Source organism: Urocitellus parryii, chromosome 3 (genome assembly GCF_045843805.1).
Source record: "Urocitellus parryii isolate mUroPar1 chromosome 3, mUroPar1.hap1, whole genome shotgun sequence".
NCBI classification, from domain to species: domain Eukaryota; kingdom Metazoa; phylum Chordata; class Mammalia; order Rodentia; family Sciuridae; genus Urocitellus; species Urocitellus parryii.
The window spans coordinates 209,645,220-209,715,979 of NC_135533.1; positions in this window are offsets into that span (position 1 = coordinate 209,645,220).

Below are 70,760 nucleotides of genomic sequence, written 5' to 3' on the forward strand. Positions count from 1 at the left end.
AGGGACTACATAGAAGAAGGTCATCGACACATTGAAGGAGGGTAGAGTCAGGACAGGTGGGGTGGAAGGATGTGAGGTCCTGGGCAAGAACCTGGCCAAAGAGATGGGGGCTGTCCCTGAATCCCTGCGGGAGGACGGTCCAGGTAAGCTGACGAGAATGGCAGGTGTGAGGGTCAGTCCACGTAAAAGCAAAGATATCCTGAGGTTCTGAGGACAAGGGAATAGAAAAGAAGGCATCCTTTAAATCTAGGACCGAGAAGTGGGTGGTAGTGGCAGGGATCTGAGGGAGGAGGGTGTAGGGGTTGGGCACTAGCCGGTGGACGGGGACCACAGAGGAGGTGACGAGGAGAAGGTCTTGAACCAGCCTGTAGGACCCGTTAGGTTTCCTAACTGCCAGAATGGGGGTGTCGAAAGGAGGGTGTGCAGGCCTAAGATACCCCTTCCGTAGTAAGTCCTGGATGAGGGTTCTAACCGAGGAGGGCTGTGGTGGAGAGTGGATATTGTGGTTGGCTGATATATCTTGAAGGGTCCCGTAAGACACTATGAGTAGGACTGCCCTTAGCCGTAGAGGGCGTAGTTGTGTCCCAAACCTCAGGGTTAACTGGTTGAGACAGTTGTGGGAGAGTGTGTAAAGGAGGTGTATCCGCCCTAGGATCATCATGAGGAAATGAGAGGTGGGAGAAGTGTGGGGTGATAGGTGAATGGTGACCTTCAGTAGTGACAGCGTGTCCCTTCCCAGAGGGGGAGTGGGACAGTGGGTCATAACGAGAAGGGAGTGTGTGAAGGACAAAAGGGATCCCTGCATGTAACAGGATAAGGGGGGAGTTTTACGAGGGAAAACCTGTTTACCTCCTACCCCCACAATAGGAGTTTTCGAGGGTGTGGTAGTACCCCAATACTCCCTCAAAACCGAAAAAGCGGCACCAGTATCCAAGAGGAAGGTAATGGAGCGTCCGTCCACCAGGAAGGTGGCCCTGGGCTCTTGCTTCTGGATGGCCATAGTCGGGAGGAAGGCCCAGGGCTCCTCAATCCTCCTCTGCCAAGCCCAGGAGAGGCTGGGGCTGCCGGGCGGCTGACCAACCTCCCCTCCGGGTTGTTGGGCAGTCGGCCCCCCAGTGCCCCCTTTGGTGGCATTTTGGGCAGGGGGTGGAGGGTGTTCTTGGCGAAGGACCATCCCTGGCCCAGTGTCCCTCCTTACCACATTTGAAGCAAGCTCCAGGGGGTGTCTGGTTGGGACGGCGTGGCGATGATCTTCTCTGAATGACCCGGGCCAGCATTTGGAATCTGGCGTTTTCCGCCCTCTGCCTGCGGCGTTCGCTTTCGTCCTCTCTACCACGGAAAACCTTGAAAGCAACTGCGAGGATTTTGATCTGAGGATTCGCAGGGCCCTGTTCAAGCTCCTTAAGCTTGGCTTTAATGTCAGGGCAGCTTTGGGCCAGGAAATAGGTCATGAAGACAGGACGGCCCCCAGGGCTTTCTGGGTCGAGGTGTGCGTGCTGCTGGAGGGCCTTGGTCAGTCTCTCCAGGAACTCTGAAGGTGTTTCCTCCTTCTTCTGAATGACCTCCTGCACCTTTGGAAAATCAACGGCCATGCGGGCGGCCTTCTTCAGGCCCACCAAGAGGCGGGATGCAGAAACTCACGAGAGGGTAGGCCTCCAGGGGTGTTGAATCCCATAGAGGATCCTGCTCCGGGACAGGGACAGCGTGTGGACCCGTGGGGTGGTTGGGATGGGTTCTATGATTCTCATCAGCGTGGGCCTGGGCTAGCTCCCAGACCCGTCACCTTTCCTCAGGGAGAAGTGTATTGACGAGGAGCAGGTGGATGTCGTGATGAGTGGAGCAGTAGGCCTGCAGGACCCACTGTGGTGGGGTCAGTGGCGACTCAGCCTTCCTCTCTAGCTGAGTCAGGTCCGACATGGAGAAGGGCACAGGGACTCGGATGACACCCTCGGGACCAGCAACCTCACAAAGGGGTGCGATTGTCATGGGGGTGGGAAGGGGTCCTTAGTCCCCGTGACGGGCAGGAAGGAGAGGGAGGGGAAGGGGGCGTCTCCTTGGAGGAGGAGGTGGAACAGGCAGAAGAGGGCGGAGGGGAGGGGGATGAGACAGAAGGCCGAGGATCCGTGGGATCAGGCGGAGGGAGAGGAGGGGACAGCGGGAGAGAAGGAGCAGGTGGGGCTGATGGATAAGGTCGGGGTTCGTCTGCCGGGTGAAATGAGGAAGAGTCCGCGAGGTCAGGAGTGGAGGTAGGGGAAGGGAGGGTTTGCGAGCGAGGAGGACTCGGAGGGAGAGCAGGAAAGGCAGGGAGCAGGGTGCTTGTGCGAGAAGACCCACATTTTCAGACCCTGGCAGTAGGTATAAAGGTCCCGGAGAAGATCTGGATCTAAGGAGCCTTCTAGAGGCCAACGATGGCCATTATCCAGAGGATAGGGAGGCCAGTCGTGGGTACAGAATTGGATGAGGAGATTGGGCTTGATGGCTGGTGTGGGGGACAGTGTGGTCAGATTTGTCATTAGACATTTTGAGGGGTGAGGTTTCAAGTATAGATGAGGAGGCACCCAGGGTAACAGGAAGAGATGGAGAGAGAGAGAGACAGAGAGAGAGAGAGAGAGAGAGAGAGAGAGAGAGAGAGAGAGAGAGAGAGAGAGACAGAGAGAGAGACAGAGAGGAGAACCTTTGGGCCAGAATCGATCCGCAAAGGCTAAAAGGACGTCCCCCTTTTAGGACCTTGGGGATCGCGGAGACTCTAGGAAGAGCCGGGCAACAAGAGGCATGAGGGTCGTCACCCGGAACTGCAACTCTCGGGAGGCAAAAAGCCGGAGGCCACGAAGAACCTCGTACTAGGATTCACTGGTTATGGAGGGAGGAGAAGGAAGAAACAGAGGGGTCTCTCGCCTGAACCCAGAAGCCTCACTCCCCAAAAGGAGAACGGGCCACCAGAGAGTCCACTGCGGCCGTAAAGGCCTTAGTGGGGCGGGGTCTCTCCCCTCCATCAGGCGTCAGGGTCGCAGCTCCTGCTGCAGCCCGAAGAGGGTGGCGAGCCGGGGAGGGGGACTTACCTAAGCCCGATCGGTGGTGAGTGTGGGGAGCCAGCGTCTGAAGAGTTGGACGGGGTGAGATGTCCCGGTGGAGCTGGAGACGGGGCTCTGTGAGAAGGAGCTCACCCGTCTCCCGGGTTTCGGCACCAGGAAAGAAGATGCCACGCGGGACAGATCACGGGAGAAGTTCCACTCTATTACAAAAGGCTGTGGGCTTATATAGATCTAAGGGGAGGTGGCAGGGCTCAGGTAAGTGACGGGTCACCCGTTTATTGGTAAGTTCTTCCAGATGTCAGTTCCAGAGCCCACGAAATTAGTTCTTTTGGGGGCTAAGGTTCCCATCAGCGGGATTTGAATGTTGGCGCCGGTGGGAGAATTGGTGCTGGCAGGAGTTTCTGTGCAGGAGGGAAAGGGAGAGGCAGGAAGAGAAACTCCTCAGATGCCATGTTGGGGTTTTGGGGTGCGGCTGCCGTTATACCTTTTCCCAACAGGTGCTGGCCTGTCAACCCAGCGGTTGGGAGGCTGAGGCAGGAGGATCGCGAGTTCCAAGCCAGCCTCGGCCACTTAGTGAGGCCCTGAGCAACTTAGCAAGATCCTGTCTCTATTAAATAGAATACAAAATGGGGCTGGGGAGGTGGCTCTGGATTCCGTCCCCAGTACCGAGACACAAACAAAAGACAGCGACAAAAGAAGGGCCACCTCAAAAGGCGACGAGGCTGTGACTTCATTTATAGGACAGTCCTGAAGTGACAAAGTCACAGGGCTGGGGAACAGACTAGTGGTTGCCAGGGAGGGGGACATCGGGGGGTCCCTGAGGGTCACTGTTCTGTGGAGATGGGAGCAGTTCTGGGTCTTGATGGGGGTTTGTGGTAACTTTCCTTCACAAATCTGTACCCGTGATATAGACGTGATAAAGTGGCAAAAACTACACACCCGTGAGCACCCACACGCGCACACACAGGCCTCCCAGGATCGTCCTGCAGGCCCTTGTGCCCCCCTCCCCCCACTGGGAATCTCTAATGTCCTAGTCCCCAGTGAAGGCCGATCGGTGGAGATGCGGGTATTGATTTTGATTGAAAAAACTCAACCAGTGGTCAGACTACTTGCAGCATCGAGGAGGTCTGCACCTTTGTAATTTGGTCCTGAGGACAAATCCAGGGCCTCTCATGCACCCCACATACTCTATCACTAAGCTACATCCTTTTTAATAATAAAGTCCGTTCTTTCTTTCTTTCTTTTTTTTTTCCTTTTTGCTACCAGAGATTGAACTCAGGGACACCTGACCACTGAGCCACAACCCAGCCCTATTTTGTATTTTATTTAGCAACAGGGTCTCACTGAGTTGCTTAGCACCTGGCTGTTGCTGAGGCTGGCTCTGAACTAGCCATTCTCTGGCCTCAGCCTCCTGAGCTGCTGGCATCATAGGTGTGCACCGTGGCGCCAGGCATCCATTTTATCTTTCACTTTGAGACAGAGTCTAAGCTGCCCAGGCTGGACCTGGACTTGGGATCCTCCTGCTTTAATCTCCCCTGTAGCTGGGGTATAGACATGAGCCACCCTGCCCAGGGGCCTGACTGTTTCACAAGGAGAAAAAAAAGTCCCAAGTAATGAACCGGCATCAACTAATATTTATGAAGTGGTAGATTGTTGAGAGCCACAGCCAAAGGGGCCCAGCAAACTTCCAGCTGCCAGCAAACTTCCAGCTGCCAGCTGATGCACAGCGGCCCCAGCAACATCTAGCTGATTGGCTCCTCTGCGGTGATGCTCATTGGGCTGTTTCCCTGCCCTTCAGACTGCCAGCTGATGATTGGCTCACAGTGGCCCAGCAACATCTAGCTGATTGGCTCCTCTGCGGTGATGCTCATTGGGCTGTTTCCCTGCCCTTTCAGACCACGGAGCTGCTCATTGGGGGACTTCTTTGGCTCCGCCCATGCAACCCAGCCAATCGGCCTCAAGAGCAGGAGGATTGTGGGAAGTGGAGAGGCGGGTGTTGGGGTGAGAGGCTTGTGGGAAGCTGGTGGTGGCAGTTGGGCTCTGAGGGTTTTTCCTGAGGAGCTGTTTTGTTTGGCCTGTGTGTGTTCTAAAAATAAAGTAAGCTTCTTTTGACAAGTGGCTCCTGAATTGTGCCCAGCCAGACTGCGGCACTGTGGGTCCTGTGTTCAGGTCTCCTAGGCCCCTACCCTTGCTGTGCCTATCAGTGGTTTCTTGGCCTGAGTAGCTCTAGCTCTGTCTGGGGACTTCCTCTGGCTGTAGGAAACTTCCCTCCTTCCATGTGGCATCGCCTACCTGTGTGGGGGAGGAAAGGACCCTAGAGACAGTGAGAGGAAGAACACCCCAGCTCACTCACACCTTTGGTGCAATCATTCTGAAGGTCATTGTATTAGTCAGCTTTCCGTTACTGTAACAGATAGCTGAGATGATCAACTTATAAAGACAAAAAGTTATTTTCTGGCTCACAGTTTTGGAGGCTACTGTCTGTGATCCGTTGACTCTGCAGCTTTTGGGCCTGTGGCCAGAGGCATCCCATCATGGTGGTTGTGTTTGGCAAGACCATTCACCTCCCTATCACCTACTTATCATCTATGTATCTAGGTACCCGTCTATCAGTTTCATAGATTTTAATCTTAAATTCTAAAAGCAACTCAACCTGGTGGATTCTCTTTTATTTTTCAAAACTGAAGCTGGAAAGTGGTGAGTGACCAGACCAAGGACACTCCATCAACAGGAGCCGGGGTTTGTACAAGTCTGTGCAGCTGCCCGGCGTCTCCCCTCTGGTCATCCCTGCATGAGCCCCGAGATAAGAACACAGCCCATGGCCTTGACCCGCAGTCCTTGTCAGTGGGGGCAGGGCCAAAGAAAACGCGGTGTCCACTATTAACAGGACTTCCTTCCTCCAGGAAAAACAAACAAACAAACAAAGGAAATCCTGTCCCTTGCTGAGAATGGATGGAGCTGGAGGGCAGGATGTTTAGTGAGATCAGCCAGGGGCAGAAGCACAGTAGGGACTTCCAGAGGCTGGGCAGGCAGGGGACAGGGACCCAGGGAGGTGCATGACAGCAGGCAGCAGTTCTGGCTTCCACAGCACCGTGGGTGGCCGGAGGTGATGACTTATTGTGTATTGATTTTTTTTTTTGTAGTTGTGGGTGGACAGACACCTTGATTTTATTTGTTCCATTTTTGTGTGGTGCTGAGGATCGAACCCCGGGCCTCACACATGCCAGGCGAGTGCTCTGCCACTGAGCCCCAGCCCCAGCCCCTGTGTATTTTTTTTAAATATGTATTTTATAAGGAACTAGGAGAGAAAGGAGTTTGCAGGCTGCACATACAAAAATAATCAGTGCGTAAGGAGATGGAAATGGTAATTACGCTGATGTGATCATCAGGCAGTGGGTACTTGTATCCGATCATCACCCGCTACCCTACAAGTTGATGTGCCATCATTATGTGTCAATCAAAAATAAATCTAAAAACACGACCTTGCATTTGTTAAGTCCTTGAAGAGAAGAAGGAAAGTTTTATTATTTTTTGTTTAAAACATTTTTGAGACAAGATCTTACTAAGTTGCCCAGACTGGCCTAGAGCAAGTGATTCTAAGTCCACTGGCTCCCGAGTAGCTGGGGTTACAGGCTGCTCCTGCACCCAGGCTCAGGCCGAGCTTTCAAACTGAAAAACTGCATGATCATTTAGACTCATGGTTCTTGGACGATTTAGCCTCAGAACTCCTTTGCACTCTTAAAACAACTGTGGACCTTTAAAGAACTCTGTTGATGAGGGTTTTTTCTATCAATAGTTACTCTTTTAAAAATTAAAATGAAGCCAGGCACCGTGGCACACGCTGAGGCTGAGGCAGGAGGATTAGCAGTTCTTCTAAAGCTCAGATTTTGTCACTGTCAATAAACACTGCCGGTCATTGTCACCGAGGTAGCAGGCGCGCTTCCTTCATTTTTGAGAAAATTTCTGCCGAACCCTCAGGTCTGCGTTGCCACAGCTGGTCCGTCGGCTGTTCTTTCAAATGAATTTGGTGTCTGTGGACAAGTCAAGGTGGCTCTCAGCTCAGACATCCGTCACTCACTGTCCTGCTTTGCACACACAATGTTGGAATGGCGTGTACTTTAGGGTCAACCTGTAATGACACTAATCATTTTGCTGCTTAATTGAGGACTTTTTATTTATTTTTTGGTACTGGGGATTGAACCCAGGGGTGCTTTACCATGGAGGCACACCCTCAGCCCTTTTTATTTTAAGACAGCGTCTTGCTAAGTTGCTGAAGTTCTCACTGAGTTGCTGAGGCTGGCCTCCAACTTGTGATCCTCCTGCCTCAGCCTCCCAAGTTGCTGGGATCACTGTGCTGAGCTTGGGACGCTCTTTTTTTTTTTTTTTAAATAATTACTGTTGAGTACATTAGTTTTCTTTTTTTTTTTTAAGAGAGAGAGAGAGATAATTTTTTAATATTTATTTTTTAGTTTTCGGCAGACACAACATCTTTGTTTTGTATGTGGTGCTGAGGATCGAACCCGGGCCACATGCATGCCAGGCGAGCGCGCTACCACTTGAGCCACATCCCCAGCCCTTGGGATGCTCTTATGTGAAGCTGCTTCTTCTTTCTTTCTCCTTCCTTCTCCTTATCTCCCTCCCCTTCGCTCACTGCCTCTTTCTTTCCTTTGCTGTAAGGGCCGGTGATAAAGAATTCATCTACTAGTGATTTCCCCCACCGTCCCTTTGTACCAGCAGATAACACAGAGGGAAAAGGAGAACCGCGTTTTCACGTTGCTCTGGGCGGCGCTGGGCTGGTAGACGTTTAGCAACCACAAAGGGAAAGGAGAATCTCTGTATGCAACTTCCACCATCAGTTTCAAGGCAACAACTGCCTCCTCAAGGCCTGGCCATCTTAGCAGCCACTTTCTCCTGCTGCTAGGAGCCGGCCGCAGCAGGGACGTTATTTCACCCAATACCCGGCAACAGGAGGGGGCCGACTCCCAGTGGGGATCTGGAGCCTGGTTCTGTGCAGCGACCACCTGCAAATTCAGGGCCCTGGGTGGCCTGCTGGTGAAGTTGGAGCTGCGTGTCCATTCAGCCCATTTCTCTGGGAAGGTGAAGGGTTTCTGGAGGGAGTTAGGGGGCAGCCATCAGATCTGCTGCAACATGTGCGGGCCGCTGTGCCTGCAGGGAGGTGAGAAACCGCGGGTGCTGCTTTCCGTCCACCTGCCACAGCATGCACTGAGGACTCTGTGGCCACCTGTCACTCAGAATCACACAGGGAAGGGGGTCTGTGGAAATGGAGTTCCAGCTTAGCTAAGCTGACCTTGTCCAGAGCCAGCGTCCCATCTGGAAACCAGGGAGTGGTCATCACCCCCAGATGCCTGCCTTAGTCAGCTTGGCATTACTGTCACAAAATGCCTGAGGCGACTAACTGAAAAACAGAAAAGGTTTACTTGGCTAGCAGTTTGGAGGTTCAAATCCAATGTTGGGTGGCTCCATGGTTTGGTTCAGCTGGGGGTGGCAGAGAGTCATGGAGGGTCCCATAGCCCCTTTTGACCTAAGCACCTCCCTCTAGGCTCACAGCACCTGCCGTCACCACCTCTCTAAGGACCAACCCTTACATGTGGACATTTGAGGGACGCTACCCCTATTCAAAGAGAGGATGTAAATGTCCAGGCACTGCCCAGTCTCCTCTCATCCAGGAGATCCCAGCACCCAAAGGCAGTTGCGGATGGTGCCAGGGGCTGGGCATCCACAGCAAAGCACCCGGATGTGTTAAGGTATCAGAGGGGTCTGGGTGGCGCTCACAGCCACTGTGTCCCCTGCAGCTGGTGGCCAAGCCCTGCATAGCCTGCTGCAGCCCTGCGAGGGTCACAATTGTCGCCTGGCCCAGCAGGCTGCTTTGGCAAACGTGAAGCTGACAGAGAACATTGATAAAAACTAACACAAGCAAGAGGGCGGGGGTCAGGGTGGGGCGCAGCGGGGCAGGGGACGGGGAGGGAGAAGGACACCGTTTTCCCACAGTGACAGACAGACAGCAGCCTGAGCCTGCTGACCGACAGCCTACATGCCCGATTCCCAAGTCCAAAAATAACTCTTACGTCTCTACCCGGAGAGACCGTGAATATGGCGACATCAGCCGTGAGTGACAGGCCCGATCAGTGGACAGGGGTGACCTAGAAGGTCTCTGTGTGGAGCATCTTGAGCAGCTGTAAAAATACTTGGTGTTTAGAGATCAAGAAAGACCAACGCCCAGAGGAGTAGCTCACCCTCCCATTCTGCCCTGCACCGTCCAGGCTCCCCCTGGCCCGTCCCTCCACCAGCTCCCCGCCCACCTGCCAGCGGCCAGCACCTGCCTTCCTCTGCCTGAGGGTGTTCCCCGGCCTTTGGGGGTGCCCCCTGTGACCTACCCAGCTGGACCAGAAATTCTGGTGAATTCATGTCCCCGTGGGGGGCAGTGGACCACGGCTCAGAGGAGGTGGGGGACAGATACCAGCTCCCTCCTGGGTCCCCGAGGACCGGACTCCAGGGGCACACGGTGGTCAGCTGCTCCGCTCACTCCCCGCGCCCCCACTGGCTTCCTGGAACCCACTGTTCACGACTTTCCCTCAAACCACGTCTCAAGATTTGCTCCTGGGGGCGGCCACACGAAGACCCCCCTCCCCCTGGATGCGCGTCTTATCCCAGGGACGGTGTCTTCACAAACTTATTGTTAAGGGACTTTCACATACAGTGGAATCTTAGTATTCAGCCACAAAAAGAATGAAGCACTCCTGGAGACAACCAGAGGTGGATGCCCAGGGCCTGATTCTCAGTGAAAGGAGCGCGGCTCCCGCAGCCGTGATCCGGAGAGAGCTCCCCCCTCAGAAACCACGGGGGACGCCACGTTCAAGGACTCCGAGCCCCTTATAAAATGGTGCAGCATTTGCGTGGATCTGGGTCCATCCTTTTAAATCACCTGGATGACTTACGACACCTGATGCCACGTGACAGCTGGGTAAATGGTCACCGTACGACAGGACACCGTCTAGGGACTAACGACAGGAACCTGTTCAGAACAGACTCGGGGTTCAAGATATTTCTGACGTGTCATTGGTGAGACCCGCGGGTGCCTGCATCTGTGGACTTCGCGTCACCGTCACAAAACACCTGGGGTGGCTGACTTAGGGGAGGAAAGGTTTCTTCGGGCTCTTGGTTTTACAAGCTCCATCCGCGTGGAGTCTGGGTGGCCCGTTGCCTGAGTCCTGTGTCAGCACATCATGGGGGAGGGTGACTCAGAGGACAGAGAGAAAGAGAAAGGGACCAGGGTCCCACAGCTCCTCAAGGGCCCTGCCAGTGACCTAGGGACCTCCTACTAGTGTCATCAAGTGTGCAGCAGTACTGGGGACAAGGCTCAATACAGGGGCCTTTGGGGACATTCCAGATCCCAGTGATAGCAATGCCGAACCCGCAGACGAGGAGGGTCCTGGCTGTACATGTGTCTGTGCGGCTTTCTTGGGGAGGCAGAACTATGGGGAGGTATGATGCATCCATCAACAACAGGGGCTGAGGACGCGGGAAAGGACCCATTACCAAAGAGTGGCAAGAGAACAGTCCCGGGTGTTGGAACTGTCCCACGTCTGCATTCTGGTGATGGTTAGATGACCGCATGCATTTATAGACACTTACGGAACTGCGCACTAATAAAGAGAGAATTCTACTATAGGTAACTTACACCTCAATAAAAAATTCGTTAAAAAAAAAAGCCTTCGCCATGATTACCTTATTTGGTTGTCCTGGCAACCCACTGGGCACCATCCTTCATTTTTCCCCCCAGCCAGCTGTTTGGAAAGGAATCTTCATCCATGTTCTGTGGCTATCACCGGGTGCCTGACACTGGGACGTTTATAAAACAGAGAAGTTCATGTAGCTCGTGGCTCTGGAGGCGACTGCATCCGGCAAGGACATGGCGCAACGTCAGCACCGGGCAGAAAAGCAGAAGGACGAGCAGACACGGAGGAAGAGACGAGGCTGGGGGCTGGGGCCACCTTCCGGTGACCTGTCTCTGTGGAACTGACCACCCCCACAGGAAGGGACCTGTCCATGGGCGGGCAGAGCTCGGGAGACCCGCTGACCTCCTAGAGGTGCCTCCGCCTCGCCCACGGCTCCCGGGGCCAACCTGCAGCAACCGCAGTGGACCACGGCAGGGGGCGTCTGCAAGGTGACCCCGCCCCTCCCTCCACCCACTGCGCCCCTCGCCCCGGGGCCTTGGAGACGCGGTATGGTTGCCCCTGGGCCCGGGGTCTCCTGGGCGCTCCCTCATCCCACCCCCCCCCTTGTCGCCCCTCGTGCCTCTCCACACTTCCTGGGGGCTCCATCCACGGGGAGCATCGACCCTACCTCTGCACTGCTACTGGGTAAGTGTGCACGTGACCGACCCCAAAGGGTCACACGCAGGAGTTTGATCCCCAACATTACAAAGCAATTAGGTTACCGGGGGCACTTCCCTTGGAAGGGGCTGATGGCTCTCACAGGATCTTGGGTGGTTCCCTTGAGAGCAAGTTGTTATTTAAGAGCAAGCCTGACCCCCAAATCCCTCGGGCTCCCTGTCTGACTATGTGATTTCACATGCAGCTGCTGTAATCCCGTCCACCATGATGTGAGAGAGCCAGAAGATCCTCACCAGATCTGAGCAAGTGCTGGCTCCATGCTCTGGAACCGACAGAATTGCAAGCTAAATAAACCTCCCTTCTTCATAAGTTATCCAGCCTCAGGTACTTTGTTATAGCAACAAAAAACATACTAAGACACATATTCATGACTTCCAAGTCCATTTTCCATTTAATCCCATCACTACCTAGCCATCTGGATTTCTGGTTTAATACTCAACAGTTCTTCCCCCCCCCCAACTTCTCCAAATGCCATTAAATCAGCTATGTTCTTTCTAAAAATTCCAGAACAAAACCTACAGCTCAGAGATACTGCTACTAGATCGAGTAGAAGGATGAGGATAAATTTCACCTCATAAAAGCATGTTGAGAGCACCTCCCTGAATTCTTATGGAGCCATGATGTAGCACAAGGCCTTTGCCAGAACCAAGTAGATGCTGACACCATGCTCCTGGACTGCCCAGTGTCCAGAACCAGGAGCTCAAATTCACCTGTCTTTAAAAAATAAATTTCCATTTGGTGTATTGTTATAGCAATAGAAAATGGACTAGGACAGTTGTTGAGCATCCCTCGTTGGTCTACAGGTGGACGCTCACCAGGTTTCCATTACACGCGTGAAACGGCCGAGGTCTGGATTTATAAGGAGTCAAGGCCTATTTCGGATCCAGCTTTGTAGGTTCCCGTACCTGACTGAAAGAGCACCTTGGGCCTGTGGTGAGGCAGCGTATCATGGAGGGAGCATGCGGTGACGAAAAACCTACCAGGAAGCAGAGAGAAAAGAGGGGCCAGAGCTTATGATCCCCTCTGGAGGCACACCCCCAATGACCTAAGGCCTCCCATGAGGCCCACCTCTGAGTCTCCACCATCTCCCCACAGAGGCCCCTGGGATCAAGACTTTGCCGTGTGGGACTTTGGGGGGTCATCCAAGACCCCAGCTCCGGCTGACCTGGGACTCCACTGGGAAGCCGGCAGGACCTTTTGCTGACCCAGCTTTTTTCTGGAGGGTCCACCCTGTGCCAGACACTGTTTAGTCATTTCATCAAGATGCTTTGATTGCAGTCAAGGTTCTTGGCCTATTTGACAGGGAGGAAACTGAGACTCAGAGTAAGTAACTGTTAGGGCTGAAGGGTGTTCCCTGAGGTTCACAGGTTGAGGTCCTGACTCCCAGCAGAATGCAATTTGATGTGAAAATGGGGTTATCATAGATGTCAGTTTATGTTAGGTTATTAGGGTAGGCCCATGGGTCCTCATTAGGCTGCTATAACAAAATACCAGCAACTGGGTGATTTATAAACAATGGAAATCATTTCTCACTGTCAAGGTGCCAGCAGATTCAGTGTCTGGTGAGGCTCCTGCTCTGCTTCCAAGATGGTGCCTCGTTGCTAGACCTTTCCAAGATGGCGCCTCATTGCTAGACCCTTCCAAGATGGTGCCTTGTTGCTTGGTCTCTATACTGTCAGGGTACTAATGCCATTCATAAAGTCAGAGCCCTCATGACTTTGTCACCTCCTCAAGGCCTCAACTTTACTACTATCACTTTGGATCTTATTTTCCAGTGAGTTCCGGGAGGACACATACATTCCAGCCATAGCAGGTTCTAATGCAATATGATCGGTGTGTCACAAAAAGGGGAAACTTGGGCATAGCACACACAGAGAAGAACATGGAGGGAGCAGGAGGTCACCATCTATAAGCCCAGGAGGGAGGCCTGGGTCAGATCCTTCTCTGAGAGCCTGCACCTTGATCTTGGACCTCCCTCCTCTGGCACTGTGAGAATCAGTTCCATCCGGAAGCCACCCAGGTCGTGGTACCCCATTATGGAAGTCACGGCCGACTAAAGGAGCAACTCAGAAACCACGGACTGGGCAACGGGAAAAGCTGGCATCTGCGTACAGATGGACTTGACTCCGGAGCCTGGGACCACCTATTCTCTTCCAGTTTAAATGATGAGGTCCCGCAGGTGAGGGGGGCAGACATCTCACCTTTTTTCTTTATTTTCGGTGCTGGGGATGGAACCCGGGCCTTGCACCTGGTCGGCAGGTGCTCCGCCCTGAGCTGCAGCCCAGCCTTATCTCACGGTCTGGTTTCCTGCTCTCCTCTGTCCCTGTTCCCTCCCCACTGTTACCAGGCATTTGGACTTTGCCCAGAATGTACAAGCAGCGATTTTCTCGCCTGGGCAAATGGCAGAGGCCTTCACTGTGCCAATGGCTGCCGGGTGTCATATTTCCCAGTGTGTTCTGTGCGTGCAGCTTCAGCTTTCACACTCGGAGAGGGAGCTCTGCCGCGGTGGAGGGCACTGTCAATCTGGCCAGCTCCTGCTCTTTTGGCCGAGAGGAATCTGGTCTAGAGAACACAAACACAGCCTAGTGACACCCCTCCTCTCGGGGTGGCTGGCTCTAAAACAGATGTCTCCAGACGTACCTGTGTAGGTGGAACCGTCCTTGAGATCTATGGGGGGGGGTTCCCTGGAGAACCTATTTCCCCCTTTGCATCTGTCTCTTTGGTAGCAAGAGGAGAAGAAAACACAGGATGAGCCACGAGCAGGCTACGGAGACAGATGACCTGATTTCAGAAATACGGACAGGGCTCCACTGGAGAACTGGCTCCCCTCCAGCTCCACTCTCTGGGGGTCTCAGCCCTGCTCTGTGCCCTGCAGGCTGACCCTAAAGGACAACATCACCTGCTCCCTGGCTCTCAGTCTGCTCAGCCAGCGGGAGGTGCTCACAGATGAATCGTGGGAAAAGAAGGTGGGCGCCCTGAAACTGATTCCCTCAGCTTCCTCTCCTGCGGGAGGCTGTGAGTTGGAGGCAATCCTTCTCCTGAAGGCTGTACCTCCTGCAGCCTGCCCTCTCTGTGGGGTTCTCCCTCTGTTTGCAGATTCTGGAAACTTCTCCTCATGACCCTTTCAGACTGGGTGGTAACTAGCTCCACTCTGTTGCTGTTGTCACATCCAAATGATCCTGCCTTTGCTGTCGATAGATGTTATTAAGTCAGTGATGGAAAGGCTTAGTAACAAGGCGCAGTCTTGGAGATGTCAGGCAACAAGGAGCCATCTTGGAAAGGTCTAGTCACAGAGCACCATCTTGGAAAGGTCCAGCCACAAGGCGCCATCTTGGAAAGGTCTAGCCACAAAAGCGCCATCTTGGAAAGGTCTAGCCACAAGGCGCCATCTTGGAAGCAGAGTGGGAGCCCTCACTAGACACTGAATCTGCTGGCACCTTGACTTCCTGAGAAAAACAACTTAAAAGAGAAAAGATTTTCTTGTCACATGGTCCATGGTCAGGGGACCATGCTCTGGGCCCATGGTGAGGCAGAACATCATGCTGGGCCGTGGGGAGTGTGTGACAGAGGAGGCTGCTCAGCTCACAGCAGCCAGGAAGCAGAGAGAGGGGAAGGGATGGGTGACAAGGTATACCCTTCAGGGACTTTTGCCTGGTGACTTCCCACTGGCCCCACCTCCTAGTTTCCACTGATTTCCAATACTCCATTCAGTCATGAGCTGACCCACTGACTTCCCAGAGCCCCACCCCTGAACCTTGGCTGTCCTGGGGACCAAGCCTCCAACACATGAGACTCTGGGGGACATTCAAGATCCAACCTGCAACAGACCGTGATGGATGTCATTATCACTGGAACCAGCAACGACTAAGAATTTTATAGCACGATCATGTGTCAGGCACTGTGTTCAGGTCACCTTCTTGGAAACCTGGGTCATGTGCATCCTGTAGATGAGACAGTTGGAGCACAGGGAGGGCAAGTGGGTTCCTCCGTGTCCCAGAACTGGCTTAAGTGGGAGGCAGATTCCAACGCAGGCCCTCTGGCTCCCGTGGCTCTGGATCTCCCTGACAGAGGGCGACGATGTTGATGATGACAACAGAAGCCAGCACGCGTGGCCCCTGCATCCTGGCGCCATGTCCGGACATGAATCTTGAATGTTCTCTGGCTCCATGGAGCTCAGGAATTTGCAGATCAAGTCCTTGCTCCTGGTGCCTTTGAATCACCCAAGCATGTTCTGAACCACGTGTGACGTTCTGAGTGCGCCACCCCAATCCAGCCTTTGGAAACACCCCCAGACACCCCCAGAAATCACGTCTATCCAGCTGCCTCGGCACCTCTTAGCCCAGTCAAGGTGACACCTGATGTAAACCATCACAGGTGCATTATTGACTGCCCTAAGGCCTAGTGGCTTAAGGAAGTCATCATCCCTAAGTGCCTGCTCCAGTTGGGGCTGGCGGATCAGCTGGGGCTCTGCTCCTGACCCTGCTCCAGGTGCCCCTCGTTCTCCTCCTGGGACAGCCTTTCTCGTGGCCAGAGCAGAGGTGTGACAAGGCAGGCAGAAATCTACGCGGCTTCTGCTGAGGTCCCTGCTCAGAAAGGGTTGGCTGCCATTTCTGCCCACGCGCCATTGACAGAGGCAAGTCCTGTGGCCGCTTCCTAAGCCAAGGGGTGGGAAATCCGTGCCACCCACGGGGAGAAGAGGGCAGAGAAGCACAAACAGGAAGTGCTGAATAATCAGGGCTGATTGTTCATCTATTCCTGGTCACCAACATTTGCAAAAGCCACCAGAGTTTCAAAGACGGTTGACTCAGGACGGTCTCCTTCTCATAAAGGAAAAAGCAGAACTTTATGACATTTTCAAAGGACTTTTAAGGAAACCGGGATGGCTATTTATGTTCATCAAGAAGTGACTCACACAAGTCATGTGATGTAAAAATAGGAAAATTCAATGCTAATTGCCCAGACTTATGGCTCCCTGCACAACAATAATAACATCTTCTACCGCACAGCAGTTCAGACTGCACGGTGCCCTTTAGTAACCACATCTGCCTTTACACTCAGAATGGTCTTTCTCAAGCCTTATGGTCTTACTTTTGAACAGGAAGTGATGGAGCCGTAGGAGGCTTGTCCCAGGTCACACGACTTGCAAGAGCCGGAGCCTGGGATTAATAGGGCACTTTGTCTGTAGCAGGTGATAAATGTCTAGATGCACCAGGGGTTAGCCCACTGTGGCCCTGGGGTCAAATCCAGTCTGCAACTGGTTTTTATTTTTATTTATGTTGTTGGGTGCTTACTACTGAGCCACATCCCCAGCCCTTTTTATAGTTTATTTAGAGATGAGGTCTCTCTGTCTTGCTTAGCGCCTCACTAAGTTACCGAGGCTGGTTTTAAACTCATGATCCTCCTGCCTCAGCCTCCCAAGCCCTTGGGATGTCAGGCGTGAGCTCTCTCACTCAGCTAACATTGTTTTCTTGTAACTGGATTTTATAAATAAAGTTTTATTGGCACGAAGCTCTGCCCATTCATTCACAAATTGTCATGGTGGCTTCTACCAGGATTAAGAGGGAGGGGAAAGATGTGCAAGACTTTGCCTTTGTCACTTCCTAGCTTGGAAACTCTCACCCAGCCGTGGAGTTAGGGGTTGGCTTTGACCCCGTCCCCTCTCTGGTTCATCTTGGCTGAGTCCTTCTAGTGCATGCCCCTCCCCCACCTCTGTAAAATACAAACTTTCAAGCACACAGGACACAGAGGGAGGAATTCAATGCACCCCGTGTCTGTGTCACCCAGCTTCTTCAGTGAGCAGGCTTCGATTATTCGTGTTTATCTTTTCCCTCTCTTTTCTGTGGAGGTTTTTAAGAAATGGAGGTGAAATTCACACTGCACAGAGCAAACCCTTGTGAAGGGTGGAACTCCACAGTACTGCTGTGTTCTCAGTGTTGTGCACTTAGCACTCTCACGAGTTCCAAAATGTTTTCATCACCCCTACAGGAAATCGCATAACTGTTAGCAATCACCGGGCTCCAACTTCACCTCTCCCTAGCTCCTTGAAGCCACTAATCTGCTTTTTCTCTGGCTCTGCCTATTCTGCATGTTCCATGTAAGTGGAATCTCTTGCTATGTGGTCTGTGTGTCTGCCTTCTTCCACTCAGCATGACATTTTTGAGGTTCATCCACATTGTAGCCTGTCCGAATGCTCCATTCCTTTCTCTGGCTGTATAATATTCCACTTCATAGATATACCATATGTTATTGATCTACATAGCAGTCGCTGGATATTTGAGTTTTATAAAACCAGATCCAGACATCACATCATTTCATCTATACAGATTTAGTATCTATCCTGAACAGATAAGAACTTTAAAAAAGCCAGAGAGCAGATCTTACAAAATGAACTCTAATTCCTTAAAATCCCCTGATACCCAGCTAGGTTCAATTCTCTCCAACCGCCCCCAAGTTATGCTGTTTTTTCCAACCTTTGACTCGACCCTGGGGGGGGGGAAAATAAGGGATTATCTGTGTCCTAGATGCTTCTTATAGGAAAAACACAAACTCCCATCTTTAAAAAGAGAGAGGGTGGCATCGGGCTGGGCCAATTGTTTAGCATTGGTGAGGCCCTGGGTTCATCCCCAGCCCCTGGGGGAGGAGGGAAGGGGGGGGAGAGAGAGGGAGGGGGAGAGAGGAGAGACTTTTCTAATTTGCAAGTAAACACACACACACTTGCAATCAATTGCTTTTTCTGTGGAACGACTCAATTTTCCTGGTCCCTGCGTCTTTCCTGCTAGTGACACCCACCCCCCACCCGGAAGGGAGGTCGGGGTCAGGGGAAGCGGTTTCCAGAACGGACTCTACGCTCCCGGGAGCGGGTGAGCAGCTGTCCCGTAATCACCATTTTTCTGAGGGCATGAATAATTTAGGCTGCGATCTGGCAGAGGGGAGATGGCGAAATCACCAGCGCCGCTCCCTGCCCCTGGGCCTGGCTCCCGTCCCACACCCGGCTCCCCAGATCCCCGGCAGGCACAGGGGGGCCCGGGCGTCCGCGCCCCGCCTCCCCGGCTCCTGGGGACCCAGGTCCAGCTTCCGCCCGGGAGCAGGGCTCCGCCGGCTGCGGGAGGCCACCGGGCGTCTGCGGAGCGGGCGGTGAGAAGCCCTGGGTCCCTCCCCAAGGAGCCCTGGGGGCGGCACTCGCGGCTCGCGGCTGGGTCGGAGCGAAACCCTGGGTGGAAACCACCGGGGCACAGGCTCGGCCGCCGGCCCCGCGCCCGCCCGGCAGGGGACCCCTGCGTCCCCCACGTCCCCGCCCGCTCCGCTCTCTCGGGCCCCTCTCTTCCCGCGGCGGACCATGGACCTGTGCGCTTGGGAAGGCGCGGCCCCCTGGGCGCCCGGCAGGCGCGGCCCCCGGGGACACCTGAGGACCCGCCGCGCTGCGCACTAACGCGGTCGGCGCCGCCCGATCCCGCAGGTGAGTGGGGCGCGCGGCGGACACTGGCGCTTTCCCCGCGGCAGCGTCACCTCCGCCGGCAAAGGTGGGGACGGCCAGGGCTTCCCTCCTCCTCGCTGTGGCTTATTTTATTTTCCGGGTGTGTCCGGTTCCCCGGTTCCTGCCCTAAACCCCCTTCCCCTCGCCGAAGGGTTTTTGGAGGGGCCGGGAGGGGGGCGCAGACACCGCGATCCGGCTCGAACTTGATTCTTTCTTAAAAACCCATTTTCTTTCAACGGCGCTCATCGACCTGTCTCTGCGCCCCAGCAGCCAAAGGCTTTGCCACCTGCCCTGGACATGTGACATTTCCCCCAACCGTGACAGTGGCCGACTTAAGCCAAATTCTACTTTGTATACCCCCCCACCCCACCCCCAACCCCGCCCAGGACAAGTCCGCAGGAAGCCGCTTTCTGCTCTGGGACCCGGGCTGGCGGATAAGGGACAGGGTTTGGAAGGGACAGGTTTTGGAAGGCGACCTCCAGCCCTCATGGCTGGTGGCGTTGAGGGATCCCGAACAAAAGTTGGCGACGCGTGCGTGCGTAGTGCGACCTTGTTCTCTGCGCTCAGCGCAGCGTGAATGTGTCGCTGGAAGGGGTGGCAGATGGGGCTCAGGCAGTGGAGACTGATCACGCCCCGGGCAGCCTCGTCCTCCGCTTGGTATTTACCACCTCACCTTCTTTGCCCCTCCGGAATGAACAGCCCCAGAGCGAGGACCCTCCACTGCCCGCCCCCTTTCCCTTTGGATGGGGCTGTCTCTCGTGGCTTTCCTGTGAGAAGGGAGGAAGGCTGACGGCGGGGTCCCTCTCCTCTCCTCCTGGCTCTGTGGACGTCCACAGCTTCCGGAACAGAAGCCCCCCCACCCCCGCAAAGGGGACTGTGGGAGGGGCAGGGGGCTGGGGGGTGGGCACATCTGGGATGCTTTGTCAGGGACTCTTTGCTTTGGGGGTTCCTCAGCGACTCACGGCCACCAAGAAAGAGCCAGAGTAGATTGTATACAGGAGAACAGCCCCTGGGGGGCTCTATCTGCACCCCCTGGAATCCCACCCTGTTGGGAAGACAGCTTCAGGACAGGCTGTTTCAGGAACACTCTTAGGTGCTTATAGCTATGGCCAGATCCTCCCTTCTTATGTGAATTTCTACCCCACCCCGTACTTCTACCAACACCCCAAACCCAGGCGGCAGGAAACCCCGACTCCAAGCAGCCCAAGATCCTGGTGTTTGGCCTGTTGATATTCTGCACCATTCCAAGACCAGCGGCTCTGTAGAGGCGTCTAAAGACGTCACTCAGGGCAAGAGGCATCTAAAGACGTCACTCAGGGCAAATGCCACCTTCCCTCCACCCAGGAGCAACTGAGCTCCATGCCACCTCCCCACACTGGATCCAGAATGAGCAGCCCTCAGGTCAGGAGGGAGAGGGTGCATTTGACATTGAATGAAATGACTGAGCAAATGACCTACAAAATGAGCCAAGTGATGTCAAAGGCTCAGGCACGGCCAGTTTATTTCCTCATTTATATTATTATTTCAGTGGGATGCAGGCGCACAGGACCAGGGGCAGGCTCTATCCAGGATCTTTCAGCAGGCGGCTGCCCTGCAGGCTCCCCCAGTCCTGCTGGGTGAGAATCCGCATCAAACCTGGGGAGTCACGAGACCAGGTCAGTGTCTGAGAAGCCCCGAGGCCGGACACATATTGACGTGTGACGTGTTCCCTGCTGACACAGAGGCCTGGATTGCAGAGAGGGCGGCAGCCAGAGCTGAGGTCTCTGAACACTGGCTACTTTTCAATTCCTCTAAATTGGAGAAAAATCTATGGAACATGAAGTTTACCACGGTTACCACCTTCATGCAAACCGTTCCGGGGCACTGAGCATGTTTGCAGAGTGGTATGACTGTCACTGGCTATGTCCCTCCAGAATTTTTTCCATCACTCCAAAAAGAACCCTGTACCCACTAGCAGTCACCCCATTCCCTCCTCCCTGGGGCCTGGCAACCACTAATCTTTGTGTCTTGGTGGAGGCGCACATGGTCCACGCTCCCTAGAAGCAGAGTGCACCGCCCGCTTGGTGCCGGGTTTCTCCTACTTCTGATTTCTTTTTTTTCTAAATGCATTTTAGCCTGAAGTGAGCTGCACACACGGTACACGTTCCTGGGGTACCGCCTGGTTTCCACCGCGCCCACCTTCACCTTTATTATCCCTCCTCTTCCACGGGACTCACCCCGTCCCCTGCTCAGAGAGGGGTAAGGGGCCACCAAGGACCCAGGGTCACTGCAGATGAAGTGAGCATCCATGCTGTCCCCTTCCAACATTTTTAGAGGGCTGATTTCAAGGGCGACTTGCTTTTTCCTCAGGTGACACTAATCATCGAGATCCAGTTATTTTCCTACAGCCGACACCGGCAGGATATTTTCTTACAGCCCCCAGGGGAGGGAATTCCTAGCAGATTTCTTTGGAGTCTGAAGTTTCCGAGGTGAACTTCGATGGAGTCCCAGGGCCTTCAGGGTGCTCCATAAATAGCTGAGCAAACAATGGACGTCAGGGCTCCCGAAGGCCACTCTGGTGATTAAGGCTTTAACTATACCAGTGACGCACAGAGGGTGACTGGGGGGCAACACCAGGGGGGCAACACCCAAACAGGGGCTGGGGACGTGGCTCGGTGGTTGAGGGCCTCTGAGTTCAACCCCAGGTGACACACACACAAACAAAACCCCGTATTTGGAGAGGAAAATTCAAGGATTAATATGAGCGACGTTCTCCACCCACTGCCCAGCCGCCTGCCCAGCCCGGAGTTAGCGGTGGCCGCTGGGCTTGGGGGGGGGGGGTCAGTCGCTCTGTCTCCTGGAAGAAGGTTTGATTTGATTTGATTCTTTTCCTGGTTGCTCTTTCTCCTTTGAACCTTTGAGCACGTGGAGTTAGGCAAGTTAGAGGGGGGCGGTGGGGGGAGAGAGAGAGAGAGAGAGAGAGAGAGAGAGAGAGAAGGAGGAGGAGACAGGGAAAGGCCCACGGTTTCCATCACCCCGAATGTCGGTCAGGTGGCAGCCCTGGCCTGACGGCACGGGCCCCGCCCAGCCTGGACAGATAAATCCAGTTTTTTTTTTATACCAGGGATTGGACCCGGGGGCACTGTACCACTGAGCCACGTGCCCAGCCCTGTTTTAAATATTTTGTTTAGAATTAGGGTCTCACTGAGTTGCTTAGGGCCTTGCTAAGTTGCTGAGGCTGGCTTTGAACTCGGGATCCTCCTGCCTCAGCCTCTGGAGCCGCTGGGATGACAGGTGTGTGACATGGTGCCCGGCTCGATCCACTTTTCAACAAAGGTCTGTCGAGCGTTTCCCGTGGGGCAGGGCTGGGCTGGGCTGTGAGGATTCGGTTAAACGCAAAGCCGACTCTGTGAGTCCAGTGATGCTGACAGGGGACACTTGCCCAGGGCCTGTGTCTCTGCGTGGGACGCCGTCTGAGTGCGTTGCGTAGGATTAAGGTCCAGCTCCCCTTGGCCTCTTGGGGGATCGGGTCCGGGACTCCTGGCTCCAGGTCTGGGGTGCACAGGTCTTTCTGTAGATGGCACGTGTTTGCCTGGAAACTCCACAGGCTTCCTGTCCACTTGAGGTCACCTCTAGATGACTCACACACCTCACACTATGTCGGCACTGTTTCCACAGTTGCCGTTACTGTGGTTTAGAGAATGGTGATAGGATGTCGCGTGTTCAGAAGAGATGCCGTCTTTTCTGAATACTTTTCATTCAAGGTTGACTGACACTCTGGATGTGCAGCCTGAAGACACAGAGAGACAACTCTATTTCATCTGCACCACAAAATGCTTCAGATGCTCCTTATCACCCCCATTTTACAGATGGGGAAACTGAGTCCAGAGAGGTGAAGTGATTCACCGGGGGCCACACAGCAGGAGGTGTCTGATCTCGGAGCTGGGCCCCAGCAGGCTGGTTGCGGAGACGGGATGTTCCTCCCCCAACTCCTGTCAGTCCGTGGCCGAGGGGGGTTTTAGGTGCTAACTCTGTGTCACCTCGGCCATGCCCTGCACGTGGCCCTCAGTCCTCTTGCCACACAAGACCCAGGCAGGGAGAGGCGGGCGGGGGAGGGAGCCATGGCATGTGGGCAGGCCTAGGGCGTGGGAACTGAAGGATTTTCCTAGAGACCCTTGGAGCAGACGCATCTGGGAACAGGACCTTGGGTGCTGGAGGGGGTGAGGGGGGGGTGTCTCAGGCATCAACTGAGGTGACGGGAATGAGCACGGGAGGAAGGCTGGGCCTCACCAGGCAGCACCTGGAGCAGGCGACAGGAGCACTCAGTGGGCAGCTGGGCGTCCTTTTAGGATTGGCCGCTGGATGACCCGACGGTGGGGGAGAAGGGGAGACTCAGGGAGGGCGGCCTGGAGTGAGCCCTTAGGTCCAGTGGGTGGGGCCCATGGGGACATGCCCCTGGGCAAGAGGGAGACTAAGGACCAGGCAGTCCCCAGCCCTGAGGCTTAGCATGTGGGGGTGATAGTGGGGGGAGGGAAGGGGTCTCCCAGCAACCGTGGTGGATGGGTTCCTTTGTCTTTTGGGATCTTTGCAAATCTGACTTCCAAAGGGTACCTGTGGGCACACCTCGGTCACAGCAGATCCAAGGCTGTCCCTCTGTTGGCTTCCTGTCTGTTCCTTGGATGCGCCAGGCATGCCCGTGCCACAGGGCCTTTGCACAGGCTGCCCCTTCTGCCTCGGGACGTTCTCTCCCACACACCCTCACGGCACCTTCTCTCCTGGCCTCCTCCCTCCCTTCTTCCCTCTCGCTTCCCTCTTTCCCCCTCGCCTCCTGACCTTCTGACTGGGAAGCTCCCCTCCCCCCAGAGGGGACTCTTCTCTCTGGTTCACTGCTGGATCCTGGTTGAGGATAGGTTCGGCATACAGCAGGTGCTCAAAGCACAGCCCTGGGTGAGTGAGTGACGGGGGGGAGGGGGGCTGGGAGGATAATTCAGCTTGAGATGCAGCATCTCGTGGCCGGCACCCTGGCTCTGCCCTGTCTCCTGCCTGCGGTCCTAGTCATGTCCCGGGGCCACCCGGCGTCTGTGCCCCCCAGTGGGGGGAGTGTGTCCCTCTGTCCCTGTGGTCACCCTGGTGAGGGCAAAGGTGGGAAATAAGACCAGCTGTGACCCATTTGTCCTCCCCCCGGGGGTGGCCCTTTCCGGCCACACTCAGGTGACACAGGCCATGTCCCCCTGCTGGGCCCTGCCTGGAGGTCCTGGAGGTCGGCCTCTGCCGTGTGGCCTGCGCTCCCTTAGCCTGTCCCCGCGTCTGGGCTGGTCCCGGGTTTCCTTCAGGTTCTTGGTGACCTGCTTCTGGTTGCCTTCCTTCACCTTGGCCTCTGCCCTTGGAGGTGGGGTCTGAGGAGGCCCCCTCCCTGCCCCGGGCTGGGCTCAAGGCAGCACCAAACCCTGGCCTGCAGGGATGGCCGGCCATGCATGTTTGGATCCCGGGTGGAGAATTATTTTCTTTTTATACATTGAACATTTCTGGATGTGCCGCTGAGCATCTTAACATTCCTAAGTGTGTGTTCAGTGGCGTTAGCTACATTCACGTTGTCACGCCGTCCACTCCTCAAGGTCCACCTGTGTGGTAGCAGATATCAGAGTCCCCTTCCTTTTCAAGGCTGTGTAATATTCCAGGGTGTGCGTAGGCCACTGTTTGCTTATCTTTCCACCCACTGATGGACATGTGGGCTGTTTCCGGTTATGAGTTTTTGTTTCTAGGGAGATGCCGCACTCTCCCTGTGCCTGTCCAGCTGCGATGCCAAGTGTTTGTTCAGGGTGCGGAAATGACTTTAACGATCAGTCAAATGACACCTCACCAGGAAGGTGGTGAGTGCATTTGGAGGTTTTGAGATGACGTTCGGATCATCTTCCTTCTGCTGCTCTGGGAGCTGCCCTCAATGGTCTGCTGACGTCCCGCTCTTCAGCCCAGAGCACAGAAGGGCCCATTCCTGGGGGTCTCCGCCACCCCTCTTTTGTCTGGAGCTGGATTAAGGTGCTTGACTGAGCGCTTAGCACCTGAGAAAGACGGAATTGAGCAAGTCGGAGGAGCATCGCGGCTGGAGAGGGAACGGGGAGGGGAGGCGAGGGGCTGTGATGTCCCGGGTGGACGCTGTCCTGAGGTGCGCATGGTCCTGGGTCCACTCCAGGGCCTGGCACACACCAGGCAATCAGGGCCCTGGCTGCACCGGGCTCAGGTGGAGGCTGTTGGGATGGAGGGCCCAGGTGTGCTCCTGGGGACTCCAGGCACCTGCCGTCTGAGGGCAAGACTTCAGGGCACAAGAAAGACACCGAGAACCAGAACCAGGGCCTGGGGCGGGGGCCCAGAGGAGAGCGCTCGCCCAGCCCGTGTGAGGCTCGGGGTTGGTCCTCAGCACCACGTGAAATAAAACACAGGCCTCGTGTCTACCTGCAGCTGAAACAGAAATCAGCACTGCCACCAGAGCAAGGCTGCCCCTTGGTGTCTGAGGGGGTGGCTCCAGGACCCCGTGCAGGTACCCAACTCCATGGAAGCCCGAGCCCCTTCTATCAAGTGACATAGTGTTTGCCCAGAACCCACACAGCCCTCCCGTGGCCTTAAATCATCTCTCAGTGACCGAGAGCACCTGATGCGATGTCCCTGCCGGGGACATCGCTCTACTCTCTTGACCTGTCCAGCACGGGACACCTTCCCCACCTATTTTTGATGGTGGTTGGGTGTGGAGCCCGTGGACACAGAGGCCAGCGTGGGGTGGGGCTGGGGGCCTGCGGTGGCTGACCTGTCCCTGCTCAGCTCCTTGTTGGAGTGCTCACCCCAGTGAGTGGTGTCTGGAGACGGAGTGGGGGGGGGGAGGTGACTGGGTCCATGTGAGGTCACGGCAGGGGCCCCTCATGGTGGGATTAGTGCCCTTCCACCCAGAGACACCAGAGGGAACCTTTGTTCTCTCTGCCACAGAAGGACATGGGGAAAGAGTCTTCCCCGGGGACCCTGGTGAGCAACCTGATTCACCCTTGATGTCTGCTGTGGAGGCCACACAGTCTGTGGCCTTCTTTCATGGCAGCCAAGCAGACGGAGACGGGCTGCTATGGCAACCAACAGGTCCCCAACCGTTAAGAGGCGCAGCCCAGGTTGGTTAGGACCTCGCCTACCGGCCCCGACCAGCAGGTGGCGCTCCTTCTCCTCCTCCACGCGGTGACTCAGGGATCCAGGCTCCTGCGCACACGGGCCCGCCCGCCCCTTTAAACGGGTGCATCTCTAGCGTCTCCCCTGTCCAGGGGAAAGGGAGCAGGCCTGGGCACCTCTTCCCTGCAAACCTCTGTCCTGGGAGTGACGCTCTTTGCGTCCCCTCCTGTTCCACGGGCAGTTAGTGACCACGCTGACTCCAGACGAGCCAGGCGTGACCTCTGGTCGGTGCAGCAGGTTTCACGATTCTGGAGACACTGTCCGACAAGCTCGGGGTGCGCACTCGCTGAAACGGCGACTCCACGTCTAGGAAAGTAGCCCCCGGGGACGCTCGTGGCTCACAGAGACGTTCACAGGGGCCGTTGGCTGCAACCTTTTGGGGCACAGCAAAAAAAATCAGAGAAACCCAGAGGTCCCACCGGATTCCACGAGACCCCGTGCCCACGAGCGCATGGAGCTTTCCAGGTGCCGTCCAGCCCCTGCCTGGCCCTGGGAGGAAGGGTGGAGGCCCTGCCTGAGCTCCCACCGGGTGCCGTGGGCTTTTCTAATGTAAGTGAGGAGCCCTGAGTTTTCGGCTGAAGCTCTGTCACTGCTCCTCACCAGTTAGGACCTCTTGCTTCACCCCGGGGTGGTGGGGGCCACCAGGGTCCCCTGAGCTTCCGTGGCCCTTCCTTCCGGCCTCTCCCCGGCACCTGGACCAGGCTCCCTCTGGTTGTCATGGCGACACCGGTCATCAGCGCTGATCTCAGGTGAGGCTCGCTGCTGCTGAGGACCAGTGACGGGCGGGCGGGCGCGAAGGGTGAGGTCTGCTGCTGTCATTGTGTCAACAGGTCTCCTGGCCCTGGCTTCTCGCCTTGTATCCTCTTCTGTTTGCTTTTCCACGTTGTCGCCTTCTCCCAGCGCCGGCTCTTTGTGGCACCTGCTGCTTCTGGGGGGGTGAGCCAGGCGCTGGCCGGATTCCCTCCGCCTGCGGTGCGGGTGGCAAACAGAGAGCGCCATCGTCACACCTGGCGAGGAGGCCGCACAGGTGCTGGGGACGCGCCGGGCTGGGGAGCAACGCCGTGTGTACACACAGGACAGCGGGGGACCTGTCGGGATGCTCACGTGGGCTCTGAGGAGCCCCGTGGCGGTGTGGTAGAGCAGCTGTCCCCGTGTCCTGTGGACGGCCCCCTCGGCCTGCTGCCAGGAATCAACGCAAAAACAGGCGCCCACAGAGCCCACTCCGTGGGGGTACGGGGAGCGGCCACCCTTCCCCAGAGCTCTCTGAAGGGCGCCGGCTCTGCACCCACATCCACCTCTGTGAACGCAGCCGAGGGCAGGTCAAAAATATTTCTACAAGTGCATCTGTATCTGGACTCGTGCACATCTGTTATCACTCCCTAGAGGATGCTGGGCCGCAGGTGTCCACACAGCATCGGCACCGTGTCAGGTCGCCCAGGTCACCTAGAGATGATCCCGAGACCATGGGGAGGTGTGGGTGCTGTTATGCAGAACCCAGGTCATTTTATACAAGGGACCTGCGCATCCTCAGAGCCTGGTGGGTGTGAGGGTCCGGGAGCCCCCGTTCTAAGGATCCCCGGGGACGACTGTGCCCATCATTGCCCCGTGGTGCGGCAGAGGAAGCAGAGCCTCTGAGGCTCAAGCGATCTGCAGGGGACCCTGCAGCTAGTAGCTTCGTGCTGGGGTCACACTGGCCGCAGATCACTGGGACCAAGTGTCTTTCCGAGCTCACCAGCTGCCTTCCCTACCTAGGAAAAGCCCCGGATCCCAGGCAGTGGCTTGGGTTGTGCTTGGTGGCTCTCCCTAGACACAGTCCTGAGAGTGTCCACCCACCTACCCACCCACCCATCTACGGATCCACTCCTCCATCCAGGCCAGGAATATTGGGACCCCAGGGCACACGAGACAGTCCAAGATCCTTGTCCCTAGGAGCTGTGGGGAGGACACCCCCACCACAAGCCCCCACACAAGCCCCCACACAAGCACTGGTCCCAGAGAGCAGGACGCACCTCGGGGAGGGCCTCCCGGGAGGGTGACCGGGCACCTGCTGTAGCATCGGTTTGGACAGGAGGGTCCGGGAGGACCTTGAGTGATGGAGGGAGCTGGCCCCCAGAGACCGGGGACAAGCGTTCTGGGAAAAGGGACCAGCAGGTGCACGGGGAGTAAGCCTGGGAAGGACCTGGGGGTCAGAGGCAAAGGGGAGGAGGGGCAGCAGGAGCTGCGGGTGAGGCAGCCGCGGAGATGAGGCTTTTCTCCCAAGAGCCCTGAGGTTTTAGAAAGGCCCTGGGACACAAGCAGGTGGGCGTCCCCTGAGCCACACCCCAGCCCGGGGCCATTGTGGTGCCAAGGAGCAGATCCCCCACAGCAGGCCCAACCTGGCCAGACTTCCCTCCTGTCCAGGGGTAGGGGATCCTGGGAGGAGGGACTGGCTCAGACCCACACCCCCAGCAAGGCCTGGAATGTCTTGGAAGGCCCCGTCTCCTGACCTCAGGGTCATCTCTGCACCGCGAGGAGGCATGGGAGGGGTCACGAAGGGACCAGTGGGTTTTGTCTTTCAGGTGGTGGGAAAGTATGTGGCAAAACAGAAAAGGTTGTAGGACTATCGTGGGTGATCCCGAGGGAGGCTTCTTTTTATCCCCTTTTCGTCTTTCTTTGGGGAGGGAACCCAGGGACACTTTCCCCGGAGCCACATCGGCAACCTTTTTAATTTTGGGCGGGGATCTTGCCAGATTGCCCAGGCTGCTCTGGAACCCGAGACCCTCCTGCCTCAGCCTCCCGAGTCACGGAGATCAGGTGTGTTTTCGGAGAGTAAGTCTAGGCCCAAGGCCCCGGGAAGACAGCTCGGCGAAGCTCTGTCAGTGACGGGGCTTGAGAGATCCAGGGAGGCTGCGTTCATTAAGCTGCTCCCCAGCTGATGGGCGCCAGAGAGCACGGAAAGTTCTCATTTCCGTGGATGATTTAAAGCAGGCTCAGAGGAACCGGGGAGGGGACGAGGCGCCAGCCTGCAGCACATCCTTTGCCATCGGGATCAGCCTGGTTCTCTGCGTTTATCTACCTACAGCTAAAAAGGCCACTCGGGAAACAATTGTGCACGAGATTTAATCTTCTAATTATTAAGATTATTTTGCCGTGCTGAGGGTTGAACCCAGGGCCTGATGCCCTCTAGGCAAGTGCTCTACCGCCGAGCCCTATCCGCAGCCGCTAGCCTCCTGATTCTGAATTCTATTCCATTTGTGCCAGTGTTCCAGTAGATTAACTTTTCTTGAACAGATACTGAGAGGCTCGGGTGGGAAATTCATTTTAGGATTGAAACTATGTTGTGGATTCTAACAGCCATGCACCACGTGGCTCTGGAAGGAGCCAAGAGCAGCCTTTGCTGGGTGCTCCCGAGAGCTCTGCCCCACCATCTCCCCTCCCTTGTCCTCTCTGCTCCTCCTCGCTCACCTACAGCCACGTGGGTCTCCCTCTTGTGGCTGGGGCAAGCCACACGCTCCTGTCTCAGGACCTTTGCACATGCTACTCCAGCTGCCTGGAAAGTCATGCTCTTCGACACCCACGTGGTTCTGTCTCATCTCCTTCAGGCCTCTGCTCAGACGTCACCTACACAGTGAGGCCGTCTCTGGCTCCCTATTTAACAGGCATCTAGCTCACCTGGCACTTCCTACCACTCTCATGCACAAAACTGTGTCCTCTCTCAGCTTCATATAGGGAAGTCTTACCTACCACCGTACCACAGTGTGTGTATTAGAATTGTCATTTAAAGAGGCTCCATGGGTGGGCCCTCATCCAGTGTCACTGGTGTCCTTATAAGAAGGGATCCGGCCCTGAGGGAATGACACGCTGTGTGGGTGCTGAGTGCCTTTGTTAATGTCCTCGACGGAGCTGTTCCTCTGTGTCCGTGAGTTTCAGAACATCACGCTTTCACGACAAAAATGTACGATTTTGGTCAATTCCAGTTAGAATACATATTAAAAACAAAAAAGAACAAGACCAAAGGGCCGTCTCTGCCTCAAGAATGCCCTGAGGGGGGCGGGGCTGGCTCAGGGGCAGGGGCTGGGCTGGCTGGTGGGAGGCCCTGGTTCCGTCCTCAGCACCACACAAACATCAACACGAACAAACAAAACCAAGGTTGAGAAAATGCACTGGAGGCTTAGCCCACGGATGGGCGTGAGCGGGACGCAGGGGGACGGGGACACAGGGGAGCCCCCTTCCCTTCAGTTGACCGCCGTCCCCCCCAATCGCCCCCAGCCAGGGGCCGTGGACTGCTTATCTTAATAGTGTGTGACTTCAGTAAAGGCAAGTGTGTGGCGGCCCCTCACCCCGGGGTTCAGCTTCCCAAGGCCAAGTGCATCCCCAAATATTATCTGTCTTGACTCTTGAGAGAGCTAGAGAAGGGGGTGGAGGAGGGGGGGTCACATCCCCAAAACCTCCATGACAGTATTCTTCCCGTCTTTCCATGTCACTGTTGGTCATTGCTGTTGATCTCTGACTGTGCCTAGCTTATGAATTACAGTTTGTCATCATTCAGGGAAAATAGGACGGATAAGGTTGGGTACCATCCGCCATCCTAGACATTCATTGGGGCCCTAGAATATGTCCCCCTCAGATAAGAGGACCGCTGTGTGGAGGAGGAGGAGGAGGGAAAGAAGAAGATGGAGAGGAAGAAGGAGAAAGAGAAGAAAGAGAAGGAGAAGAAGGAGGAAGAAGAAGAAAAAAAGAAGAAAGGAGAGGGAGGGGAGGGGAGGGGGAGGGGGAGGGGGGAAGTGTTGAGGACACACTTACGAAGGGGAGGACATGGGGGAGACAGCCATGCACAAGCCAAGGGCAGAGGCTCCAGAAGGAAGCTGATGGTGACCTGGGACCCCAGCCTGTCCCTGAGGACCGGGCTCCCTGCTTGAGCCCCCACCTGGGCAGGAACCTCCTCTGCACCCTGGTTTCTGCACCTCAAATTCAACCAGCTGCAGATTTAAATTGCGCCTGAACGGAGGGTGCAAACCTTCCTGTCCCCATCTCCTGGATGGCGCACTCCAGCACCGTTCCCCTGTCCCTCACTTAGGCGCGGTGAGCCACCGGGAGATGATTGGAATCTCTGGGAGGGCCCTGCAGGTTCTTGAGACACCGTGTCATTTTAGATAAGGAACCTGAGCACCATGGATTTTGGTGTCTGGGGTGTCCTGGGCCAACCCCCTGCAGACACCAGGGACAACCCAAGTCCCCTATCCTGGTCGCCCGAGCAGGCTCCGGCTCCCTCCTGTCAGCTCCTCATCTCTACACCACATCCTCAGACTCTGTTCCTCCTTGTCTGTCTCCCTCACCACTGTCCCCTCCGCCTGGGTGGGGACGTGGGTCAGACTCATTCACAGCTGCGTGAACAGCGCCCAGCCCAGCAGCCCGCACACCCCCACTGCTGAGTGGGCGGGTGCAGGAGACAGAGCTCAGGGCTCCACACCCCGTGGAGGTGTCAGGGGTCCTGAGTGCCCGAGGTCCTGTCCCTTTTTTAAAAACCAGCCAAATTATCATGAGTACTAATTAACACATTGTATACCTGAAAATAGCTCCGTGAGGCTTTGACTATCTCACCACAAAGAAAAGATAAATGTGGAAGGGACAGATGCACCAATGACACCATTTTGATCGTGACACAATGTGTACATGGACCCAAAAGTCACATTGTAACCTAATTGACACGCAATTATGTGTCAATTAAAAATAAAAAACAACCCTCCTGAAATCAGTCAAGCCTGCACAGAGGCCGTGGCCACACAAGAGGCATTTGAAAGTGGCCCTTGAACTTGCCCTGCTGTGGTTCTAAGTGCCACCTCTGGTGCTCAAGGGACCCAGGGGCTGGGGGAGAATCAAAGAGCAGCGGTGACCCATTTTGCAGACGGGAGCATTGAGATGCCCAGAAACCCAGCACCCACCCCGCGCGGCCAGCAGGTGGCAGGCGACCCGCCCTCGAGGGCTTCACTCCTGGAGCTGCCCCGGTTGCCCAGCAGCTCCTGAGAAGTGGCTTTCTGGGTCCCAAGTTGCCAAGGAAGTGCTCGGTCCTGCCGGGGCCAAGCGGGCTGCGGGGGCTTCCGGGCCGAGGGCGGGGCCGCTCCTGCCCTGCAAGGCCCTGCTCTTGGCTTCGCTGCTGCGGGCTCTGTCCCCGCTCACTCTGCCTGTCCCTCTCTCTGCCTGTCCCTCTCTCTCTGTCCCTCACTCTGCCTGTCCCTCCTCTCTTCTCTAGTTCCCTCTCCACTGTGCTGGAAGCCGAAGACCCCGGGATTTCTGAGCAAGGCCCATGGACGTGGAAGACCTCCCGGGTCCCCGACCCCATGCGCTCCGCGGTCAGTTGCCATGACGCCCCGCACGGCCGCCGCTCAGGACCCCCAGGTCCGGACAGCACCCTGGCGGGCGCACCCAGCACCCCGCGGCACCCGTGGGCCCACCAGATGAACAGCGGCTTCGAGGGGCACCCTCTGAAGCGGCGGGGTGGCGTGGTGGACCATCGGGATGTCATCCTGGCCCACCAGGCGCACAAAATCCACAGCACCCCGCAGGCGCGGAGGAAGGAATGGGAGTGAGTACGCGGGGCGGGGCGGGCGGGGCGGGCGGCGGGCTCGGGTCTGGCAGGTGTCACGGGGGCGCATTCGGGGGGCAGATCGCGCAGACGACTCCGGCCGCCAGGCTCCTCCCCCTCGGCCGCTGCCCTCCCAGGCCCCGCCCCCTGCGGACCCCGCGCTGCCCCGCACTGGGGCAGCAACGAAGGGGTGACCACCAGGGCGGGGCGGGGGCTGGCGGCCACCCGATGGGTTCGGAAACTGTCCCACGGGATGGCTGAGGAGCTCCGCTTTCTGGGGGAGCACAGGGAACCCCACTTCTACCTCCACCCCTGAGTGGGAACCCACCGGAGGCGGGTCGGGCCGGAGGATTTGGTGGCTTTGGTCGAGTTGCTCCCGAGTCCTCCTTTCCCTTTGCCAGGGACCCCCAAAGTGGGTCTTCCCGGGGACGGTGGGGTGGAGCCAGCGCTGCCGCTCAGTCGGGTCCTGGGTGGTCCTGGGTGGGCGGCTCGCGCTCCTTGATCTGGGGCTGTATCAGCCCCAAGGAGCCCTCGGTGCTCCTGTCCTCCTAGGGGGGCGCTGCCTCCGCCTCCTCCTCCTCGTCTCCCCCCCCACTTCTCCTTCTCCCTCTTCTTCCTTTTCTGAGAGCTTTTTGGCAAAGGCGCGGAGCAGGGCTGGGACCCTGGGCAGGCTCAGGCGGTGTGATGTGCACGTGGCTATCAGGACGCGTGCGGCCGAGCTGCCGGGGACACGGTCCACCAGGGAGACTCACATCCACTCTCCTCCCTCCGCACTCCCGGCCTCACCAGCTTTCTCCCAGGCTTCTCCTTCTTTCTTCTTCTTTTTTAATTTGCCGGAGCCGGAGTGGGGTTAAACGCCAGCTGGTTGTGGGTAAATTCAGGAGGCCCCGACCCGGCATGATGGCTTTGCTCATTTTCAAGCAAAGGAGCTCAGTAAGAGGCAAAGCCGAGGGTTTCCGGGGTTAGGCTGACATCTGGTGGCCTGTCGGGGCAGCACCTGGGAAGGTAATAGGTCACCTGTGCTGCTTTCCACCTTGCGCTCCTCTTAACTTTCTGTCCTCCCCCCACCCACCCAGCCCCTCATCCATCTTCCTACCCATCCAGTCTTCCCAGTGTCCATCCTTCCTTCCTTCTCTCCTTCCATCTCCATCCACCCTTCCACTTGCTTATATTTCCCTCCCTCCATCCATCATCTGTCTATCCTCCATCTACCCATCCAGCCAGCCAGCCATCATTCCATGCATCCATCTGTCATTCCGTCTATCCCTCCAACTATCCATCCACCGATCCATCCATCCGTCCATCATTCTGTCTATCCCTCATCTATCCATCCATCCATCCGTCTATCTACCCATGCATGCATCCATTCATCATCCATCCATCCACTATTCCATACATCCATCTGTCATTCCGTCTATCCCTCCATCTATCCATCCACCCACCCATCCATCCATCATTCCACCCATCCATCCATCATTCTGTCCATCCATCCATTCATCCATCCACCCATCCATCCATCCATCCGTCCATCATTCCATAAAGCCGGGATGCACCCATCACACTTACCCAGTGCCCACACTGCCCCTCCACCTCCCCTGCTCCGGAGCTGGCCTCAGTCTCCTCTGGACTCCCTCCTCCCTTCCTTCATCTCTCTTCACCTCCATTTTCCTCTTGCTTCCTTTTATTATCTTTTTGAAAAGAAATCTGATTAGCTCTCTCAGAAAGAGCCAGGTTTCTTTGAGGGGCTACAATGAGTCATTTCCGCAGACTCGCTGGAGAGAGTTTTCTTTTTCTTTTTCTTTTTTTTTTTTTTAGGGGAAGGGAAAAGTGAATTAGAAAATTAAACAAACACTGTGGCCCAAGGAAAATGATCAGTGTAATTTATATTAATCATGGCAGTGAATACTTATTGGATGCCTACTGCGTGCCAGATGCAGCGCCAAGCACATTAGCACCTCGTGGCAGGAGCTCAGTTCTGCCAGGTCCGCAGCATCTTGGCTGTGCGCGTGGAGAGAGGTCAGAGCCACAGGGACGCGCCCGCCGCCCAGCTGCAGAGCCTCCCAGCCAGAGCTGCTACTCGCAGGCTCCACGACCCCAACTCTTTTTTTTTTTTTTAAATTTTTTAGTTGTAGATGGAAGCAACACCTTTATTTAATTTATTTATTTTTCTGAGCCACAACCCCAGCCCATGACCCCAACTTTTTTGGGGAGGGTACCAGGGATTGAACCCAGGGGCACTCCATCACTGAGCCACCTCCCCAGCCCTATTTTGTATTTTATTGAGAGACAGGGTCTCACTGAGTTGCTTAGTGCCTCACCACTGCTGAGGCTGGCTTTGAACTCGAGACCCTCCTGCCTCAGCCTCCTGAGCTGCTGGGGTGACAGGCATCCTGTGTACCTGGCTTTGAAATTAGATAAATATTCTGCTAGACTTATGAAATGCACGACAAAAATATAATATACTACATATAAACAAGTAAAATGTTGACGGCCATTGGTGAGGTACTGGATACTTTAAATGGTTTTCACTTTTAAACTCAGGCCCCCCCACGCCCTCCTGCCCTCCTGTTGGGGAAGCCGCCTCCACTTTCCCCGGCTGCGCTCTGGGAAGCCCTCCCTTACCCCCAACGGGCCAAATGCGCTAAAAGTAAAGAGACCGTGAACCCTCAGGGCGTCACCCCGTTCATGAGTTACCAGGGTCTGGCCGGGCCGGCCTGGTAGACCCCTGAGATGTTTTAAAATGTTTATTTTCTGAGATGTTTTAAAGCGAATCCCAGACCTCGCGCGATTTCCTGACCCCGACGACACCCCTAAAGCCCGCGGTTTCCAACGTCACCTGGACGACAGAGAGAGTGACTGTCACGTCATCCCACTCCCAGGCTGTGGCCCACCCCTCACTTCACCTGTTACAGTTGGTTTCCTTGAAAGGGGGGGTGGCCTGCGCTACCTTGGCCATTTATCTACCTGGCGTGTGCGTGTGCACGTGTGTGCGTGTAGAAAATGTATATGACATAAAATTTACCCTTTTGGCCATTTTTAAGCCCACACTCTGGTGGCCTTACGCAGTCACGTGGCTGGGCTGCCACCGCCACTGTCCCTCCCAGAGCTTTCTCATCCTCCTGTACTGAACTCGGCCCCCACTAAACACTCACTCCCCCTCCCCAGACCCTGACACTCACCGTTCTGACTCCTGCCACTCCTGGGACCTCCTATCAGTGAGTCACACAGCCTTTGTGTCTTAGTGACCCTAAGGCCCTTGAAGTCCGTCCATGCTGTAGCATGTGTTAGGAGTCCCTTCCTTTTAAAGGCTGCATACTATTCCGTTGTGTGTGTGTTAGCCACATTAAAAAATAAATTTACACACCCAAACACGTCACTTGGGTGGCTTCCCTCTTTGGCTGTTGTGAATGGTGCTGCTGTGACCGGGGGTGTATAAATATCTCTTAGAAATTGCTTTGCCTCTTTTTCATCTATGCCCTGAGGTAGAATCGCTGGGTCACGGGTTGGCCTACGTGTATCCTTGCTTGACGTCTTCTCCGGCCTGTGTGGCTCCCTCCTCCACCCCATCTCCTCTCTCACCGACACGTGGAAGAAGCCAGGTCGATGGTCCTGTCGATGTCCTGTGTCTGAGTCGCCTTTATGGGAACTGTTTTTGAGCATCTTCCAAACCGAGAGGCTTTCTCATGGGTGGGAACCCCCCACGGGCACCGTGTTCTCGGAGGGTGATGCAGGACGGCTGCCTTGGCCACCTCTGATGGCAACTCAATCTCACTGCCCCATTTTTTTTGCAGTTGGGGGGACACCCAGGATTGAACTCGGGGGCCCTTGACCACTAGCCCCACCCCCAGCCCTATTTTGTATTTTATTTGGAGACAGGGTCTCACTGAGTGGCTTAGGGCCTCGCTGTTGCTGAGGCTGGCTTTGCACTCTGATCCTCCTGCCTCAGCCTCCCGAGCCCCGGGAATGACAGGCCTGCACCCCGGCGCTGGCTTAGACTCCCCGTGTTTCCTGTTTCTGTGATGGCGGAGGCGGGTCCTCTCTTCCTTCCTTCTTGCTGTTTTCTTCAGCCCCACTTTCCCAAAATCCCTTTAAAGCCACATGTCCATTTTGCCGGTCAGCGTTGCAACCCACCCACCGGCTCACACCGGTCAGCAGGAGCAGGATGTCGCTGTGTGCAGGCACGGGGGTCCTCTCCTGGTCCTGCCCCCTAGAATGTCCCCAGCAGGGATGGCTGTCTGTCTCGATGGTGGCCGTGTGCCCCAGAGCCCAAGGCCAGGCCAGCACCCAGTGATGCTCAGAAAACATCTCCAGAGCCGATGGACGCAGGCTGCTGCCGGTCCATCGGGTGGGTTGGGGCCCATCATCGAGGAGGGTTAATAAACCTCGACACTTTTGTTCCTGTTGCATGAAACAAAATATAAATGGAGATTTAAGTACAGTTGACCCTGCAGATCTGAGAGTTCTGCATTCATGAATTTGAGCCCTGTTGGTAAGAAATATCTTCAAGAAAGTGAGCTTTGGGGGCACAAGAGACTAAGTAACAACATCGGAAGTTTCACTGTTATGTATAAACAGAAGTCACACAGAATGGGGCCGGGCTGTGGCTCAGGGGCAGAGCACTTGCCTCGCACGCTGAGGCCCCGGGTGCCACCCGAGCCCCTTCCCCGTAAGCACCCACTGGTGCTCTCTGTGCTGGGCGCAGGCCGCGGGGCTTACCATGTCCCACACCTGTGTGCGGAGCAGAGGGGTCAAGTCAGTGAATTAGTATACCTGACACTTCAGATCATTTTTGGGGGGGACAAATTCTCTCAGTTATTTTGAAACATGTGATGCTATAATAGCCATTGTCATTTTAAAAAAATTTTATTCTAGTTAGCCCATGACGGTAGAATGCACTTTGCCACGTTGTATACAAATGGAGCACAACGTCTCCTTCCTCTGGCTGAGCAGAGTGCGCAGTCGCTCCAGGAGGGTAGTGACACGTGTATACAGGGTGATAATGTCGTCTCATTCCACCTCCTTCCCATCCCCACCCCCCTCCCCCACCCCTCTGCCCAATCCAAAGTCCCCTCCTTCCTCCCTACCTGCTCCTGCCCCACTATGGATCAGCTTCAGCTTATCAGAGAAAACACCTGGCCTGGGGTTTGCTGGGCCTGGCTTGTTTCACTTAGCGTGAGTCTCTGGCTCCATCTGTTTACCTACAAATGCCATGATTTCATTCTTCTTTAAGGCTGAGCAATAGTCCATGGTTGACCACATTTTCTTTATCCATTCATCTGTGGAGGGACTCCCGGGTAGTTCCACAGTCTAGCTGTTGTGAATTGTGCTGCTATGAACACTGACGTGGCTGTGTCCCTGTGGAAGGCTGGTTTTACGTCCTCTGGGTATAGACTGCGGAGTGGGATGACTGGGTCCAATGGTGGCTCCATCCCAAGCTTTCTGAGGAGTCTCCAGACTGCATTCCAGAGTGGCTGCCCCAATTTGCAGTCCCCCCGGCGATGTGTGAGTGTGCCTTTCCCCCACGTCCTCGCCAGCACTTACTGTTGCTGTTTTCTTGATAATTGCCATTGTGACTGGCGTGGGATGAAATCTTGGAGTGGTTTTGATGGCAACTACAGATCTCATGAACTACAGTCCCCTGCCTGCCACAGAGCCCCCTGACTCTGACTAATCACGGCCCGGTCTCTGCTCCCCCCAGTGCCCCATTCTAAGATTCCGCCCAGTAATCTCTCCCCCCTCCCCTCCCCCTCCCCTCCCCTCCCCCTCCCCCTCATCCCTTTCTTCTGTGCTGGGTGGAACTCGGGGCCCTTGGGCTCCATTTCTTGATGGACGTGAAAATTCTGACATTCAAAATGCAGAGTCCATGAAGATCCTTCCGGACGAAGCCGTCTTTTCTCGTGGGCATGCAGTCTAGGGGGTCCGCAGACCCCCAAGTGCTACCCGGGCGCCAGGTCCCCGCCCCTCCCCGCCCCGCCCCGCCCCGCGGCTCCCCGGCGGTCGCCCGTGCCTCTCACGACTGGCCACCAGGTGGCGCAGGAGCTCGCGAGTCGCGCGGTGGAAGCGGGAACCAGGGGCGGCCCCGCGAGGTGGCCACCTGGTGGCCTCACCCCAGGCCTCGGAGGTGCACGTCAAGGACCCAGGCTCCTCAGGCGGCGCCCGTCGTTGCAGACGTGGCCACTGCCTGTCCCACGCACCGAGGGCTTGGTGGAGGCCCACTGGGCGGAACCGGGCTTCGCAGGACACTCCGGGCTGCCCGGCCTCGCCGTGGTCCAGCCTGGGGCCGTCTGTGGCCTGGGATGTGCCCGAGTGGCCTGACGGGGTGGGTGACAGACAGGCAGGGCTCAGGTCTCAGCCCCCCACTTGCCGATGCCGGGGAGAGGAACCCCAGGTCCCTGCGGTGCCTCAGTTTCCTCATCTGTGAAGTGGGGGTGACAGAGCCCCTGGGTCCGGGGCTCCATAAAAGAGGGAATTTCCTGCCGCGTTCTGTGGAAGCATTTCCCTGCACAGGTGCCTGCTCAGGGCTTTCTACGGCTTGATCAGTCAGAGGGGACATGGGGTGTCCCTTGGGCCTCGGTTTACACTCTTCAAAAACAAAAAGGATATTGGGTCATTGAGACAGGACACTCCACTGCGCCTGGCCTTGCCAGCAGACCTCCCGGGGACGAGCCCTTGTGTCTTTGTCTTGGTTTCTGCCCCTTCTTCTCTCTTTTCCCAGGGAGGCATCTGGCTGCTTCTAGCCCAGTTCATATTAAAAAAATATATAGGTCTGGTCCCCGGGGCTCTTCCTCCGCACGGCTGGCTGCTTTTCAGCCCAGAAAGACCCTCCTTTTGTCCTCTGGATCAGCAGCTTCCTGCCAGCCACTGTGGAGGCCCAGGGAGCGCCCCAGAGACATGGTCCATCCCCGAGGGTCTCCCGGGTTCTCTGCGCCCGTCTGGGGCAGCTGAGCCGCGTGTCAGACGGCTGGGCCCCAGGTCGCCCCTGAGCCCCCGGGACTGTGTGATCTGATGCTGAGGTTCCACGGGCTTCCAGCCTTGGGGACGACCATGACGCTTCTCCTCTTTGCGGGGGCTCCATGCCCCTGCGAGCTGGGGATCTTTTCTTCTGCTGCGGTCACCCCCGGATCCTATCCTCTCCCCACCTCCAGGTGGTGGCCTTGTGGTGCTGGGGGCTGAACGTGCCAGGCAGGTCCCGCCACCCAGCAGGGACAGCCCCTCTAGGCGCCGTGTGGCCCCAGGACCCCCACACCAGGGGACGTGACAGCCTGGGCTTCAAGCCCCCGCACGTGCTTTGGTCACCCCCCCCACCTTGCTGGCTTTTATTAATTAGTTTATTTATTTTTGCATCTCCCTGGGCTGCCCAGGCTGGGCCCAAACGCTCGGGCTGACGTGATCCTCCGGCGGCAGCCACCCTGTCGCTGGTGGTCCAGCGGCGCCCGGCTCCTGCATTCTAAGGGACTCGTGCCCCTGGAGGCCGTGGCCTTTCTGTTCCCGGGGCCGGCTCCTTCCTGCAGCCCAGTCTCAGCCCAGGTGTCCTGTCTCAAGGAGAACCCAGCCTCCCCTGGGGCCACTGTGGGCCACAGCACCCTGTTGGTCATGTGAAACGATGTCGTTCCTCCTAAATTGGGCTGTCAGTAGGGTTCCCCCCCATCTTGGTGGTATCTCCAGTGCTTAGAAAAGTGCCCACTGCAGAGTACATGTCAATGTTTGTTGAACGACTAATGGATGGGCTCCCGCGACCTTGGACACCTAGGCTGGTGTTCAAGACTCAAAGCCCTTTCAGAGCCAGTGGACACAATCTGCTCTTGGGTTCTCTCCCCAGGGTGTGTTCTGGTCCAAGCTAGCCCGGTACTCAGGGAGCCTGCCTGAGGGGAGGCAGGTATTCAGACAGTGCCCATACACTGCACAGGAAGTGCACCACTCCACACCCACCACGGCCCAGCTCCGGGCCAAGGGGCTTTGGGTGTGGACTTGAGGGACGCCCACCCCGTGCCCACGGCACAGACGACTGAGGTGCAGGTTGAACAGTGGTTGGAGCCGACCTCGGAGCCCAGACTCGTCCACACCCGGAGCCCGAGCTCTGAACCCGTTCTCTTGGAAGATCTTGGCAATGCCTGGCACAGAGCAGGAGTGAAGGGAGCATGGGGGGCACAGACTCAGGCCGCCGTGACCTCGGCCTCCACAGGCGAGGCCCGTGCTGGTTGATCCTGGGATCTCTGGACCTGCTCAGGGCAGGTCTTTGCTGCTGGAGGGTCGGAGCCCCGTGGGGGCTGGACGTGGTGGTGTCAAGCTGATAGAATCCAAGGGCGAGCAGCCCCCCAACCCCCGTCTCTATCCTGCCCTGAGAGCCGCTTGCAAGAGGCCTGACGGAGGTGTGGCAAGATGAGGTGCCACCTCACCTCGGGGTCTCCCACTCCCCACAGCCACCCAGCTCTGTTTCTGGCCACCGGGAAGCCGGGTTTGTGAGGAGGTATTATATTCTAACCCTCAGATTAGAAATGAGGAAACAGCACCAAGTTCACTCAGAGATGAGCCCCGGGCCACAGATCAAATGGGCGATAGTGCAGCTTAAAAGCGACACAATTATCTCCCTAAAATGCCCCCCCTCCGTCTCCCTAACTGCCACTTTGCAGATCATAGGGGTTCCTTCGCCGTCCAGGGGTCGTTCCTGCCTGTGTTGAGTTCTTTGGCCCAAAGAGCTGCTTTCAAAATCCTAACCCATTCCATTATGGCTGGGTGACTCTGAGCCAATGTCACAGCCTCTCTGAGCCTTGGGGAAAATAACAAAACTTGGTTTTGCAGCAAGTCTGGGAGTCTGCACTGATAAACTGGGATCAGATACAGGGCCTCCTGGGGCAAGCCACCCTTTCTTCCCCTCCTGGGGTCCGGGTGCCGCCTGCCCGGAGTGTTCAGGTAGCTCGTCAGATCTGCGGCTTTGGTCAAGGGCTTCTGAATAGGAAGCCTGCGTGACATAGTGGCCCCCAATCTGCAGCTCCGGGTCCAGGCTGGGTGCTGGACCGTGAGACCTCAGCAGGTGAGTGGCACTGAGTATTGGAGCTCCTTGGGGGTGACAAGCTTTTGGGTGACGGTGCCTCCAGGTGGCTTGGCTGTCCCTCGGGGCCGTGGGCCACAGATCTGTGGTCCCGCCAGCCCTCTCATCCTCGAGGACACCAGCTCTTGGGCTGTCCCCCACTCTCCCTGACCTGGAGGCCGGTCCCACTATCCACGTCCTTAACGTCCCCGGGCGGTCCTCAGCCACAAGGGGCCTCTCTGCGGCCTGCTCGGCCGAGGCCCAGTTTCCCGCACAACCTGGAAATTTCAAATCCGCCGAGGGATGAAAAAAAACCCAAACAAAACAAAACTCGGCGTCTAACCCGTTTCTGAGCCAACGCAGAGTCCCTCTCCTGTGATTCACGGCTTGGATCCTCTTCTCTTGGCTCCGGTGATCTCCCTGTGTATCGAGAGCAGATATTCCGTGGGGACACACTGGTTCAGCAGATGTGAAACATGACAATATCTCCACACCAGGTGGTGACGGGCTGTGGCTGAGCCCTCCCGGGCAGGCTCCCGCCACCGGAGGATCCATTCCTGCTCTGGGGCTCGGGCCTCCCACTGAGAAGTTGTCCTCCGGGGCCCCCACGGATCCCCAGACCCACAGACGCCGAGTCCCTTCTGTGGAACGGCGAGGATTTGCACGGAGCCTCCCTCCCGGGGACTCAGGAGACCCACAGGCGTTTCTTACGCTGCGCAGGGAACCAGGAGAAGAGCAGCCGCTGCACCTGCAGATTCGGTGCAGACGCAGCACCCCCCCATATTGCCGACGCGCCGTGGGTCCAACCTGAGCTTGCAGGAGTCAGAGGGCCGAGCGGGTCCCAGCTCTGCCCCCCTCGCTGGACAGCTCGTCCACAGCTGTGGCTTTAGTGTTCACGTCTGAGCCGTTGAGAGCCTTGGGCACACGGGGAGGCTGGTTTGCAGGGACCACCCCAGGACAGGCCCCGTGCCCAGTTTGCATCATGGAAGGCTCGGGTTAGTGGGGTCCTCTGCCCATGTCCAGCAGGTGGCCGCACGGCCTGCCCACGGCCACAGGCTGCTTTGGCTTCAACCAAGACACATCTGCTCTCTCCCAGTTTCCGTGGGTCGGGAATCTCCACGTGGGTCCGCTGCTTCCAGGTCCTGCCAAGGCTGTGGTCAAGGCGTGGCCAGGCCTGGGGGGGTCTGAGTCCCCCCGAGCCTACCTGGTGCTGCCCGGTTGGTCCCCTTGGAAGTCACTGAGCGGAAGGTCGGGTTCCTGGCTGGCCTCGGCTCCTCCTAGTTGTTGTGTCTAGGGGACACTGTAGCTGGAAGCTTTTGTCATCTAAGCCTGGAAGTGACGTCCCCTCAGTGCGGAGGCGGGGTCCTCAGGAGGGGGTTCCCTAGCCCACGAGTGCCACGCGGTGCACACCGCCAGGCCTCCTAGAAGCGGCAGGTGGTTGTTTGTCACTTCCCCGATGTGCTGCTGACTGGGCCTCGGCCAGGGTTTCCTCCTTGGGGAATGGGTCTATGCGGCATGGAAACTTCTGGAAGTCCCCGAGTCATCTGTTCACACGGGTGGGGTCTGAGCCCCTCTCTTCCCCGCCTGCAGGGTCCCTGCAGTTCAAAACCCAATGGCTTCAGAGCTGATGGGGGCTCGGGTACCTTGGAGGAGTCCCCCAACCCTGCCCTGAGGCCTGGTTACCCCTAAATCTTCCTGGCCTGAGCCCTCCTGCTCGGGGGACCCCAACTTTGCACAACCCTCTACAGAGGCCAAGCCAGTGATAGAGGGACGGAACAGCTTCTGGGTCAATAGGGACAGTAGGGAAAGGTGGGGCCTGTGGCCCACGGGAGGCCGCACCCCACTCGAGCGGCCTGACCACGCGGTAGGACCGGATAGGCGCCCTGTGCAGCGTGGGTTTGTTTTTGTGAGTCTTTTGATTTTTGGAGAAAAGGCAAAAAAATCCAAATACGTTTTCAGCCCACGTCTGTCTTCAGATGTGATTGGTCAAGGCAGCCCTCTGTGAGCCTCGTGTGAGCTCAGTTGGGAACACCTGCTGCTAACCTCGTGGTCACGGGGAGAAGTGCGAGGGACCTTGCAGAGGAGGGCCCCGGGACCCCGGGTTGATTGGCGGGAGGGGACTCTTTCCGAGCTGCGACACTGTCTGCAGGCCTGGTGCGGTCCGCGGACCCCTCTGCCGAATCGTTTTTTGGATGTACTGACAGCGAGTTGTCACACACCTAGGGTCACAGGGTGCTGGACTGGGACCCACTTCCAGAACAGCACACACAGCCAGGGACAGGCTGACCTTTGCATTGAACCCAGAGACGCCCATCCCCAGACTTTTTGTTGTCTCCAGACGACGTTAAGCCCCGTAAATCCCAACCGAGTCGGGAAGAGTCTTCTCCCACATTTAGGAAGCGAGGGCAGAGGGCCATCACCAGCCCGCTCTTCCCCTCTGCGTGGTTCTGATCCTTGGTTGCTGAGCCCACAGACGCAGCCCGTAGGTGCCGAGGGCCAACCTGTCGGTCACGACTCGCGCTGTTTAGAGACAGCCGCTGTCGCAGAGGGAACGAAGAGCGGGGTTCTGGCTGAATCACTCCCTCGCAAACACTGGTCGATCGATTTGCAAAATTTACTTTCTTCTGGCAAATAATAACTGGATGGGTTTGTGGGGTACAACCGATTTCTGATCTGGACGCATATTAGATCAAGAATCAAGCTAAAAGCCGGCCACAGTGGCATATGCCTGTAATCCCAGGGACATGGGAGGCTGAAGCAGGAGGATCCCATGTTCGAAGCCAGCCTCGGCAAAAGTGAGGCCCTAAGGAACTCAGTGAGACCCTGTCTCTCAATAAAACACAAAATAGGGCTGGGATGTGGGCAAGCAGATGGATCCATCCCAGTCAGTAACCTCCAGGGAGTCAGGGTCATAGCCAGACAGTGTCAATGACATGATTGCTTTCAGAGAGTATAACGGAAGGGTTTTCAATAACTTTCTAAAGGACTCACGAACTAAAACCAAAGGATAAATAGAAAACCACTCAGGAATGGAGCCATCATAAAGGAGCGGTGTCAGTCAGATTTCTATGACTGTAACGGAACACCCGAGACAAGCCACGTATATATAGAGAGAAGGTTGACTTTGATTGACTTTCAGAGGTTTCAGTCCGGGGTTGCTGGGTCCTGTGGCTTTTGGGGTTGTGGTGAGGCAGGGAGGCCGTGGAGGGAAAGTGAAAGAGGGAGGGGGACAGGCTGAGGTCCAATGTTCCCTTCCAGGGCCCGCAGCCCGTGACCAGGGCCTCCCACTAGCACCGGCCTCCTCACAGCTTCTCCACCCCGGCAGCCCCACAGCCGGGGACCCAGCCTCGTGGTACTTTTAATTTTCCGAGGAGCTCCATCTGGTCTCCATGACGTCTGTCCTAATTGGCGTTCCCACCAACAGCGTGCGGGGTCCCCTTTCCCCACCGCCGCGCTGGCTGTCCCTGGTTGTTTTAAAGATGGCCATGTCTGCCGGGGTCGGGTGCCCGGCCACGAGGCTGTGACTTGCATTTCCTGGTGATGGAGGAGGCTGAGCCTTTTCACGAGCCTGTGCGTCTGTGCGGCTTCTGTTTGGCAATTTCTCTGCCCAGTTTTAAACTGGACCATTGTCGTTATTACTTTGGTCCCTGGGACTGACCCCGGGGTGCGGGACCACTGAGCCACATCCCAGCCCCTTTTTGGATTTTACTTAGAGACAGGGTCTCGCTAAGTTGCTGAGGCTGCTTTGAACCCGTGGTCCTCCTGCCTCAGCCTCTGTGGCCGCTGGGATGACAGGCGAGTGCCACCGCGCCCTGCAAACTGGGTTATCATCAGGATAACATTTGCCACTGAGCTCTTTAGAATTCCTTATGCATCCTCGATCTAAGCCCCTGTTAGGTGTGCAGGCTGCAGATCGCTTCTCCCAGGGCGTAGGTTGTCCCTTCTCTCGGTTGACGGTCACTCTTGCTGGGCGGAAGCCTGTGAGCTTGAGGTCATCCCCTTTATGGAGTTTGGCTTTTGTTTCTTGTGCAAAGAAAAATAAAATAAAATAGAATCCTGCCATTTGCAGCAACAGGAAGATGAACTAGAGGTCACTGTGTGAAATGGGACAAGCCAGGCCCAGGCCACGGGTGCTGCGGGGCCACCCACGCGCACGCAGGGTATTTAGGGCGTTAATCCCATAGAAGTTCCCGGGTGACGATGGCTGCCAGGTGGGGCCGGGTGGGGAAGGAGGATCGAGGGGTGCCAAGGCGCAGTGAGTGCTCTGGGTGCTGCTGCTCAGCAGGGTGCCTAGGAATAGCCACAACGTGGTCAAGACTTCAGAAGTCCAGAGGGAAGGACGACCATCGCCTTCACCAGGAAGAAATGGTGGATGCTGGAGGAGATTCGTTTAACGGGAGTCAAACCTTACACAATGCACACGTGGGTCAGAACGGCTGGAGGCTCTCCGTGAATGGGCGTAATCTTTATGTTTTCATATATCAGTTCAATTTTAAAATAATAAAAAGGGAATGGGAGGCAGGTGCTCTGGTGTCCGCCTGTAATCCCGGAGGCTGAGGCAGGAGGAACAAGGCAGCCGCGGAGGCCGAGAGTCTTCTTGGATGGGATCTTGATGGCGGCTGCCGTGGTCTGAGGAGATCGGACTCTTGGCATCTTCACTCTTCCAAGGTGGACTCTGCAGTGATTCTCCAGGAAGTTTCCAGAAGCCGGGCTCGGACTACAGTAGCGCCCCTGGCCCCTCTCTTCCCGGGCCTCAGCCTCGTGGCCTGCGCAGCGCTGTTCTCCGCTGTCCCGCCTGCAGCTGGCCATCGCGGACTCTCCCGCTTCTGGGCACCAGCCCACTAATAAGTCCCCTTTTATAATCACACTCCCGTGGGCTCTGCTCCCCTAGAGGACCCTGAGACTACAGGGGCCTCACCAGGGCCACTCCAGATGCCCTGGACCGCGGGAGAGGGCCCCGCCCACCTGGGACAGAGGCTAGCTCCACTGACCCCGCCAGTGGCCTCAGCTTCCCCGCCCGTCATCCCGGGGACCTGCCCCTGCCGCCGCACACTGTCGCACTGTTGGAAAGTATCCTAGCACGTGGCTCTGGGACCTGGGAGCGGGGTCGGTCCTGGTCCTGTGCAGGGGCCGCTCACTGGGAGCGGAGGGCTCCAGGCTGAGCCTCAGGCACCCAAGCCGCTGCGAGGCCGAGGCGCCCAGACCACCTTGCCAGGCCAGAGGAGGTGGCTGGAGCTCCGTGGGGTCTGGGGAGCCCCCTCCCTCCCCAGGCCAGGGGACCTTGGCGACCTAGGGGAGGCCCGCGATGCCACGCCCCCAGGCGGCAGGACTGGGCAGAGGGCTCCGGTCCTCGGGTCTGTCTGTCCTTCTGTCCCTCCTACGCGCTCTCCCTGTTCTCCGCCTCCCTTGCTGTTCCATCTGGGGACCAGAATGCCACCCGCCTGTGGGCTGGACCCGAGGGAGGAGGACTCCCCACATCCGTCGCTGGCCCTGTGCTGGCAGGTGGAAAGGCCAGGCGGCCGGTGGTCCCTGGAAGCAGGGCCAGAGCTGGGACCCCTGGGCAAGGCACTGTTGGAGGGGACACTCTTGGCGGACCTTGGCCATGCCTGTCTGTTGGAGGGGACGCTCTTGGCAGACCTCGGCCGTGCCTGTCCGGGCTGGCTGCTGGGATGACCTCGGGCGACACGGCCCTCCCAGCCTGGCGCCTTGCCCGGTCAGCCCCAGGGGTGCCTGGGGGCCTTCCCAGCCTGCGTAGGCCTGGGAAGGGCGGGCCAGGGGTGGGGTTCCCTGGAAGCTGGGCCCTGCCTGATCCTGGGGCCCTCCAGATGGTGACGAGCCAGAGGTCCACCCACTCGTGGGCCGAGACCAGGGCCGTCCCTGGGCAGAGTGGCGGGCACAGGCACCTGGTGGTGAGGCAGCTCCCGTGCCCCAGGGAGACCTCGTGACAGCCTGGGATGGACCCCGCTGGGTCCAGGGCAGCTGACCAGGGCACCAGCAACCCCCTTCAGGCCAGATGATCCGGGAGCCACTGGTGGACATGCCGACCCAGAATCCTGTGCTTCCCTCTGGGAGCCGTGGGCCACTGAGCAAAAAGGAAATCGAGGGAGCCATGGGTGACACTGACAGATGGGGTCCCCACGTGCCCGGCCCTGAGGCTCAGCCGTGGATCATATAAACACAGAATTCACATTCTCGAGGAAGGACAGATAACGCACCAGAGTCTAAGCATAAGCACGCTTGGTTGAGATCAGGGTACGAGAGAGAGGAGTGAGTATGGGGGTGACTCAGGAGGGGAGGGGCTCTAACAATGGGTGGGAGGGGCAGCACCAAGCTGGAAGGGAAAGGGGGAGCCACTGGAGGCTGAGCGAGTGGGAGTGCAAAGGCCCTGCGGCAGCCATGAGCTGGGCCTGTGTGAGAAGGGGAGACTGTGGACCAGCAGGAAGAAGTGGGGGAGAGGAGGAGGAGGTGGACAGCAGGCCGTCCATGCAGACCCTTGCAGACAGTGTGGAGGGCTGGACCACTCTTTCTAAGTGCACTGGGGTTAGAAGTTAGGGAAGTAAAATGATTTCATTTAGAATTTTTCTAAAAAATATGTAAAAGTCACTTAACATTAAGGCAAGCTTTTTATTTATTGGTCCGTTTTTGCCGTTCTGAGGGTGGAACCCAGGGCCTGGGGCTCGCTAGCCAAGGGTTCTTGAGCTGGAGCCCAGCCCCAAGGGAACCATCTTAAATGGACGATTCAGTGGCACCGTGGGAGCCCCCTCCTCTGTCTAGCTCCTACACATTTCCTCTCTGCAGAAGGGAAACCTGGGACTCATTAGGCCCTCAGTCCCGTTCTGTCGCCCGAACCCCAGTGAACAGCAGCCCGCATTCTGCCTCTGCCGACTGACCTGTTCTGCGTGTCTCACATCAGTGCATCACATAACGTGTCCTTTGTATCCGGGTGACTTGAGTCAGCACCGCGTTTCCAAGATCCATTTATGCAGTGGCGTGAACCCGAGCGTCGTTCCTTTGTAGGGCTGAATAATGTTCCCTTGTGTGGATGGGCCGCCGTTTGCTCATCCTCTCACCTGTCGACGGGCATTAGGTTGTTTCCACTGTGAACATAGGGACATAGGAACCTTTTTGGGAGTTTCCAATTTGGAGGAGGGGTTGCATACCTAGCAGTGGATATAGAATTTTAACCAGTGGCCACTGGTATCTGTGTGGAGGTATGGTGGTTGGGAGGCCAGAGATGGAGGCTCCTGCGGCAGTCGAGGGGGATCCTAATGTTGGCCAGAACTGGAATAATGAAGTTCTGTTACTAGGAGAGTCATCAATAAAGCCTCGGCTCAAGCAGTTACGGAGGCTGAGAATTCCACAATCTGGAGGCCCGGTAGCCAGTGGGGCGGACTCGGGTCTTCACAGCCCCTTCCCGAGGGAGCCAACGGGGGCCAGGGACCTGGCCAGGGCAGCCCCCTGCAGCCAGGGGGCGGAGCCTCCATGACCCATCACCTCCCAGCAGGCCCCGCCCTTTCAAGGTCACATGACTGGCCTGAATTGCAAGGGCCGCTGGGAAATGTAGTCCATCCACGTCCAGGAGGCCTGTGAACCCAGAGGCCGATTCTTCACCCAGGGCTTGGGGGAGGACAGACACGCGACCTCTTTGATTCACTCGTGGAGGACAGCACGTCCCTGCCACCTGTGCCTCCCCCTCTGGATGACGAGGAAGTCCTCTCTTTGTTCCCTGGGGCGGGGCTCGCTGATGGCTCTGTGGCCTGAGCTTTGGGGCTTCTTGCCTTTCCTCTAGAGGTGGAGGGAGGGGGAGGCGCTGCAGCGCCCGCCCGGGCAGTGTCCAGGGCCCTTGGAATCTGGTTCCTGACGTTTCTGCCTGGGAAGCGTTTTTCCTCCTCCCCAGCATCTTGGCAGCCGGTTCCCAGCGCTCCTCTTCCTCCCCCGACTCGGCTTTTCCAAAGCTTTCAGACTGAAAAGTGCTGAGAGCAGTGTCTCTAAGTGCTCCCTGCTCCGGTTGTCACAGGCCCGAGCTGGCTGACACGACTAACTCCTTCCTCCTCGGGGTGACCAGCACCCTGGGGCCCGCCTCGGTGCCACCGGCTCAGGAGCCCTGTGTCACCCCCGAAGCCCCCCCCCAGCTAGGCCACTCTTCGCTTCCACAACTCAAAAAAATTCCTTTTAAATATATTTTTTTAAGTGAGTATAAGATACATTTGAGGAAATGTACCAAATGTGCATACAGTGGCGCTCTCTAGCTGCAGGTTCTGCAACTATGGATTCAGCTACCGAGGATCGAGAAGATTCTAGAACACTTGTGCCTGTGCGTTTCTTCTGTGCAGGGCTGGGATGGACCGGGTGGTGGCACAGGCTGGGTGAGTGCTCTGAGCTCCCCCCAGCCCAACATACATGTTTGTCCTTGTCCTCGTCCCTCAACAATATAGAATACAAGAGGATACACAGCCCTTACACTGCATCAGGAGCCAGGAGTCACTGAGAGACGGTTTAAGGCCTGTGGGGGCATGTTTGTGGGTGAGGAACCTGAGCCTTCCTCAGATTTAGGGATCCCTGGGGGCCCTGGAGCAAATCCCCTGTGGATACCAAGTGACAACCTTATTATAATCCTCAGACGACCCTGCGAGGCAGATGCTACCATCATGCCCACTTTCCAGATGAGGAAACTAAGGTACAGAGAGGTGAAGCACTTGCCCCAGGTCACACAGCTGGGGTTGGCAGAGCTGAGACCTGGACCTGGATGGTGTGACTCTAACTACTGAGCCTGACAGCTCTCAGTCCAAGTGTTGTGACCGCTGAGTGGGATCCCAACTTCCTGATCTTCATGTCCTTGGGAGACCTCCTCCTTTGGAATGTGCATTACATCCAAGGATTCTCTTAGGACAATTAGAATGTGACCTAGTGCTGCAGTCTGGCTGGGCACAAAATAACCGAGCCGCCACACAGCCTTGTAGGTTCAAAACAGGAACTCCTTTATTCTCCGCACTCCTGCAAACTCCACTCACGCACGCGGCCTTCTCCCGGGACACACCATACACCAACCGGAAATCCCTCCTCCGGCACTTCCCCAACCAATGGGAACTTTCCCCAAGAATCTTGGCAAGAACTCCCAGTAGCAGGCCTAGGCGGACAGCAGGGGTCTAATATACAATTGAATACACAGCTTAACATAACCACTATCATCTCACCTCTCAACCACTCCATTCTGGCAAAAATGCCAGGCGTCATTCCGACTCTGCTATGGCTCTCAGCAACCTAGAGATGGGATGTCACTTCCTGGTTAGGACATAAAAGGACTACGGCTACGTCTTGCTCCTCCCTCATGCTCTCTGTGCTTGCTGACTCTTTGGAAGCCACCTGCCGATTGCAAGTTGTCCCCTGGAAAGGCCCATGTGGCAAGAGCCTGACGCAACTTGTGGCCAAGAGCCTGTGAGGACCAAATCCCGCCTCAGGGGGCGAGCTTGGGTCCTTCCACACCTGAGCTCTCAAATGAGACCAAAACTCTGGCTGCTGTCGTGATGGTGGCCTCACAAGAGACCTTGGGGACAACGCACCCAGCCAAGCCACACCAGAAGCGACTAAATAACCAGCATTGGTGGTTTAAAGCGCTAAGCTTTGGGCTGTTTAGACACAGCATGGACCAGGCGAGACCAAGGGCAGACACTCCTTGGCTTAGATGGGGCCGCCTTCCAGTAATCCGGCTGAGTAGGAAATGTCACAAGCTGGGAACGCCACCAACCCGCCTAACCCACCCACGAAGCCGCCCAGGGCGCTGTGAACGCAGTTGTTTCCCCTGCTGGATTTTGGGGGCCTGACCAGAGCTGCACTCTCTGCTGCTGCCCCACATCACAAGTGAGTCCTCCCGTGGCTGGCCCCAGGGGAAAAGCAAAATTCAAATTTCAAAGCCAGATTTCTCCCGGACCACCCCAAGGTCAAGCCACTGTGGTGGAGCCCCTGTGGGTGGGGACCCTGTGAGGCCCGGCCTGTTTCCCCTCCAACCCGGAGGCCAGTCCCATGATGGTGCGGTGCCTCTTCAGGGTCAGAACGTCCACAGCCGCTTAACACAAGCCCCATCCTACCCCACCCCCGTCACTTGGTCAAAAATCACCAAGACGGGTTGGACGGTCTGAGCTTTGCGCCTGCGCGTTTGACTGTGAAAAGGATCGATTCTATGATTAGGAAAAAAAAAATCAGTGTTTTTGAAGAGTCTGAGATGACTTCTTATTCCCCCAGCGGAAGTCACCCCCACTCGTGGTGGTGGGTGTTCCTCCAGAGACCGCCCGAGATTCCTGGGTCCCCAGCGTGCGCCTGTCCCCGAAGGGCCGGGGGTGGGGTCTCCACGATGGCGGCTCAGACTTCTTGGGAACCTTCATTCATAATTGTTTGGTGAGCAACTACTCTGTGCTCTGCTCCAGGGCTGGGACTCCATCAGGGATTCCTTTGTTTTATTTTTTTGGTACCCGGGTTGAACCCAGGGGTGCTTAACCGCTGAGCCACATCCTCAGTCCTTTTTAAAAATACTTTATTTAGAGACAGGGTCTCGCTGAGTTGCTTAGGGCCTCACTAAGTTGCTGAGGCTGGCTTTGAACTTTCCATCCTCCTGCCTCAGCCTCCAGAGCCGCTGGGATCACAGGCGTGGGCCACTGCGCCCGGCCACTGCTTTCATTTGACAATATTTTTTCAAAATCCCTGCCTCGTCCTCTCCTTCATTTCGTTCCCCTTTTCCATCTGTAAACTTGAGAAAACGCTAGAACTTACGGAATCGAGTCTGAAGGAGGCTGAGCGACGGGTGCCAGTTTCAGCTGAGTGGTCGGCAGCCGCAGGCGCGGGGTGGCTTTTCCTCTGCCCTCTGCCCCTTCCTGCCCAGCCCCTTCTCTCCTGGACCTTCCCCCTCCCCTTTCTTTTCCTGCAGGATGCCCAGTGGGGGTCAGAGCCAGGGTCACACCCTTCCGGTCTGACTGTGTCCCCTGGTTCCTGGGCACCATCTGGGTTTCTCCAAACCTTCTTTACTACCTGCACGTTGTCGTGGTTGGAGGGTGCTCCCCTGAGACGTGGGGATGGATGAAGAAGCACCTATTTGCTGTTCACCCCCAGTTCCTGGCACACAGCTCCTAAAACCTTGCCATTTCCTGAGTAAGAAGGACGATGGGGACATCTTTGGTGACTTTGGCTCTCTGTGCCCAGTTCCTGACACAGGAGCTCCGAGACCCCTGTGACCTGTGAGTGACACCATGTCCTTGGGATGCTGATGAGGCAGCTTTGGGCTGCAGGGCCCCTGGCGGGTTTCAGGGTGAGAAGTGGTCACCAGAAAGACCCAGGCATGGCCAGAGGTTGGAACTTCCTGTCCCTCCTCCCAACCTGCGGGGAGAGAGAGAAACCGGGGGTAGCCCTGGCCCGCTGTGGACACTGCCGTCACAGGGGCTCCCTAGGGCCCCGGACGCTGAGGTTCCCCGTGAGAGATCCTCACACACGCTTCCATGCACACACCCCGAGGATGTAATGCCACGTGACCTAGGCCACCCAGAGACCGGCGAGTCAACTCCCTGGGACACCCAGAGCAGCCACATTTACAGAGACAGAAGAACGAGGGGTGGGTGCCCTGGACGGCGTGGGTGGGGATGGGGAATTAGCATCTCTTGGGACAGTTTCAGTTTTTGCAAGAGGAAAAGAATTCTGGAAAGGGACAGTGGGGACATTTGCATAAAAATGTGGATGGGGTCAGCGAACCTGGCACAGGGAAGTGGTCAAGGTGCAAACCCCACGCTCTGTGTGTTTTGTCACTCCAACGGCCCTGGTAGTGTGACATGGCCTTCGTCAAGTGCCATGTGGGCGGCTGGGTCACCCGTAGGTAGAATATGGCGAAGGTCCACGTGGGGCCAGGGCCGCCTGGACTGGGCAGTGGTGGAGCAGCTCCTGTCAGCTGTCTGGCTGGGCCAAGTGGCCTCCTATCTGAGTAGCTCCCGATGGCGGGGACGTAGGTGGCTGCGGTGTCCTCGGGTCACATACCGCGTGCTTCGGGCGGAAACCTGGGAGGTGTCCGTGCAGCGTGGCCGCCGGGATCAGCTGCAGAAGGTGACTGCTGGCCCGGCTGAAGGCGCGGGCAACTTGGACGTGGCCAGTGACCCTCTCAGGACTGCGCCAGCGACCGGTGCTGCTGCCTGGTGTCCTGGTGTCCGCCCGTCCTTCCAGCTGAGTGCGTGATCAGCTTTGGGGGTTTTGTCCATCATGTAGGTGACAAATGGCATCTCGCTACCATTCTAATTGCTCTTCTCTTATTGCGAATGAGAATGGGCCCCTTGGCATCTCCTAAGGGCCATTCCTGTTCCTGGCTCTCGGGAAGGTACCACTGGAGCAGGGAAGCGAGTTTGACCCCCCCCCCGTGTTTGACCCCCGCGGCCACCACCAGTCCGCATGCCCGACGGTGGCTTGGCGGATTATCGGCAGGGAGTGGGCACCGTCCCCGTTTCTCGTTGGTTCTCAGTGCCCGAGGTCTCCCATCAGCTCTCTGCAATGCGAGCTGCACGTCATCTGCTGGTGCCACTTGGCGTATCTGTGGTCCCTTTGGAACCATGGACTCTCCCCTCCCCCACCCCAAAGAAGTCAAAGCCCAGAAGCAAAGATGGTGTGGCTTGAGGCTTGTCAAAGTGACAGTCATCTCTGAGTTCCTTTGGACGGTCAGATCCACCCTGGACATCCTGAGGGAGAAATTCACCCATCCCTCCGTCCATCCGTCTGTCCATGTAGCATCCATCCATCAACCCACCTGCTTATCTTCTTACTTATCCACCGACGCAATCATCCGTTTGTCCACCCGTCCTCCTACTTATCCATCCACCCTCCACCCCCCACTCCCCACCCATTTACTTACTTACTTATCCGTCTATGCATCTAACCGTCTATGCACTTATCCATACGTCTATCCAAATGGCCGGGTGAGGACGGTGCCAGGGCAAAGTCAGCCAGGTGACAGGGACAGAGTAGGACTCCTCTAGGCGATGCAGATGCTGGGTGCATGGCCCGGGGACAGCATGGTCTTTGTCTCTGTCACCAGCACCGACCCCACTGCACGGTGCCTGATGGTGTTCTCTTGGGAGGTTCTCCTCCAGGTGGTGACACAGGGACCCGAGGGGCCTCCAGCCCGTAGCTCTGCAGCCTTGAGGAGGGGCCTTGGCCGCCCCCAGCCCCACAGCTTCTGGGTTTTGCTCGAAGATGAGGAAGAGAGAGGACGGGGGGGGGTGATGGGCGACCTACCCTCCCCCCTTCCCTCCCCCTCCCTCTCCCCACTTCTCCTCATGGCTCTGGGGACGACCTGGGGCCACCACCCAGCGACTCCCTAGTCCTTTTCATTTTTTTTGGAGACAGGGCCTCCCTGAGTGGCCCAGGCTGGACTGGAACTTGAGATCGTCCTGCCTCAGCCTCCCGAGTAGCTGGGACCCCACGGAGCCAGGTCCAGGCTCAGGAGTGGTGCATGTTGCTTCTGCCTAAAGCCACCGGCCAGGTCACAGCCTCAGGGTCCCCCGTACCCTGCCATGTGCCCAGGAGGGAAAGGAACGGGGGTCTGGCAGGTGCTGGCATCATCCCTGCCACTCAGGGGACCGTGGGGGACAGAGGTTGGGTCAGTCCAACTCCATTTCCATGATTTGCCAAATGGGAGGACAAAGTGCCCGCGACGGGGTCAGGAGCAGCATCCAGGGAAAGGGGCCACGCGTCAGGGTGGAGAGCCCAGAGCCCCCTGCCAGGTCCCCTCTGACATCGCAGCCTAGAGCCCCCTCCCCAGCCCAGGTCTCTGCTCTGTGCGGCCCGGACGCTGGTGGCTCTTGTTGCTTGTCTTTAACCCGCGGTGCCGGGGCTGGTTTTCCTCTCAACGTCTCCTGAGTCCTTGGTCCTTTCTCGGGACGACGGGTGATGTATCTCCTTGGCCAGCCCCAGGCGACAGAGGAGACGGAGCGGTTGTGTACTGATCACCAGGCGATCGCTGTCATTCAGCGGTGGAAAGGGGCCTTCAGGACGCCCCACATACAGCTCACCCACTGACTTCCGTCTCCTCCCCTCCGTCCAGCCTCTCCTCCTGCCTTGATTCATTTGGTACCAGGGACTGAACTCAGGGCCCTGGACCCCTGAGCCACCTCCGCGGCCCCATTTTGCATTTTATTTAGAGGCAGGGTCTCACTGAGTTGCCTAGCACCTCGCTTTTGCTGAGGCTGGCTTTGAACTCACGATCCTCCTGCCTCAGCCTCCCGAGCCGCTGGGATGACAGGTTGATCTTGGATAACCACAAGGCTGTGTTCACAGATCTTAAGCTTGTGGCTCAACAAACGCTGTGCAGATACCTGTGAGGCCACCGTTACTGCAGAATCAGGAAATCCCCCGCCCCTGCGACCTTCCCAGCCTCCCCGCCAGCCCCTGACCACGGAGGCAGCCTGGCTAGTTCCCCTCAGGTGCACTGGCTTTACCTGGCTTTGAACTTCTAGGGATGGAATCATCCCGGGTACACTCCCGTGGACAGCCGCGGTCACCCTATGTGACGTTCTTGAGCTTTTTCCATGCTGTTGTGTGAAGTCTGTCCTTTTTCGTTGCTGTGTAGGTTTCCATGGGCTGAAGCTCCACATTCCTTCAGAGCCATTGGAACCTGCCTGTTTTTACGTCACGCCAATGCTTTTTGTCATAAGCAGTTGTCACCACCTAACAGACATCTTATTGAGTTTGCTTTCTTTTTTTTTTTTCTTTCCCATGCTGGGCTGGAACCTAGGGCCTGGCACACCTAGGAAAGCTCCCTACCACCGAGCTACAGCCCCATCCCCTATATTTGGATCTTAAATGTCCCTCAAAGCTGGGGTGTTGGAGGCTTGGTCCCCAGACCATGGTGCAGGGGTGAGTGGTGGGAGCTTTAAGAATCAGGACCAGTGGAGGGCGGGGGTCCCTGGGGGCAGCCCTGAGGGGGTCCTCTCTCTGCATTCTGGCTGGGAGCTGAGTTCTGCCTGCCATAGGCGCTGCCCCAACGCCCTGGAGACCCCAAATCATAGGGCCATAGGTGGTGGACGGGAACCTCCCACACTGTGAGCCGGAACAGACCTTTTCTCTTCCTAAGTTGGCTTTTCTATGACATTTGTCATAGCAACGGAGAGCTGACCCACACAAAGCACTTCTCTGTGTCAGGCCTGTTGTGAGTCTAAGGGACCAGGGAGTCACATGGGTGTTGTTCTGTGCCCTTGAACTTACCGTCTTTTGCAGACTGAGGTTGGGGGGATCAAGGCCCTGGGGGGGGGTCCCATTTCTATGACTTTCTGCTGGTTGCGGGCCACAGTTCTGTGATTCTGCTGCAGCGATGGAAGCAGACCCGGGGGCTCTGTGTTGGCAGGGGCGGGCGGGGAGGGGCCAGAGTGGCTGGGGTTAGATGTCCTCTACGTTGCCAAATGTCCCACCCCGTGGTCGGCGTCCTCCCCGCCTCTCCCCAGCTCCGTGGGGCCCCCCTGTCTTGTCCCGGTGACCCCGGATCCGAGCGCAGGGTGGCGGAGGTGCGGTGCGGGGCCGGGCTGGGCCCGCCGCAGGCCGGTTCCGGGCTTTGACGGCTGCGGAAGGCTCTTTCAGGATCGTTTTCTGGCAGAATTCCCAGGGAGCGGATTTATCTAAACAGCTAATATGCGGCGTTTGCAAATAATTATGATTAGATGTTTGCGGTTTCCTTCTTCCCCGATGCCGCTGTGGGGCCACTCTGCACAAAGGGGTGAGGAATCGTCACCTCCAGACGCCCCACGCCGTGTGGCAGCTTCGCGGTTCGCTGCTGCGTGGAGACCTTAGAGGGTCCGGTCTCCTGCTGTGCTTCGCCGGTCACCTGGGCCCACCGGGTGGCGGCCCTCGCCTCCCACCTGCGTGCGCTCGGCCTCCGCTTTCCCGTCCTCTGTTCCCAAGGCCAAGGGACTGCTCACCTGTGAACACCTGAGCCAGGTAACGTGCCTCCGGGTGCAGAGCCTGCCAGGGCTTCCGCCCACCCATGAGAAGAGCCCAAGGGCGCCTCCCGGCCCGCGGCCCTGCAGGGCTCATCCCCGGCGGCTTCTCTTCTGTGCGCATGGCACAGGCCTGCCCGGGCTTTCCAATCCTGCTGGCTCAGCCCAGAATGTTCTTTCTGCAGATTTTCTTTTCATAGGACTAGCAATCGATCCCAGGATGCATTACTGCTGAACTACATCCCCAGTCCTTTTCATTTATTTTTTAAAAAATTGAGACAGGTTGTTGAGGCTGGCCTTGAACTTGTGATCCTCCTGCCTCAGCCTCCCGAGCAGCCGGGATTCCTGGCATGGGCTCGTTCCTTGTTCTGAATTCAACTGTCAACTCTCTAAGACCGTCTCGTCCTAGGCTGCACCCCCACCCCACCCCCAGCTCCCGGCCCATAGTAGGTGCTCAACAAGTATGTCTATTTGGAGCAGATACATATGGATGAAATATCTATGTGAAGCAGGAAAAGTGCCTGGTTTCTGCAGCCAGTCTGGAAATACGCAGCAAGGGTCTTGCAAACGTGCCAATTTCACATGTGACCTGGTGATCCACATGGTGACAATAGCTCGGAACACCAACACATGCTGTCACTCATTGCCTCCTCGCTTTTAAAAGCATCTAGGTTGGAACATTATTAAAAATTTACAAAAGGGAGCCAGGTGCGGTGTCGCATGCCCGCAATCCCAGCAGCTCGGGAGGCTGAGGCAGGAGGATGGTAACTTGGAGGCCAGCCTCAGCAACTTATTGAAGCTCCAAGCAACTTAGCAAGACCTGGCCTCTAAATAAAATATAAAAAGGGCTGGGGATGTGGCTCAGCGGTGAAGTGCTCCTACGTGGTGGGGGAACCTGTGAATTCCTGGATACTTACTACTGGAAAAGCTGCTTTGAGCGAACCCATAGAAAACAGGACTTGAACTGTCACCGGGAGCCCTGGGAGGTGGGTGGGTGAGCAGGGGAGGGGCCGACGGGGACCTTGTCCTGTTGAAGGAATCCACAATTGCGGAACCCGAGCAGTCTGTCAATGGTGTGCACAAGACCGAAGTCACGATCCAAACACCCAAATCTTGGAATTGATGGAGAGACGCATCAGCAGTTGTTCTTCTGGGCATGCGCAGTTCCCACTGGCTCTCGGGTGGAGCCGCAGGTGGCAGCCGAGGGAGGCTTGACGTCTTTATCAGTTTCCGCCCAGGGTCTTGGGATCCTTTGACACCGGCTCCCCTCCTTGGAAGCACCCCCTGCCGCCGCCACCTACTGGGGGCTGAACCCAGGGGCGCACGGCCGCTAAGCCAGGTCCCCAGCCCTTTTATTTATTTTTTGTTTTGAGACAGGGTCTTCCTAAGTTGCCCAGGCTGGCCTCCAACTTGGGATCCTCCTGCCTCAGCCTCCCAAGGAGCTGGGATCACAGGCGTGCGCCGCGGAGCTCCTCTGGTTGTCTCCTTTTTAACCATGAACCAGTCGAACTTCACAAGCGTCAAGGGCATCCTCTGCGCCCCCTGGGGGTTCTCCAGCGTCACTTTCATTGACTCCATGAAATCCCGCTGTCCCTAGCAAAGATTTCCAATTTTCAATTTGCATTGATTCACCTTCTCGGGGGTTGCATTGTGAAATTTCACAGAACCACCCGAGACAAGCCCACAAACACATTGGTGGATGGCTCCACTGCCTTGCTCCTGGTGGAACAGAATGGACGTTCCAGGGAATGGCGGTGAGGCCATCAGCTCCTCAGAGGACATGCTCATGTGCCAGGGTGTGGGGGCACACCTGTAATCCCAGGGACTGGAGGCTGAGATGGGAGGATTGCAAGTTGGAGGCCAGCCTCAGCAACTGAAGGAGATCCCGTCTTGAAATGAAAAAATAAAGACGGGCTGGGGATTTGGCTCAGTGGCAAGGCGTCCCCGGGTTCCATTCCCAGCACCCAAACAAACAAAAACACGGAGAACATCTCAAGATGGAATGACTGTTGCTTCTCTGAGTTCATAATTGTGTGGCTATCTGGATAATGAACCATAAAATGAGCACCCGGAGGAAGAGGAACTATCTTATATGGAAATACCTTTACACGATCCGCACACCTGCATGAAAAATAAAGATGGGGAGGCAGGGAATGGGCAGAAGACGGCAACAACCCACAGTTTGTGTGAGAGGACCGTCAGGGGACAGCGGCTTAAAATTATTTTCAACATGAAAACTTCGTCACTGTTGAAAGATGTTTGAAGAAAAGTCTGAGACTCGTTTGTGAGGAGGGAGTCTCTTTGATGATTAAAAGTGACTTTCAGCCCGATCTGTGTGCCCATCTGTAGTGCCAGCCACAGTGGGAGGCTGAGGCCTGAGGATCATGGGAGCCCAGGAATTCAAGGCCAGCCTGGGCAACAGAGCCTCACTCTGTCTCCAAATAAAACAAAACTTTTATTACCAGAGTCAGTTGGAGGCCATGAAATTGAACAAGACTTCCACCCTTCTTTTATGCCCCATCGAACATGTCATTTCCCCATTTTGTAAATGAACACACTGAGACCTGAGAGGTCAAGCCATTTCCCCGAGGTCACACAGCTGAGTCGCACACATCATGCTACCTGGTAACGAATCTTTGAGCCCAATTAAATCTCTTTCCCTTGTTCTGGCCTCAAAAGGGTGACTTGGTTTTTTTTTTTTTTTTTTTTTTTTTTCCCCTCTTGATAATGCTTTGAGACACATTCTTAAATGGTCGCCTCAGGTATGAGAGTCGAGTGATTTCTGTCGGCATGGAATGAAAGCATTTTCCACCACAAAAGGCACAAGCAAAGCCGGCGAGGGGAATGAGGGCCTCGCAGAAGCGCGGCTTAATGTCCTGTCAGGTCAATTCATTATGCTCGCTCTGTGGGGCAGCGCGGGTCCAGCAGCCCCAACACGGCGCCTTTGTGTGTCTCTCGGCGTGCCAGGCTCAGATGGATCCGCACTCCTGCGCGGGGGGCTGCTGGGGGCTCTTTTCTGCTCCCTTATGTGTCCGTGTCTCCTGTTTCTGGGGCGTCCACCCACCTCTGGGTAGAAAGGCAGAGGTGATGGCCGGCACGGGCTCGGGCATCGGTCCCTGGTGGTGCCGCGGAGGGTGCTGCTGCCCTCCCTCCCAGATGAAGAGACCGAGGTTCAGAGAGGCCGGGGACGGTCAGGTCAAGGCAGCGGAGCTCACGGTGGACATTAGCAGGGAGGAGTGGCCGGATGATTCCTTGTGGTTTTTCCTAAGTGAGGAGACCGGCTCCATGAAGGGGTTCAAGGTCTTGCCCAAGGTCCCGGAGCTCAGAGGGGCAGCAGTGGACCGTCCAGTAGAATTCGATAGGGTCACAGGCTACTTCCCAAATCTCAGGTGGCTGCAGAGAACAGAGGGAAGGAGGTGGGGGGCCGGCTTAAGAGTGTACCTCCTTCAACGCCAGGTATTCCCGCTCTCCCAGGGGATGGGCGGGAAGAGTGCCAAGGAAGTGTTTTGCTTCCTCCAGGGTCTAGCTTTCTGGGGTGGCGTCCCTCACACTTAAATTGTGACTCAGATCCGTCACGTTTCAAGGGCTCCGTGGCCTCATGGGGTCCGTGGCCGCGTTTGGACAGCGAGAGTCCAGGTACTTGGACATCTTCGGCATTTTAAAATCACACACTAAGGCCCGGGGAAGACCCATCCTAGGGGACCTCGTTCCTGCTCAGTGTCACCCGCTGGCGCCTCCATGACTTTCTGAAGAAGGAAGAGATGGAGGGGGAGGGAGTTGGCGCCTACAGATTTTGAAATAGCCCAGAATCCGTCGTCTCCATTGCTCAGTTTGGGCTGAAGGCAGATCTATAGGCACGAATTCATTGCTTGGGGACAGGCAGGGGAGTGGGAAGGGGATGACCCAACAAGTGGGCCATGGGGCCAGGCACTGACCGGCCGTGGACACCTGGGACGCAGTGGCAGCGGGGACCTCCAGGGGGCAGCAGAGAGCACAGCCCCAGTTCCCACTCCTGGGGCCCCAGGGCGGGGTGTTTCCCGCCACCTGCTGTCAATCACAGGCTGCAGGCTGCTCGCTCAGCACCCAGCCTGCTCAGGGGACAGAACCCCCTGGGAGTGGCGTGGGAAGGCCCACGGTGCTCTGGAGGCGGGGGAGGCTGGACGTGCGGTGACACGCTCACCTTCCGCTGCATCCGGAGGTGCTGTGGTCACCAGCCCTCCTGAACTCTGAGTCCATTGACTCTGCGGCAGCCTGGCTGCCAGAGGGGTCGGGAGATAATTTGGCGGTTGACGTCTCAGCGTTGGGAAAGGCAGAGGAGCCAGGAAAGGACGCCCGCGGTGTTCCCCCGCAACCTGGCGGACATGCGCCCGAGTCTGTGTGTCTGTCCTGCCACGTCGCCGAGCCGCCTCTGGCCGCAGGTTCTGTTGTCTTCGCCCCTCCCTCTGCGCAGGCAGGAGAGGAAATTTTAAAGCCCGTCCCCGTTTCCTGGAGAAATAGCCTGCCCAGACCCCAAAGTCCCCGCCGCCACCCGCCCTCTCCCTTCCCCAGGACCCCCGTGGGCGGGTCTCTGGTCCACCCGCGTCTGCACAAGGCCACCTCGGGGTTGACACCTTTGGTTTTTCTTTCTTCCACAAAGATGGGCCAGCTCCCCGCTCCCCTGAAGTTCGCATCTTTCATTTGGGTTTTCCATGAAGACCCCTCCCTATTGCTGAGGCTGGGACAAGAGGGGCCCTGTGAGGTCCTGGAACTGAAAACATCCGAAGTCCCCAAAGCTCATGTGTCCAGGGCTCCGTCCTGAGGCGGCCATGTTCAGAGGTGGCCCCTCTGGGAAGGGCTTGGGTCATCAGGGGATTGATCCTTTGGTGACCCGAAGAACAGGTAGAGGGTGGCCGCACCGTGGGCACCACGGCTGGAGGAGGTGGCCTGCAAGTGTGGTTCTGGGGACAACTTCTTGTCCCCCTTTCTCCCTCTCTGCTGGCTGCTGTGATGGTCCAGCAGCCTCCCCTCCCCCCCTTCTGCCAGAATGTGCTGCCTCACTTCAGGGTCAGCAACGGAATCGTCCCTCCTCCTCCCAGGTGGTCACAGTCCCCAAGGTGATGTTAGAAAAGTTGGGGAGCAAGTTTCATGAAGGAAACACGCAGAGCTCAGGGTTCAGACGCTCTGCTGGCAGGGACTTTGAGGGCCCTGGGGGACAGTCTCCCCAGAGCTGGCGAGTAGCTGCAGCCCTAACCAACCTGGAAGTCACCAGCCATCCAGGACCGGACACCTAGGGGCAGCCCCTGTGCCCGAGCCCCTGGAACAGTTCCGACAGCCAACCCTGTGGCCTGGCCTGCTCCTCCCCCCAGATCAAAGGCTAAGCTCTGGCTCTCCAGGGACCCCCCAGCTCACTGGCCCCCTCTGGGTCCTTGGGCTCCCCCACGTGGCCCTGTGGGGCACTGCACGGCTCCTACCCTTGGGTCCTGTAAGTAATAACTCCTTTTCAGTGAGAGTGGTTTCCTGACCTGCCTGCCTTCCTGTGCCTAAATAACCACAAAATCTACATTTTAAAGCAATAAAGGCCCAAAGTGGGGTGATGCCCTCTCGTCATGGCCACCTCCTGCCCTCGTATCTTCTCAGTCTCCCCACTCTGGCCACCTGAGTGTCCCCCCGGGTTCTCCGACGCTCACCGCCACCCACGGGTCTCTGCCCTTGGCCCCTGGTCTCCCTTCAGATACTCTGCACATCCCCTCCTGCCTCTCTCCACGGCTTTGTTCAAATGTCACCTTCTCAATGGGGTCTCTTCCCTAATGGCTTCCCTCCATTCCTATTTGAGTCCTTCCCTGCTCCACTTTTCTTAGAAAAACTGTCTCTACCCGACCCACGAGGAGTCGGCCTGAGTTCACTCTGGTTTCTCTGCCCTCAAAGGCGAGGTCCTCAGGAACAGGTGGTCTGTTCACAACTGGTCTGTGCAGAACTGTGTCCTCAGTGCCTGGGACAGGACCCGGGAAGGAATAGATGCTCAATTAACCTCGGTTGGATGAACGAATAGATAAGCAAATAAAACCCATCATTTCTTCTTCCCTGTTCCAGAAGAAATAGCCCACTCAATTCTATTGTCTGGAATTTCATCTCCAGGTGTGAAAAAGCTTGCTACTCTGTGAGTCTCGGGGATGCTGTTCAGTTCTTACTCAAGGAAAACCAAGATCAGAGATTCCAAAGGCAGACGTAGCTCGTCTGATTAAACCTCCCTTGCTAACGTCTCGGGATACAGATGAATATATAAATAAGCATTTAATCAAGCTCCTGACTTACAGAGGGGTTAGATGCCACATAGAATTTGTAATTGCCCGAGAAGATAGTAAGCCTGAGTACTTTGGTTTCCGTAATTAAGTGCCAGGTTCTTGTTGCAATGAGAATAAGGAATTCTTCAAGTGCTTTCCGCGAAAAGGATTTTTTTTTTCCTTTTTGGAAAAGTTCACACATACACAAAAGGAGAAGTTGGAACCTGCGGGTTCCTTCATTCATCTTTGGTAATTATCCACTTACGATCCGCCCCGTGTTCCTTTATTCCAGCTTTTAATATAATCTTAATTTGAAAATCAGGGCACACTTTCATTTGCTGTAATACAGTCCTGGGGTGTTAAAGCCTCGGTCTTCACCTGATCCCATCTGTAAGTATTTTATTTTATTTTATTTTTCCTATGAGCCAAGCACTCCTCAAAAATAATTTGATGAGTTAACATCAGATCATTTATTTTGCTTACACAAAATAAGTCAAGGGAACTTCACTATTTGGCCAGTTGAGGATGGCTATTCTCCCCACAATCCAGATTTCTCTTGGAGGACCAGACGCGTCAACTTGGTTTGATTGACTCCGTGTTGTTTTTTTCCCCCTGGAATATTGTCTCTGTTGAAAAAGTGGCTTCACAAAGAAGGTGGCAGCAGGAAATTTCAGAATCCAAAGCTTAAAAATAAGTCTTGGGGAGTGTGGGGTTATTTTCTGACTCTGGGGGGAACCATCCAGTGTCTGAGGCCTGGGGACAGGGGCAAAGTCCCCGCCGCCCATCCAGGAGATGTCACTCTCAGTAGCGTCTGGTGTCCTGACCTGTGCTTGCCCAGGATGACGGTGGGTAAGGAGCAGCAGGTCACAGGGGCCACCTGACCCTCTGGGAGACAGAGCTCTCCCTGGGCAGACCCCGGGGCTGAGGGTCAGCGGCCAGGGGAGAATCAAAGACTGTCCCCACCTGTGTCCCTGAGGTCCTGGGGCAGGGATGCAGGAGGCAGCCAGTGTCACAAGACATCCCGTCCCCAGCCAGGCCGGGCGCCTGGTTAAGCGAGGAGAAAGACGGTGTCCCTCCTCAGGGCCTGGCCCCTGCGCTGGTCTCACTTCCTCCCTGGCACCGCCTGGAAGGGGAGGAAGTGACACCCAGGGGAAGGCCGGTAAGTGAGGCCACCGACACATTCAAGTTCAGGGTGTGACAGCTCAGTCTGCCCCCAACAGGCCCCATACTCGGCTCCCCTTCACGGGCCGCGTCCCTTCTGAGAGTCTCACCCTGCCCTTTAAAGGCACAAGGACCCAGAAGTTCCAGGGACATGTCCATGTTTAGGCCCCCGGATCTGGAAGTTCCTCAGGCACACGTCCATGTTTAGGCTCTAGGATCTGGAAGTTCCTCAGTCCTCCATGTTTAGACTCTAGGCCGGGGACGTCTGTAAGTCCCTAAACGTGCACTTTTAGATGCTAAGGACTCTGCAGCCACTGTGGAGGAGGGGGCGAGGGCTCCCCAGAAAATCTCAGCCTCCAGTGAACCTCTGATCCAGAAATGCTGCTTCTGGTTGTAAAATACCCCAGAAAAATGAAAGTCGGACTCAAACAGATCTGCACACCCGAGTTTACACCTGAAGTATTCACCAAAGGTGAAGCCACCCGAGTGTGCATCAGTTGACAGATGGACAAACCCAAGGTAGCACATCCAGGCAACAGAATATTATTCAGCCTTAAAAAAGAATAAAATCCGCACACAGGCCAAACAGGGTGACCTGTGCAGCGGGGTGGTGATGCCCTTCCTAGCTGGGGGCCAAAGCACCTGCACAGGTCCACCCTCCCCTTCGGGTCTTTCCCTCGGGGACTGACCCCCCACCACCCACCTCCACCCTCGTCCTCCCGGAGACAGCAGCCCTGCGCCCCAGGCTCCCCAGGTTTGGGTTCGGGCACTGCCTGCTGGTTGTGTGAACCAGGCGTTCAGCCTCCTCACGCCACACGGGCGGACCTCAGTGGACCACGGCATGGAAGTGAATATCCAGAAAGCACCGGAACAACCAACGAAGACAATGTCAATAATGTCCTGATGATCACGTAATGAAGTGTCTAATGGAGCTGCCGACAGCTTCACAAACGACCACGGGCCCCTCCTGCTGCGCTTTTCTAGACTTTGTTTAGGGTTTAAGCAGGGGACACCTTCTCCAGAAAACACTGCCAGACTCCACCAACTCCCCCTCCCCGCATTTTTCTTTTTTTGGTACCGGGATTGAACTCAGGGGCCCTCGACCCCCGAGCCCCATCCCCAGCCCTATTTTGTACTTTATTTAGAGACGGGGTCTCTCTGAGTTGCTTAGGGCCTCACCTTTGCTGAGGCTGGCTTTGGACTCGCCATCCTCCTGCCTCCGCCTCCCCAGTTGCTGGGACCAATCTCCTCCTTAGAGCCTCTTTGTGATCTGGACCATAGTTCAATGCCTCATGATGCAAACTCTGAAGTGGGAACAGAACCTTCCCTGCGGGAAGGTCCATTAAATTTGTTCCCATGGCACAAAACCCTTTGAGTGGGGCCAGGCACCTTCTTGTTGATCAACTATCAGCCTGATGGCTGGGTGGTTGGGTTAAGAAGTTGAATTCAGAATCCTACTCACAATTATTTTAAGGAAGATGCTGTATTAGTCAGTTTTCTGCTGCTGTAACAAAACACCCGAGGCTGGATGGGTTAGTGAAATTCATGTTACTATAACAAAACACCTGAGACAGTTAACTTATAAAAAGAAAAGGGTTTACTTTGTCTCACCATTTTGCAGGTTCAGGTTCCAGTCCTCAATCAAGTGGTCACCTTGCTTTGGGCCCTGGGTGAGGAAGTACATCATGGCAGGAGCATGAGGTGGAGCAATCTGTCACTAGCCAGGGAGCAGATGGGAAAGGGGACAAGATAAGGGTCCTGTATCCTCTTCAAGGACACAGCCCCCTACAAGCCAAGGACCTCCCACTAGGGACTGCCTCCACCTCCCTCAAGCCCACCTTGGGGACCAGACCTGAAACACACAATAGCCCTGGGAAAGAGGTGGCTTCAGCTCGGGTGTCACTGAGCTCTGGTGGCCTGTGATGTCACAGTGGAGGGAGCTCATAGGAGAGGGGGTGACCACACCCAGGAGGGGCAGCCAGAGGCCCACGAGGAGCATCTGACCTGTTGTCAAGGGTGGCAGCCCCGGGGACCTCCCGGGAAGCACCCTGCGTCCCCATGCTGACCGAGCTCCAACCTGCGGGCCTTCAGGGGACACATCACGGGAGGCCGGGCCGCGGCAGCCCTCCCTGACTCTGGAGGAAGCACGGGCCGTTTCCTCCCTGGCCCGGGTGCCCGAGGGTCCCTTCCAGTGGCAGCTGGAGGTGGCTGCTCCCGGACACCAGGGAAGCGTGCCCCAGGGGGTGTCCGCTGGCCACGGAACTTTCTGGAAGTGTTGTTCCCTGGGCAGCCCAGGAGGGCAGACCCGGCACGGTGTTCATGACAGTGGGACCGAGTCCCAGTTCTGCTGAGTGTGAATCGCCCCTCCTCCGGGGCTGGTGGCCTTGGGCTGGACGCGGTGGCGTCCAGGGGGACTGGATGGCTTCTTCATTTGTAACCGAACACAAGGGCCAGGAAGCTCCTGGGCCTGCTGGGGAGCCCTGGGGAACCTGGGGACCTGGCTCTCACGCCTGCCTGGACACCACAGCTTTGGGGACTCTAGGAGGGGGCTAGGGGTAGCTCAGGGGCTTAGGATTAGGTCAGGAAAGTAAGGGTCACACCTGGGGACGTCTTGGTGTCCAGCTCTGGTGCCGGGGGACACGGCAACAGAAGCACAGAAGCTCCCTCTCTAGATGTCGGGGATGGGGACATCGGGGGCAGGCCTGGCCTTCAGTCCCCTGCACTGGGAGGGAGGGGGAGGGGGAAGGGAAGGAGACAGTGACACATTGGCTTTTTCTGTGAGGAAGAGCTACCATTTGGATCTCCAGTGTCCCCAAAGCCACGTCCGGGTAGCGTCAGCCTGTGGCGCTGTGGGGAGGTGCTGGGACCTCCATGGGGCGGGGCCTAGTGGGAAGAGGTGAAGGCATGGGGGCGTGTCCCAAAGGGACACTAGGACGCTCTTCCTCTCTGTTTCCCAGCTCTGTGAGGTGACTAGGCCTCCTGCCCCGCACTCCGTCACGGTGGGCTGACCCGCTACAGGCCCAAAGCGACAGGAACACGTGACCGTGAATGAACCTCTGAAGCCATGAGCCAAAGGGGAACTTTCGTCTCTCTCAGCTGATTGCCTCAGGTGTTTTGTCACAGTGGCAGAAAGCTGGGTGACACGGGAAGAAAAGGCGCAGGTGTGAACAGTGCATTAGCTACTCCCTGGCTGTCCGTGGAGGCCTCACAAATGAGCCCGAGCTTAGCGGCCTTGAACCCAGTCATTTACGGGGTCATTTATGGCTTCTGCGAGTCAAGCGGTGCCCCTGTGGCGGGTCAGTCATGGGGCTCGGTGCTGACTGGGCTTCCTTTCCTGGTCTGGACGGGGAAGGGTCACTTACATCTTCACGCGGCTCTTGGAGGGATCTGCTCTCGCGGCCACGGGACCCAGGTCCTCGGTTCTCCACTGGTTGTCAGCGGCAGGTCGCCCTCAGCTCCTGGCCATGAGGACTCTCCACAGGGCAGCTCCCCACATGGCAGGTGGCTTCTCAGAAGGGACAAGAGGGGGAGGGAGAAATAGAAAATGGGAAGCGCAGTGTTTCTGTAAACAAATCTCAAATGTCACATCACTTTTGCTAAGTGGGCCACTAAGTCCCACCCACGATCAAAGGGGACAGGGGAGTCACACAAGGGTGGGGGTCCCGGTAGGTGGGGACCACTGAGTGTCATATTGACAGCTGCTTTCCACATTTAGAGAACATTTAAGTGACATTCAATAAGATACAGAACAGACCAGAATCAGGTACAAAAGTTGTATGAAACGGTCTTTTTCCACAAGAAGCCTACAAGGTGCATGTGTGGGGCGGGGGGCATGTTTCAGAGAAAACACAAATTAGGACCCCAACATCAGACTCTGCCCGATGACACAGCCCAGCACAGCCCTCAGCTGTCAGCACAGCAACCTGTAGTTTCAGGAACTCCAAAATTAGCTTCTTAGTTCATGAGTCTGAACCCTGAGTAGATAGGGTTTCCACACACCTGAGGACAGGCTCCATCGTAACCCACGCCAAAGCTCATGAAGGAAAGAGAGGCTTGAGAGGACAGAGTGTGTGCAGGGAGGAGGCGACTGTCGCACATGACCGCTAGAGATGCATGAAAAGCTGTTGTAATCATGAAACAAGAACAAGATGCTAAAGAAAAGGAGCACTCAGAACAGCGATCTTGAAATAAAAAATTCAAGCATAAGCTAGAAGGACGGAAAGATAAAAGCAGGGAAAGTTCTCAAAAAGAAGAGGAAAATGCAAGGAAATGTAAAATGGAAGGGAATAAACAGGAATCGAGAGAGAGACGTCCAAGAAGTCCCAGCTGTTGGAGGCTTTCCAGTCTTGGTGTCAGATGGTGACTGCAGAAGCCTTTGAGATGACCCTAGTCCCTGACTCTAGGATGGCTCTTGCATGAGAGCCCCAAAGTGAGAACTAGGCAGCGGGTTCCCATCAACCCCGAAAACCGTGCCATTTCATAACTAATGTGAGTGGCCATTTTATGGCCCTAGGTTTGGGCTGTTTTTTACGCAGCGATAGGTGACTGCCAAACCTCTCATTTGTCTTTTTAGGAAGTAACTAGAGGATGAGCCCTGCCACCGAGGAGGAGGTGAACGTGCGGCACTACAGTCAGGGGCCCACAGGAGGCAAGGAAGCTCTCCTGCATGATGAGGGAGAGGCCAGGGTGAAAGCACGTGCCAGAGAGGGACCTCGCCCTGAGTGGCACTTGTCACGGGGATTCAGAAAAGGCTGCTTCTGGATCCTGGTGTTGGTAGAGCAGCTGACTTCAGGGTTGGGGCTGGGGCTGGGGCTCAGTGGCAGAGCTCTTGCCTAGCTCGGGTGAGGCCCTGGGTTCGATTCTCAGCACCACGTAAAAATAAATAAATAAAAATAAAGGTTAAGTTCTTTAAAAAAAAAAAAAAAAACAACAAACAGACTTCAGGATCAAATTAGTTACATGTTCTTAGGAAACTGAGAAAATTTTTCCTTTAGGACAATGGTTCACTCCAAGGGAAACTAACAATCGTGAAGGAAGGAAAAAGTGGTCCTGATTTATTTTGGGCATAAATATAAGTAGGTGTTTTTGTTGTTGTTTCCAGGGATTGAACCCAGCTGTGTCTAACCACTGAGCCTCATCCCAGCCCTTTTATTTTTTTGAGACAGGGTCTCGCTAAGTTGCTCAGAGTTTCACTAAATTGCTGAGGCTGGCCTCAAACTTGCCATCCTCCTGCCTCAGCCTCCAGAGTTGCTGGGATACAGGTGTGCGGCCTGCACTCAGCAAATAATCGTCTGGTACACGATGATACACGCACCGAATCTCCTTGGCCTTACCATAGAACAATATTGGGCAGATGTGGTGTGGGGAGGGTTCCCACTGGGGGCTGGAGGGACGCGGTGGACGTTGGTCATCAGGCCTGTGAACTGGCCCAGCGCCTGGACAGGGAGCCTGGGGGCCGCTGCTGTTTCCTGCCGCTCCTGAAGGGCTCGCGGTGCGTGACTTCTTTCCCCACCTGGTCACCAGCTCTTGCAGCGCTTGACCCAGAACGTGACACGGTCATGGGATCAGCTTGAGCACCGTGAGATGAGTAAAATAATCATGTTGGGAAAAACAACTACAAAGCCTGACCCTGGCAAATTAACACGTGGCTAAAATAAGTGAATTAACCCTGTGGTAGTGAGTGGACGGAGAGTCCGA